We start from the raw sequence: 72,089 nt of genomic DNA, 5'->3' as shown, positions 1-72,089 counted from the left end.
AGAGTGTTTGTTCTAGCACTGTGAAGAATGTTGGTGTAATTTTGATAGGGATTGCATTGAATATTTAGATTGCTTTGGCTAGTATCAGCACTTTATTTATTTATTTATTTATTTATTTATTTATTCTTCCAATCCATAAGCACGGAATGTTTTTCCATTTCTTTGTGTCTTCAATTTCTTTCATAAGCTTTCTATGGTTTTCAACATATAGAACTTGTTAGTTCTTTGGTTACGTTTATCTCTAGGTATTTTATGGTTTTCAGTGTGATTGAAATGGGATTGATTCCTTCACTTTCTGTTGCTTCATTATTTGTGTGTAGAAATGACACACTTTTCTGAATAGTGATTTTATATTCTGTGACTTTGCTGAATTCATGTACCAGTTACATGAATACAGTACAATAATGTACTAGCATTATTTTTTGGTGAAGTCTTTTGGGTTATCACATAGAGTATCATGTCATCTGCAAAGAGTGGAAGTTTGATTTCTTTGCCAGTTTGAAATTTTTTTTTAATTTATTTTTGAGAGAAAGAGCAGAGTATGAGGGATGGGGAGAGAGAGAGAGGGAGACACAGAATCAAAAGCAGGTTCCAGGTTCTGAGCTGTTAGCACAGAGCCCAATGCAGGGCTCAAACTCAAACCATGAGATCATGACCTGAGCCGAAGTCAGATGCTTAACCAACTGAGCCACCCAGGCGCCCCATCTTCCTTGCCACTTTGAATGCCTTTTATTTCTTTTTGTTGTCTGATTGCTGAGGCTTTTGCACTGCTGACAGGAATGCAAAATGGTGCAGCCATTCTGGAAAAGTGTATGGAAGTTTCTCAAAAGAATAAAAAATAGAACAACCCTTTGACCAAGCAATTGCACTGCTAGGTATTTATCCAAAGGATATAAACATGCTTATTCAAAGGGGCACCTGCACCCCAATGAGTAAGTGGTTATAGCAGCAATAGCCAAATTATGGAAGGATCCAAAATAGATGAAGATTATATATAAATACATATAATATATATAGTATGTATATATTAAAGTTTTACTCAATGATCAAAAAGAATGAAATCTTGTCATTTGCAACAACATGGATGGAATGAGAGTGTATTACACTAAGCAAAATAAGTCAGAGAAAGATAAATATCATATGATTTCACTCATGTGAAATTTAAGAAACAAAACAGATATGGGAAGGGAAGGAAAAGTAAGGTAATAGGAGAGAGGGAGGCAAACCATAAGAGATTCTTAAATACAGAGAAAATATTGAGGATTTTTAGAGGGGAGGTGAGTGAGGGAATGGGCTAAATGGGTGATGGGCATTAAGGTGGACATTGTTGAAATGAGCACTGGGTGTTAATGTAAATGATGAATCACTAAATTATACTCCTGAAATCATTATTGCACTATATGTTAACTAACATGGGTTTAAATGAAATTTAAAATTTTTTAAAATTAAAAACAAACAGAATGGTACTATATTTCTTTGTAGAGAGACATACCCATGTAAGAAATGTTTAGGGAAATGTATGTTATAATCAAATTCTGGAAAGACATAAAAATAAAATGGTGTTCCTTGAGAGGGAAATAAGAAAATAGAAGGAGAGATGAAAAATGGAGGCCAGGATAGGAATGCATTTTAACTGTATACTACTTATACACTTAATTTTGAACTCTGTGATTATATTACTAAGCAGAAAATTCATGAAAATAAGTGTTGACTGAATTCAGATACAGGAGATGAAAGAGAATGTGATTGGTTGGAGAGAGATAGAAAGGGAGCCACAATTACATTCATAACATTTTACTTATTATGCTGAGTGCTGACTACATATTGTTTTATTATTCCTTATGTGTTTTGCATGTCTGAAATATGATATTTTAAAATGAAGCTTTAAAATTTAAAATTTTAGCTTTCAAAACCACCATTTCCCTAAGGCTTTGAGAGTCTTATTTTGGAGGTCAAAAACTAAATATTGACTTTTTATTCTTCCTGGTAATTTTACCATAATAATCTCAGCTCATATCAGAAATGGGATGACTGTGACTAACCATGCGAAATGAAAATTATCAGACAGTATGGAAGTGTGGAAAGGAAAAATAAATGATCATTTCAAGATAATTTTACCTAGTTTACACATCCCTCACTCTCCTGGACCCTCTTGACTTTGATGTATTTCAGATATTACCTCCCAATGAAAGTATTTGTAATCTCTGGGTTAATCTATCACAAAGATGATTTAATATTCTATTTATATAAATACAGCCTTGATTTTATAATACTTCTGAGCAACACTAATATATTTTACCCTAAAAAATAAACCCAAATTCACAAAGGTAAGCTTTAGCTTTGAGTCTCTTTTATAAGGTGTGCTGTGGGCATGCTAATTGTCCTCTTCAATGGTAGGTTTCCTTATTTTTAAAATGGATAGAGGTCTGTGTAAAAAGAATGTTGTGAGAGGTGTACCAAATTAAAATACTTACATTAAATTAAAGGAGACAATGTACATAAAGCAACTCAGTGTCTGAAACAAATTGCTCAAAAAGTAATCATTCTAACTTGTCAATAAAAATAAGTATGAATAAGCGTACATTTTGGCCATTCTGGAGATTCTACAAGGTTTCAGATCATTATTATCACCCTCTAATACATGTATATAACTCCATGAATACACATGTGAGAAAAGATTTGGGTAACTATGTATAAATTACAAGCTTATATAGATGTTTGAGTAATAATACTTTGATGTAAGCTAATTTTTGAAAACTCTTGTCAATGTTTTCTAAAACTAGTTTAGAAAAAAAATGAAAAATTTGAAAACAAATTAAAAGCATGTTAACAGTTTCACAAAATTGTATTATAGTGCTTTCACTTAATATATACACACATATGCTTTTCATGACTCATATATGTTCACTCTATATAAATAAGTGTAAATATATGTATATATGAATTATGTAAAATAAACCCACATATACACATGTTTGTGTAGATGTATACACGCATGCACACATACAGTGAAAGTCTGACTCTATCAACAAAAATTTAAGTTAGGAAGATAGCCTTTGCCTTATAAGAGAAATGAAAATGTTATTTCTTTAAGCTATAATTTCCTTTACAAGTATCTTATATACAACTTCTTAGGACAAGTCTTACATAAAATGAGTTAAGTACCTAATAATGTTTCTCAAGTGCCAAAATTAATGAGATGATTTTTGTTGATGGTAAAAAGAGTAGGAAGAAACAAACTCTGACTTATCCATTAAGCTTTTATTTAGAAAACTTTTGACAGAAACTCCATAAGAAATTTAAAATGTCAAAATTATTTTTCTCTTGTATTTTTTTTCTTTTGGGGGGTAAATAATGCTGTATTATATTCAATGTGTACATACTGAAAGAATCCAAACTTCATATTGCAGGGTGAAGGACAGTCTTTCAGTGGTACTTCCACTATAACATACCATAGATTAAGGAAAAAACTACTTCACTTGGCATCTGCTGAGATTATGTTTTAACCCCAGAGCTCCTGATGCTTTCCCCTGTCCTGCCAAACAGGTGGTGGTGGTGCTATTTTTGTCCATAGCATACAGTCAGCTTGTTTTGAAATCCAGTCATTTATTGGATGTGCTGACCCCTGCCACAGCGAATTCCACAGGCAGGAGCTCCATGCTAGGAACTAGAGGGGTCCGTGAAGAAAGTGAAAGCCTCTCAAATTAATTTCTCAAAATGCCCTAAGTCCCAGGCATCTCCCTTCCGATTTCTCTGCAGCTGCTTCACACTTCTGGACTAGTTGAGCCTGGGTGAGTTGGCTGCCTCCCCCTATGGCAATATTTCCTTTTCAAAGGGCAGTTGCCATGGTTGTATAATTTTGTGCAGGGAGTGGGAGCCTTTGTGATTGACCAAGCTGTGCTGAAAGATAACAAGCACAAAAACGACAAGTTTAGGCTTAGGAAAACTTTATCAAATCCTCAGTTGAAGGTTGGAAGAAAGAGTGCTTTCCACGATGAAAATGTGTTGCATTTTTAAATCACCTAACTGCAAGGGGTTCACTACATTGAAAAGCTTTTATTAAATTTGGTTGGAAATTTCAGTCTCCTAGTGAGCATGTGGAGAATAGAAGAACTGTACATGGATAGAATTAGCACAAAGTAGAGAGAGGAAGGAACTAAAATTCTTGGTTCATTTACTTTCACATCTTAGATCATGTTAATGGTTGGGACTTTCCAGAGCCCCCTTTTGCTCTCAGTTGATGCCCTATCATTCACCCTGACATTTATTACTATCTGTTATCCTTCGTATCTGGCAATTAGCTCCTTCCACCAAGAATTTCTTCTCTTGAAAGATAGGTTTGAACAAAGTTTTGGATCCAAATCTCCTACAATATTCTTGCTAATAAAATCATAAAATACAGACGAGCTAAAGGCAACATTGGCATAAATTTAAAAATAGAAGACAAACTATATTCAAAGAATGTTTATCAGAAATAGGACCTGTATATACTGAGCTATGTACCATATATCAAGAATTGTGCTGGGTGCATTTGCTTACATTATCTCAATTAATCTTTTTGACAAGCATGCTAGTTGAAAACCAATTTCTTCTTTTTTCTTCTTTTTTTTTTTATTAATATAACTCCAATTTTGTTCAAGGCTCCACTGTTTCTTTCTAAAATTCCAGAATCAGGAGGCTTTGTTGTATCTAGTCATGGTCATGTTCAGAGTTCTTGTCAATGTAGAGATGAAAGATGCTTGGGAAAGTTTCCCTTTCAGAAATTTAACTTCAGAAACAACAAAGGCTAATCCCTGGGAAGATTAGATTTTACATTTTGTCCTTAGCTGCTCCCTTACTCATTCCTCACATCTAGACAACAGTGTGTAGTAGTACCAGCAGGAGGAGCAGCAGCCATCTTTGATGAAACCACAAAATATGGAGGCCAGGGTGGAAAGATAAATGAGGCCAGGTTTTAGATGATGTTTTGGGCAGTTCCACCAGCCTTGAACTCTATCTCCAGCATTTTTGTTCCATAAAATATATAACCCTATTTAAATCATTCTTTGTCAAGTTTTCTGCTACTCTTATTATAATGAAATCCACACATCAAAACAACACTCTGAGCTATGTAATAATATTCCATAGTTAGGAAGTAGGAGGGGGAGCTAGGATTTGAAGCATCTTTTATAGCTCTAAATACAATATTCACATTTTTTCACTCACTTATTATAGTCCTATATAGCTTAACATTTTTTTTGTTAGTGACTTAAATGCAGAGAGAGAAGACTCAGTCATCAGATTTGCAGTTTCTCAAATATTGAATGATAGCTAATATACTATCATATAATAGTCTGAGACTACAACTGTCTTGACATATTGGATTTCCTATGTCAAACTTTTTAACATTGATTGAATTTATATTCAAATAATTCATGGTTTGATAAGTCTATTAGACTCTAAGTTGAGATATTGAATAGGTAGTTGAATATAGTCATCTGAAATTCAGAAGAGAGATCTGTCTTGAAAATATAAATTTGTTCATCAATGACATGTAAATAGTATTTTAACCATGAGACTGGGTAAGATCACAAAGGAAAAGAAAAAAATAGAAAAGGAAATTGGATTAATGACTGAAGCAAGACTTTTATAATAATGTTGTTGATAAGAGCAAAGTATACAGAGAAGGAACAATCAGGAACAATCTAAACTATGATATCCAGAAAAATAACTGATGAAATAATACAATCTTTGGTTATCAAATACTGGTAATTTGTTAAGTAAGATCTTTTAAAAAATAGCCATTGGAATTAACCATATGAAGAATTTTGACAGGGTGACCATTCATCCTCATGTGTGTGTGGTGTTCCGAATTTCAATTTGTACCTATTATCTTGGTTTAATTTACAATAATGTTTCTTTTATTCTTAGGTGTCATCAATTCAAAAAAAATTATGTGATCATAATTATTGGTGATCTTAATAAGGGAAGGTTTAGGAGAATAATATGAACAAAAATTTGATATATAAGAACACAAGGAGAAAGTTTGAGGGGAAAAAGAGTTTGCTCTACAGGCACGTAAAGAAATGGGATGTGAAAAAGAAACACACAATTATGTGCCTAAAGGGTATAATATAGTCAAAAACTATTGATGTAGAAGTGAGAAGGAAAAAGTTCTCAAATAATTGAGAAGGAATTGAACTTGGGTTTAGTGGAAGGACTGATTTTGAATAGATAAGTATTGGAGATTATTCTCCAAAGGTCTTTTGCATTTTCACATGTTTTGTGGGTGAGACATTGATTGCCCTGTGTTCTGGACTACTATTTCAAGGACAATTGTTTGGTTAGCTGCCTTGGAAGAGAGAGAGGAACTTTCTTTATAGAGAAGCATAGGTTTTATCACAGTCCTAGGGGAAAAGGATAGTGTCTTCATTTGGAGCAAAGGACAAGTATATTTACTGCCCTTTATAACAGTCTGTGTTCACTAACCATAGAGTTCCTGTCCTATAATGTGTCCCGCTGTGTGTTCAAGTATCTATGGCCTTCTTCATGTTGTCTGTGCAACTTGGGACTTGAAGAACTGGAGTGAAGTTTCTGATAGTTTAGCTATTGCTATTGCTGTTAGCAATCAGCTGTATTACATATCTGATTTAAGAATCTTGTGTCTTCTACCACTACCACTTTCCATGAAACATGTAGACCCACTTATTTGCTTCAAAGTAGGTAAGACATCAGACTCTTCACAATTCTTGAAAATCAGATCTTCAATAACCTAGAATAATAAATACTGCAAATATAGTCTCACATTTTTATTATGTTTTTCACTATATAAAGGACTTAGGCTTTTATGTAAGTACATCACTCAATCTAATATTTCATAATTGTGGGTTTTATGGCTTGCTTAGAAAAATTTTATTTGTCCTCTTAAAGATGAATAAGAGACTTTTTAATTTGATTCTAGTTCATGTCTTTTAAAGTTAGTTTTTAAAGGCTAGACTTTGTACCTACACGAACTATGTTGTTGTTTTTGTATGAAATAATATTTTTCCCTGAAATGATAACTAGTTATCCCAATACGAGTAAGGAACATCTTAATGGGATTTATTTATTTAAATGTCTTTTTTATAATGTGTTAAACCTCTATTATGGAAAGGTTTGTGTTATGAACTCTTCATTTATATACATTCATGTTTATGTATGTATAATGTGAATATATTTATTTAATATTTTCTTTTGATGCATGTTTAGTTAGTACTTACTTACATGCTACACACAGTGGTATGCATTATCCTGTAGCAGTTAGCAAAATGGACATAGTTTCTGTTCCCATGGAAACTGGAGCTCAGTTGGAAAACATATACTAAAAAAGGCAATCATATAAATACATAATTTTAAAAGTATGGGAAGTATTATGAAGGACATAAAAAAGATACTTTGATAGAATATTGAGGTGGGATGGAGACCTAAACATGTAGATCTCCTGTGAGGAGGATATCATTTAAGCCTGTACCCAGACTCCAGAAATATTGATAATTACAAAGAATAGGTAGAAGAGTGTTTGTTCTAAAATTATGGAAGAGCATGCCATAGAGGAAACTTATTTCAGAAAAGGGTCACACAATGGTTTTTGCTCACCAATCAAGTCCACCATCTAGGACTTGATCTTTTGGTAAACTGAATCCAAGTCAAGGAGTTATATAGTACAGCTATGGTGCTATCTTCAAAACTAAATGTTCATTTTCTTATAGAATTAAGGTCCAATCATTGTATTTGTAATAGTGGTCATTGCAATTAACCCTCCAACATCTACCGTATTTGAAACAGTTAATCTAATCCACTCTTCTTGGTAGGAATTGGTTTTGAGAATGGGCTCAAATTTGGAAATTTGATGTGACAAGAAGTGTTCTGGTTGGCTTTTGTTAAAAAAACAAAAGCAAAAAACTCCCAACTTCCAAGAAACAGTCATAGAAACAGAAAAATGATCTATGCTTAGGAGTCTGAATGCAACTTTTGTCCTCACGCAGGTGTTTGCTATCAGCCTGAGGGAGAGCAGGACAATGAGAAGTAGAGAACAGCAGAACCAGAGCCCTGACATATTGTACCTGGAAACTGCCAAACTTCTGGGCTTATTTATTTATTTTTAAATATTTAATTATTTGTTCTGAGAGTGAAAGAGAGAGGATGGGGGATGGGTAGAGAGAGAGGAAGAGAAAGAAAATTCCAAACAAATTTCACACTGTCAACACAGAGCTAGACATGGGGCTCAGACTCATGAAGTTGAAAGATCATGACCTGACCCCAAACCAAGAGTCAGATACTTAAGTGAGGAGCCACCCAGACACCCCAGTTAACTCATTTTTAAGCTTATTTATTTTTGATTGAGTGAGAACAAGAGAGAGAACAAGTGGGGAAGGAGCAGAGAGAGAGAGGGAGACAGAGACTCCCATACAGGCCATGTCCTGAGGTTTGATCCCACAACCATGAGATCGTGACCTGAACTGAAATCAAGAGTTGGAAGCTTAATGGACTGAGCCACCCAAGTGCTCCTAATTCATTTTTAAATGAGGCTTTATGTTTGTGCAACTAAAAGCATTCTAATACTTGTAACATTTTAAACTCAAGCCTGAGGCCAAAAAAAGGGGCGAAGTTTCCCAGACACAAGTGGCTGATAGCTTCAAAATTCCTTAGCCCTCCTGGCCCAGATCAAACAAGTTTACATGACATTTCTTGAAATTATTCATTAACAGTGGTAGAGATGCAACGTTTTCTGTCTACCATGACTCATTTCCCTTATGACATAATGGAGTTTTATTACTTATTTCCACTTCTTCTTAAGTAAGCATGAGAAAGTGTGTTTGACATTATATTCTTTTTTTATAATGCTTATTTTTGAAGAGAGAGAAAGAGAGAGAGAGAGAGAGAGAGAGAGAGAGAGAGAGAGAGAGAGAGAGAGCTAGCAGGGGAGGGCTAGAGAGAGCAGGAGACACAATCTGAAACAAGCTCCAGGTTCTGAGTTGTCAGCACAGAGTGTGACGTGCGGCTTGAACTCACGAACCAGGAGATCATGACCTGAAGTTGGATGCTTATCCAACTGAACCACCCAGGAGCCATGGCATTGTACTCTTTTTTTTTCTGGTTTTTTTTTTTAATTTATTTTTGAGAGACAGAGAGAGACCGCACAAGCAGGGGAGGGTCAGAGAGAGGGGAGACACAGAATCTGAAGCAGGCTCCAGGCTCCAAGCTGTCAGCCCAGAGCCCAACTCGGGCCTCAAACCCGAACTGTGAGATCATGATCTGAGCCGAAGCCCGACTGAGCCACCCAGGTGCCCCATGCACTCTTAAAGTCACACTCCTTTTCTGTCCCATACTTGCAAGCCCTGGGAATAAACATGATTTTTATCCATAGAGCTGGGACTTGTAGAGAGAAGGATCAAACTATGCTACATGTATTGAGTCCTTTCTTTCAGGTACTCTTGCCCTATACATGTACATCCCAAGGTTCTTCATTGTCCTGGTGTTTGCTTCTGAGCTACACATATCATACAGATGTATTTTTTGGTAACCAGATCAGTGAGCATAGTTGTGTAGACCATCTTGAAATATGGAACTATATGTTGAATACTTATTCACAGTGATAACATCTTACTTCTCCTACAACCTAAGGGAAAGTAGCTGGGTTTAAAATAAAAAAGTGGGGTAGAAATGATGATATCTTTTATGTGGAATCCACTCACCCCTCAGGGTCCAAGCCTTATTAGTGCCTCTCTTTGAACTTTTCTTTCCCCATGCATACTGTGATTGCACTCCAAACCAGTATGTCTTTAAAGAAAATTCAGGCTCCTGATTCTATTTTTCATTTCTCACTGATGAACCCTTAAATTCTTAAATGTGAAGCTACAATAAAACCTTTTTAATAGCTATTCTGCATAGACTTTTGAAATATGAATTATCTTAAAAAAAAAAGGACATCCATGTTACTTTCATCAGTACTGTTACTTGCATGCCCACTCACGTATTCTAACACACTGCCTTTACATACCCTTGGATGTTGCTCCTAAGCTGTAATTTTTGCTCAACCTGATATTGAACCTTTTTTCTAGTGTTAGCGTTTGCCAGGAAAATAGATGTCTCCTTTTTCATAAGCACTCTGTTTAGGGTTGTTTTTTCTGTCCTGTATAGTGATAGGGGTGTAGCAAAAATATCTATTGTTAGAATGCATTCTATAAATTATTTTTATATTTTTTGTACTCAGAAGATGTGCTGCTATACAACAGTTCTTTGATGGAAACAATTGCTTGAGTGTTTATGACAACTTTTTGACTCGCACACTTACATTTTTCATGGACTTTAGTTTTAATTCAATTAGTTAAAACATAAGTTCACCATCAATAGAAATTCCTCTACACAGGAACAACAATAAAAATAATCCCACAATTCATCATGTTGCTTTCTAAGACATTTCCAGAAATTAAATATCACAGAGAACTGATTGGCCAAATCAACTTTTTGATATATCACTGGCTCTATATTATGGAATTTCAAGTTGAAGTTATAAAAGTGGTTAAATGAGTGTCCAAATTGTCACTGACATGATTCACTAGAGTATTTGTTACCCAAAGAATTTAATTAGTGTGTCTGAATGCAAAGAGAATAAAAATAATTGGTGGCTAGTAGAAGATACCTTATATGTGGTGATTATTAATAGCTGTTAAGAATACTTGGGATAGAAGGAATAAACAACTGAATATTAATTTTCATCATGCCATTATATTTTGGTGGCTTTCAATATTAAATTTAAAAATTTTGGAGATCTAGAGGAAATTCTCTATTTTGCAAATGGAGAAAGACCCAGAGAGCAAAATATTTATGTTGGTAATTAGAATAAAGAGTAATATTGATTTCCTCTTAGTTGCAAATGTGCTAATGGACAAACAGGGTAAAAGTCAGTCTTTTTAAAACATGAAGTAAAAGAATTTAAAAGTTTAAAAAGTCACAAGTCCTTTACTGGAATTTTTCTCCATCCTCCTTGAAATGGAATTAACAATTATGATTTATGAATAATGAGACTCATTGCAGACCCTTAAAGTGTGGCAGCCCCAGGTAACGAAATTTGGGTAGGCTTTTGTTTAAATTATGTGATATTTGAATTGTGTATCTCCCTTTTGAAGTTGGTTCTGTTTTGAAAAAGACATTGAGAAAAGCCTTAAAAATAATTTGCTAGCATATCAAATTGTTATATGAAAGTCAACTGGCCTTGAACTGCACCCAAATATATTAAATTAGTTCATAAATCAGTTTAATCCATGTCTATATTTACAGAAAGAGACATTAAAATCTTTCCATAATTTTTCCATTACTAGATAAAAAAGCTGTTAGGTCAAATAGATTATTTTTTAGAAATAAGTTATTGATGATCATTTAAAAATACTAGTGTATAGGGATTGTGCTTTAATATCTTACTTCTGGAAATACAGATGCAAAACGAGGTGGTTGTGAAATGGCCTGAAGGACAAAGTTTTGTGTGCTGTGTGAGCAAGATTCTCAGAGAAAAAGAGGCATGGAAGAACAGAAACATAAGAATGCAATGTTTTAAACATGTGGCACTTAAATCATTAATTTGTGAGTTGAATATGGTGTACTTAGGATAAAAATGCTAAAAGCAGCTTAAATATCCTCTCAGGAAGAAATCACCGAACACAAGGTCTGGCTCTGTGTTTCTCTTATGTGTCCTACTTCAAGTAGAGACGAGGCTCACTAGGCTTGCTCATTGTCTATGCTCTTCCTTTCATATGTTTATTAGCCTTTGGTGATTTCTTAACTGTGAATTTCCCACTCATATTCTTCACTCATTTTAACCGGTTGTTGGTCTGATCCTTTTCTTCTTTATTGAAACATCGCTAGATTTAAAACAATTTTTTAAATGTTTTATTTATTTTTTTTAGACAGAGAGCGCATGAGCGGGGAGGGGCACAGAGAGGGAGACACAGAATCAGAAGCAGGCTCCAGGCTCTGAGCTGTCAGCACAGAGCCTGACACCAGGCTCGAACCCACGAATGTGAGAGCATGACCTGAGACCAAGTCGGAAGCTTAATCGACTGAGCCATCCAGGCACCCCTAGAATTTCTAAATGTGTATATTCATATAGACATTAAAATCATGCTGTCTATCATTAAAAAAAGAGTGACCTGTATTTCTAGGACAATGCTGGACTCTATTATTTGGAGAAATCATTCTGCTGAAAATATCAAAATAGTTAGTTATAAGTATTTTAAAATAATATTAACTATATTTACCATTAAAGATCCAGCAAGACAGTAAATCCATTTAATGGAATTAGACACCAAGAGAGGTAACTAGAATTGTAAAGGCACTTTTGCCCTAAAGCATTTACCAATTGATGAATAGGCAAAAATTCTGTTTTAATGACCTTGAGTGTCAGAGAGAACAGAACAGAACAGAAGTCAAAGTCTGGGGTCTTGCAAAGTGAAGATACCAAAAGGACACACTCCCTGTTAAGCTGGGATTCCTAAATCTTCAGAGTAAAGAATCTAAAACTACTACCCCCAGGAATATCAAGGAGTTTTTCAGAGCTTGACAGAGTAAAAGAAAATAGCTTCTAAGCAATTAAAATGAAAAGCTGCTCTGTCTATGTACCGTCATCAATAGACGACAGAGGTATGACTGCAGGTCAGTGGAGAAAGTGTATATACGACTCTGAATTGGAATCGGGCCATTCCAGCTTTTACATTTTATGTAAGATTGGGATTGAAAAAATGGAGAATCAGTCCTACCCCTTTATACTCGAGGTTAGAGACACTGTTGTAACTAACACATTGTTGGTTTATTTGCTCTCTTAGCTTCTCTGTGTCAGGAAGAAGCCCGGTATGCAGGTAGAATTCTGACTTCCAGACAGATATCTATGAGAATGACCTATTTGGAAATAGGGTCTTTGTAGATGAAATCAAATTCAGATGAGGACATACTGGATTAGATGGGTTTATTCAATAATACTGATGTCCTCAAAAGGCATGAGGGCAGAAAGATGTGAAAATGATGGCAAAGACTGGAGTGATACAGCCACAAGCCAAGGAACACCAAGGAAGGGAGAAGAAGCAAGAAGAGATTCCACTTCTAGAGAATCCAGAACAAGTATGTCCCTGCTGACACTTTGATTTTGAACTCATAGCCTCCAGATCTGTGAGATAACAAATTTCTGTTGTGTTAAACCACTGAGTTTGTGGTACTTCTAGAGTAGCAGCTTTAGGAAATGAAAACACCAAGCCATCCTAATCTGGCCAGATTTTCTCTTTCAACTTCTCCCATTCCCAGCCAGGGGTCTGTTTATCTGAGATCAGGGTGCTTGTTACCTTCTCCTGCAGACCACCCCATTGTCAGCTTCTTCAAAGCTGTAGGCTTCAGAATGGTCAGAGACAGAAGAGATTTTGGGTCTCACTTGGGTATTCCAGTTCAGTCTCACAGCCTCCAGCTTGTACCTACTTTCCTTACTTGATACTCATTTTCTTTTCCTAGCTGCCTACCTTGCAGACTTCGATCCTGATCACCAGACATAGAAAGAAGAGCTGTCTATTATCTCCTAGTGGTTCTGCTACTCTGATTGAACCCTGACTGATAATACTCAAATCAAATGTTTCCATAAACTTATTTTGGTTAACGATGCACAAAATTGTCCCATATTATTTCCCAAGAATGTTTCAGTATTTTTGTCTTTTCCATTGTTACCTTTTAATCTTACATTTTAAAAGTATTTAGTGAAACAGATTATAATGTCATTTTTATTTTTAGTTAAATATATGCCTCGAGAACCCAACAGGGGGCTGCATCCGTGGAAAAACAATGGATGAAAATTTCTTACCAATGTAACAATTAGAGCATTAGCAAATGAAATGGATATGAATCACAACTGATTCCACTACTGAAAAAAAAGAGATATTGCTTATTTTTAGGGAAAGCATTAACCATTTGCAGTCAGCTTCAGCTTTTATGTGATACCAAAGTATCCACTAAATCATTCAATTTTTTTCATGAATGGATTATTCCTATAAGACAAATCAATAAACACTGTTACTTGTATGAACAGATGATTTAGTTGTTAAAAATAAAATGCCAAGTCAGGTTTTAAATACTGGTTTAGTATGGAAAGGTCCTATTAACATTTCCAGATATTTTAATACACAGAGCACTCCTCACACCTCATAAATCTAAAGTATTTTTATATCTATAACCATTTTTAAGTTTATTTATTTTTGAGATAGAGAGCATACAGAAGCAAGCAGGGGAGGGGCAGAGAGAGAGAGAGACAGACAGACAGAGAGAGGGAGTTTGAGCAGGCTCCACACTGTGAGCATAGAGCCAGATGAGGGGCTCAAATCCACCAACTGTGAGTTCATGATCCCAGCCAAAATCATGAGTTGGACACCTAACCAACTGAGCCACCCAGGCACCCCCTAATCTGGTCTTGTTACCACATGCATGTAAACACACACCTCCATACACCAACACACTCATGGAAGTCTGTCATATCAATACATATTTGAAAAGGGAATTAGTATTATGAAAACTTTCTTTTGTTTCTTCTTTTTCAGAAATGGAGCCTGAACTCAGAAAAGGAGATAGGAAATCGTGTAATTAGAAATACTCAAAAAATAAAGAAGCTATATGCCGGCCATGAGGATCCAACTATAAGTAGCAACTTCTGGCTTAAGAACCACAGCTCTAGGGTTGCCTCGGTGTCTCAGTAAGTTAAGTGTCCGACTTCAGCTCAGGTCACGATCTTGTGGTCTGTGAGATAGAGCCATCGGGCTCTGTGATGACAGCTCAGTCTGGAGGCTGCGTCTCTCTCTGTCTGTCCCTCCCCCCTCATGCTCTCTCTCTCTCAAAAAATAAATAAACATTAAAAAATTAAAAAAAAACACAGTTGTATATTTCACTCCTCATAGTAAAAGATAAAATGTAAATTGCGGTAAAAGGCAAGCTGATTTTTATGCATTCCATATATATATGTGTGTGTGTGTATATATATATATATATAATGTGTGTATATATATATATATATATGTTTCTATGAGTATATTATTTAGAAAATATTTGAATCTGACTGCTGAGTGCTAATAGCTAATTTTTTATTGAATTTTATTATATGCTAGTCACTTATTAAGAATTTTATGCATATTAACTTGTATAATCTATGCGCTGTATTACCAAGAAGATACGGGTGTTCTTTGCAGTCTGTACTTGGATTCTGGATCTTCATAAGTTCAATAACTTTCCCAAGTACTAACAGGGAACTGGCATTCACACTCAGTTACTCATTCTTACCACGAAGTCTATGTTTAATTGCTGTCATGCTGGGCTGCTTCCTTGCTGGTCAAATAATAGATTGGTCACTCTGGATTATGACAGAGTGAAGGGAAATATCAGAGACTCCTCAATTATCTGTAAAAATGTCTACAAATGCATATGTAAGGGAGCTCTTTAAAATAGTATGTGTAACTGCTAACAAGTAATAGTAATGAGTCAAGCATGCACTAAAGAGGAGGTGGTAAATAGAATTTAAAACACACTAATAATTCTGATTTCTGGTATTCAGAACAGGAAGACGGAGTGAGCAAACTCGACAACCCTACAGGGTGCTGAACTACAGGTAAAACAAAAATATAAATATAAAATCCTACACTAAGTCAGGTTTCTGCATTCGATTCCTGAGGTAACAAGTAAAATGATCACTGATCACATTGGGCAAATTTGACACTACTTACTTAATCATAAATAAACAGATAAACAAATAATACAGGATTAAAAATTTGTCAGATTGATTTTAAAAATTACATACAGGTCAAGTAAAAATAAGGAAATAATAATATAGTAAATCACTTATTTCACACTTCAAAAAGTGATATTTGAGGAGGCAAGTAGGAAAATTTGTCATCAATAGCTGCTACTAAATAATTCTTATTAATATTCTTTATTTCTTAGTGTTGTCCAATATTGTTGGCTGTGCAAGTTTTGCTTTTACAAATGCATTAACTTTGTGTGGCACTATATATGATCAACTTTTATAATTATGCAGTGGAGGCTTACAAAGATGTCATCAATTTTGTAAAAATCAGAGATTAATAAATATACATGAAAGCTCTTTTATAAGTCATTATCTTAAATGCTTTATATTCTATTTTTTAACCAACTTGATCTCTTAGTCCCTGCAAAGTCTGTCAATACAAACATTTCTGTCACCATCTCTTTATATTTTGAATGTTTTTCTCTTATGTGTTTGGTTCTTTTAAATTTGGAGAATATATTTTACACCAGTTAAAATGCATATAATCACACCATGAAAATAAAAATTTACCCATAGTATTTTGTTTGTTTCTAACTCAAATTCTTTTTTTTAAATTTTCTTTTAATGTATTTTTATTTATTTTTGAGGCAGAGAGAGAGACAGCGTGAGCAGGGAAGGGAAGGAGAGAGAGGGAGACACAGAATCTGAAGACAGACTCCAGGGTCTGAGCTAGCTGTCAGCATAGAGCCTGATGCGGGGCTCGAACCCATGAACTGTGAGATCATGACCTGAGCCGAAGCCCGACGGTCAACCAACTGAGCCACCCAGGCGCCCCCATCAATTTTTTTCTGAGGTTAGTATTATACACATTTATGGTATGTTAAGAAAACCTTTGATCTTTCCACTTTTTAATTTCTATTTAAATGTTTTGCATTTAACTAATACTTATTATAACTTCTGTCTCAAGATAGTGAGCTGAACACATACTTCATTCTTACTCTCCTGTATTAAATCTCTAGAAACAATATAACACTTAAATAACAAGAAAATAAACTTACCCAACAAACATAGGCTCTGTCACTGGACCAGAAGTTATGACTAGGTCCTGACAGTTAGACAACAAATAAAATTGAAGAGGTTAACCTTATCCAGGACCCAAACAGGAAACTACTACCATGAATGATACGTGAGCTAGTTGAAGCCAAAATAGAGGAGACCCTGAAGTGATTAGGGCACCCACTTTTTAAAACGTTCTACCTTCTACCTTTCACGATGTGTGCTAGGTATTAAGCAGCGGGTTGTTTGCCTCAGCAAAGCCTCAAAACAACATAAACAAACGCAAATTCTTTTTAAACAGGTCCGATATAGGATTCACAAAAAGTGGCCATGTCTAAGAGGAAACTCAAAAACATGATCAAGAAGTTGAGAATATACAAGTCAAATTCAGTGATCATAAAGCAATTAATTTTAAAAATAGACAAAATATTGCCCAATCATAAAAAATAAACTTTTAAAATCTGTTTTATACTTCTAAATAACTGGGTTTATAGACAAAACACAAGTCATTAACTATTTAGATCTCTATGGCCATGTCAACATCAGAAACAATACCTATTTATTGTATGCTTATAGTGTATAGATGCTATTCTAAATGTGTCAGTTACATTCAAATATTTAGCTCTCCCTCCAAACCCTCTGAGATTAGTATATTTATTAATCCCACTTAAAGACACAGGAAGTTTAAATAATGGACCAAATTTCACCGAGGTAATGGGTAACAGAGCTAGGATGTGAAATCAAGCAGTTTATTTCCAAAGTTCAATCATGGAATCACTATGCTTCCCTTTCTCCATATTTCATGGGAGAGACTTTATATAAAACTAAAGAATCAAAGTGTCAGAGGAAAACATAGCTTTAAATATAATTATTAGAACATAAGAAGAGTAGAAAGAAATAAACTAAACCCCTAATTTAAAAAGATAGTGAAAGAACAATGAAATAAATTTCTAAACAGTGGAAGAGAAGGAATTAATTCTAAAACTAAAAATTACTGAAATAGCAAACAAGCAAATAAAAACAACAGAACTAACCAATAAAGAGAAAAGCTGGTTCTTTGAAAAGATCAATAAAGATAGACAATCCTTTGGCAAATATGACCAAGAACTAACTCAAGAGCGGCAGCACAATGGGAAAACATATGTGGAATGAGAAAAAGAGGTCATGGCTGCAGGTCTAGAGGAGATTAAAATAGCATTTCCAGACAACCCTGTATACAACTTTATATCAAAACATTTTTTAAACTCAAACGATTTTGAAGGAAACTAGATTGCCAAAATTGATCCTGGAAAAAGTAAGATATCTGACTAGCACGATAATCTCAAAAAATAAAAATGGTTGTTGAAGATTTACCCTCAGGAAAGATATAAGTCCCGTGTTATTTTACTGGAAATTTCTAACAATATTCCTAGTGATGGATAATTCCAATCTCAGAGAAAGTATTTGAGAACTTGGAAAATGATGGGAATTTACACTCTTTTATAATGATCATGTATATCTAATGACAAACTGGATCAAAACAGAATAAAGGAGAAAACCATTGTTGCATTGTTGCAAAACCTTAAATTACTAGCAAATCAAAATATTCCTGTTTGGCTGTGTGTGTGTGTGTGTGTGTGTGTGTGTGTGTGTAATGTCACAGAAAGATATGGGTCCCCTAACCTTTGTCTGAGTGTTCATTCCCTGTGATAATATAACCAAACAGTCAGACTCTCAAAGACCTATAGATCTGAAATCATGGGTCATACAAAGTCAGCAAAGTATTTCTCCACCACAGATTTGATTATTGGTTTCGATCTTTAAAAACACCAATTATCCTCTATTCAAATTGCCATTTTCTGTCTTTATTACTGATATGATTTTCATGTCTGTTTTCTTTAAGCACTTCAGGAAATTATCTCTATTTTTTCCCTTCACATTCCTGATTCCATTTTCTACAGCATCAATTATTATATACTGCTTCTACTGCACACACCTCTTTGCTAAGTTTTGCATTTTCCCATTTTCCTTGTTTTATGTAGCTTTTAAATTAATTGTAAATTAGCTACATAGCTTTTTATTTTAGTTGATTGCCTTATCATGTCAGCTTTCATATACTTACTCATTATGGTACTTTAAAATTTTTAAGTCTATAGAGGATACAACTAAATCCTTTCTAAAATTTGTAACTTTTTAATTTAATGTAGATATATATTATTTTTAATAAAAAATAGAAGAACTATTTTTTTCTTAAATCTTGCATATAACAACACAAATATAACTACTGAGCTCAAAATTTCCAAGTTCATAAGACATATATTGACCCATAAGGGGCTACAGGATAGCCAATACAATATGTAAGGGGTGCAGTTTATTATGGTTATTGTTATAAAACTCCCTCCCAAACCAAAAGGAAACAAAAAATAAGATATATTTTTGTAGTGATGAAATAATATACTGGTTAACAGAAAAAATTATTTCTTATAGCTTATGATTGAATACAAATATAGCTCTTTTGGCCTAAATGTCCATCAAGTAATGAATGGATAGAGAAGATGTGGTTTATATATACAATGGAATACTACTTGGCAATGAGAAAGAATGAAATCATGTCATTTGCAGCAAGGTGGATGGACCTGGAAGGTATTATGCCGAGTGAAATAAGTCAGTCGGAGAACAGATATCATATGTTTTCACTCATGTGATTCCTGAGAAACTGAACAGAAGACCATAAGGAAGGGAAGGGAAAAAATAATTATAAACAGAGAGGGAGAGAGGCAAACCACAATAGACTCTTAAATACAGAGAACAAAGGGAAGGTGGATGGGGGCTGGGTGAGAGGGGAAAATGGGCGATGGGCATTGAGGAGGGCACTTGTTGGGATGAGCACTGGGTATTGTATGCAAGCCAATTTTACAATAAATTATATTCATAAGAGAAACAAATAGAGCTCTTTTGTAGAGCTAAACTGAAACAAACCAACCAACAAAACATATTCCAGCTCAACATGCACTTCTGGGTCATACAAGGTCTAAATGAATCTGCAGCAAGTATGTAAAACTGTCAAGTACACAGTACACTGTCTTCATTCATGTCCAAAAACTATGGCACAAGCCACATTTGATTTTGACCACTAAATATTCTAATATTAAATTGTAATTCATGAGCAAGCAGACAAATACATTTTATTAACATTTAAGCCATGCCTTCCACACGTACATGCATATCGCCACATTAATTAAGTTGGGGAAATTAAAAACAGAAGTGCCTTAAGGTTAACATGAACTTTAGAATGGAATCACATTTGTAAAATTGAAAGGCAAACAGAAAAGCAACTTTAAAATAAATAATGCATCCAAGTGTCAAGTAAATAAACGTTTAGGAAAAATGCATGAAATCGTGATTAGTATAGCCATAGAATGGTTTATGCAACAGAGCATTCCCCAGCAAGCCAGAATCTCTTTTGCAGACTTGGTATGTGGAAGATTTCTAGATTTATACAATGAATGTATGCTCCTGTACCACAGGCTTTGTACTAATATGCATTATGTTTAGGATTTACTTTCTATATTATAATCTATAGAAGGTGTTCTGAAATGTTAATATTTTAATCAGGGATTTTCTATATCAACTCTCGCATATTCTGTCAAAATAATATCCTCATCTTTCCTCTCTTCCTCCTTCCCTCCCGTCCATTTGTTTTGGGTATATGTGTAAACACATGTCAAGTATGCTTTCGCTTAATTGGTTCTTACATAATGCATTTCAGATCAATTATGTAATACACATTTTCACATTATTTCTCTTGTTTGCTTTCCTTAAGCACTTGATAAAGACGTAAATAAATATTTTTTAAATCTGTATAAGTGACTTTACATATGTCCCCTGTCAAAAAAAAGTTCAACTAGGGCACCTGGGTGGCTCAGTTGGGGAAGTGTCAGACTCTTGGTTTCTGCTCAGGTCATGATCTCATGGTTCATGAGTTTGAGCCCCTCCTGTGGCTCTGTGCTGACAGTGCAAAGTCTACTCAGGATTCTCTCTCACTCCTTCACTTTCTGCCCCTCCCCACCTCTCTCCTCTCTCTCTCTCTCTCTCTCAAAATAAATATTTTTTAAATGTTCAACTTTATCATCATATGTAATATCCATACAATCTTCCTTTGTCAAAAGAGTAGGCAATAATTTCTAATTTCTTCTTTTTAAGTTTATTTTGAGAGAGAAAAAGCATGAGTGGGAGAGGAGCAGAGAGAGAGGGAGAGAGAGAATCCTATGCAGGTTCCCCACTATCAGTGTGGAGCCTGACATGGGGCTCAACATGGGGCTCAAACTCATGAACCATGAGAATATGACCTGAGCCAAAGTCTGATGATTAATTGACTAAGCCACCCGGCACCCCATAGTTTCTGTTTTCTTAAAGTCATTGCACAAAAACGAACAAGTAAGTTCTTTCCTATGATTCCAAATATTGTAAACCCTGACATATAAAAACATATTTATACATGCATTTAAAATAGATAGTAAAATTTTTACATAAATAGATTCTATTCCATATATTCTGGACTAAATGTAACCTAGTTATTTAGATTTTATAAGTAATATAGCTACATTATAAATTTTAAACAATTAAGAATTAATGTTTAATGTTTATTCCATGAATTTTAAACCTTCTTATCTGAATTAATGTACTCCAGTGTATGAATGTATCAGTGCTACTGTTCTAGATTGTAAAACTCTTTCTATTGCCTTTTTATTTATTGCAATTTCCAGGTCCCCACAGACTGGCTTCGCCAGTTTATAATATTTTCCTGTGAAATCTGTTTGAAGCTGGAGAAAATAGTATCTGTTATTAAAGCTTGTTTCTGTTTTGAAACATCATCTGAGATCTGATATCTTTTTCTAGAGGAAATTGAGAGGATCAATGTTATCTTGAACAATGTCATCTTGTAACATTAAGTTTTGTTTTTATGATTTTTGTTCTCATTTAAGAACCAAGTGAAGACTTTTTTAAATCTCCAGGCTCTCTGATGAATGGGATGTTTCCTCATTTTCTGGAGACCTTTTTTTTCTTTACAGCAATCCATTATCACTAAATTTGTAAATTAGAAATATAGGTGTCTAAGGTATTTTCTTCTCCTAAACAATCATTATAATCAGATTTCGGGCTCTTAGGTCCGATTTTTTTATGAATTTTGAATGCTAAGTCCTGCTGACAGTCATTTGCTCTAATTTCTGGATGAAATCACTCTCTTCATTTGCTTTACCATTATCTACTGTTTCTGAAAAAGCAAATGCAAATGCTTCATCTTTAAGTTTGCAAGTTGGATGTTTATATCATTGTGTTGGAAGCCCTGGGAATCTAGAAAGTCATCTTCTATTTTAATTCTCTCAGCCATAACTCCCTTTTTTTCTCTACATGGAGACCTTAAGATTCTTTAAGTATATTTCTCACAGGTGTTATCTGGAGAAATATTTCTATCCAAGTGAGTTCATGTCTAATCAGGGCATGCCTGTTTATACAAAATTTAATACTGGGGTCTTGATGAAGATGTTTGAATCCTTTTTTAAAAAATCCCTTCCTTTGGATTCAAATCTATGACATATCAGAGGATATTTTCAAAGTCTTCCTCTACCCACCCATGATTTTTCACTTGTCTCAAGGGTATGACTGATCCTGTTGGCCAACTTCTTTTTGGTTTGGAGCAGTTCCTTCACTTTCTTCAAGTCAATATCATGACAATTGCTTATTTCTACACTGAGATACCAGATATTAACAACATACAGGAACTTTTCTCTATGCTTTAGTGAAGCCAGGGGAGCTGGTGAGGTGTCTAAGATAAGTAGCCCAAGATTGCTCACCCGTTTTGACACCCTGTGGTATTAAAATGAGGTTTATGTAGCAATGTTTAATTTAACAATATTTAATTGAAGTTCCTAGGTCCTTCCATTTCATTTGTACCAAAAGATATTTCATATATGTAGGTAAGTGGAAAGTATACTGTTGTTGAGTTAGATAAAACATTGATTTAAAATTCCAGACCTTGGACACCTGGCTGGCTCAGTCAGTTTAGCGTCCGACTCCTGCTTAGGTCATAATCTCGGGGTTTGTGGGCCCAAGTCCCACATCTGGCTCTGTGATGACAGCTCGAAGCCTGCTTTGGATCCTTGGTCTTCCTCTCTCTCTTCCCCTCCCCAGCTTGTACTCTCTCTCCCTCTCTCTCAAAAATAAATAAACGTTAAAAACTAAATTAAAAAATATAAAACTCCAGAATTTACAACCCAAGCCCCAAAGCCTTTCATAACCTTCCAATCTGAATGGGCTTGTTGGCCATGGCCACCTATCCCATGATTTTCTAACATTTCTTCTGTCTCCCTTTACAGAGCCACTGGACATTATCACCACATTGTTTAAGGAGGGCATTTAAAAATAAAGTATATAATCCCAGATAATCCTGATAACATTTCTGTAACAGATATGAGAATTTAAGAGAATGCAGGCTTTTCCTCTCTTTCCCTAAGATGGCCTCAACTTTCTCACAGAGCTTTGTTTCCAACTTACCATCTGGAAGGGTTGGCTCCAGCCTGTTATCCAGTTATTGCCAAAAGATGTTCCCTCTGCTTTCCTCAGATAGCATGATGGATAACTTCTTGATCATGTGCAAGACACAGGAAAAGGCATGGGCCTCTGTGCCCATCTCTTGCCGGAGTAATATCTCTTCGGTTTTTTTTGTCATGCTCTGGAGTATAGCCTCAAACTCAACCCATCCAATACAAGACACTGCCTGCGAAACTTTGAGGCACAGTGAAGTACTGGCAGTGACAAAGGCATAAATAATGGCCCACTCCATTCCTCATTACCATCCCTTCGTTCCCTTCCCTGTACCCAGGTGCGAACATCATCCTCCTTTCTCTGCTTCTGTCTCCTTAACTTGCCCTATCTAGAGCCCACACCACGGATATTCTGCTCAGACTACATTTTGCCATTTTTTCTAATATTTTGAGGGCAATTTTTTATCATAGAATTCAAGTTCTTTTATTCCCCTTATTTTTCTTTTTCTCCCTCACCCCCATTGTTATTCTTTATTCTTCTCCACACAAGAGATATTCTCTTGGTCTATTAGTATCCAGTAAACAAGATTAGTGTATTCTCATTAACCACCTGCCCATCCCAACCCTGCTCACCTCCATCACCATCATCTGTCTGGATGCTGTTGAAATCCTTTAAGATTTTAATCAGGAAAGAATGGTTGATGTGCACAGGCCTTAAGCATATTTCTCATGTCTAGGTCATTTATGATTTTTCTCTCCTTGGCAAAGAGGAAAACTTTTGTTCTCAGAAACTATTTGTGCAGCAGTGTGACAGAAAGTTACCCTTATGCAGTTTTGAGTAATTTGAAGTGCTCACGACATCAGGAAGAGCATAGATAACCATAGCTCCCATTGCTCCCTTGGCTTTTGTATTTCCAGCCTTCCAACTGCTGAGATCACAGCTCAGGTTATAATGTACCATCATTTGGTAATTTGTGCCTTTGGTCATGTTGCTCTATTAGGAAGCGTAACCCAAGGAATGTAGAGGGTAAGTTAGTAATAAGCTACTGGCCCTATGTAGCTACTTCTGAACAGAGCAACATAGACACCATGATACAGAGTTAGAAGGACCTTCTAAGTGAAGTACTTGAGATTTTAAAACAGCAGAATTCGGTGGGGGTTAGCACAATAACTTCTCAAATCCAATGCCCTGCTGTTTTATGTAAGTCCATAACATGCTTTTGCTATTGGAAATTCCTCTTGGGTTTTGGTGGATTTGACAAATATTGCTAGTTTCAAATTCTGTCACCACTTTACATGTTTTCTGAAATTCTTCTCTGTTCAACACCTGCAGAATTTATTTCCCTCTGTGCTTTTATAACAGTTATGGAAGCACTTGTATAGCACTTATCAGATATCATTATGTCTTTTCTTAAAGACTGTAAAGAGAAAAAAATGCTTGTGTGACAATAGTTGTTTGATTCAGAAGCATATGGATTTACTGAATCTAATTATGCATCCAGAAAAGCTAGGGGTTTTCCACCTTGTGACCAGCCCATCATGTTTTCTTAACACTATTGATTGCTTTGACTTGGCACCAATTGACCTAGCATGTCATCGTGGTCAACATCAGCATCTTACACATTCATTACACAATTGTAAATAGAAGGATTAGTCATTACTGTGGAGCATCTTAATTACAATAAAAAGATCATAAAGCAGAAGATTATAAGTAGTAATGTGAGGTGTAACTTTCGTTAATAACAGTCTGGGGAATCCTTGTTGTCCTAAATCTTGTATTGGTTAACTTCTTAATAGCCAACTACACTATAGATTGCAGCCCAAGGAAACTAATTTTTAACAATTAGTACATGAAATTGAAATATTAAATATAACTATTTTTTCAAGAAATAGAGTTTACCACAGAGAAGTGTGCCTGAATAATTTTAGAATCTTCTTTAATTTATAAATGTATTTATTCAGTTAAAATTTTATGTCTGCTATATACCACACAAGGATTTTTTTTCAAAGAGTCTATTTCACATTTCAGAGACTAAAAAATTACTGGATAGAATTGTTTGAATGCTGCTAAGCATAATGGTTTAAAAATATGGAGGTCATCAAAGGATTTGAAAACTAAAATAACTCATTTGTCTGGGCATCAATAGAATTTTGTATTTTCTCTTGCCAGGGAGTATGCACAGGATAGACCTCAACTAGTCCTGATATTTGGTGAAGTAATTATTTATCTTGAAATCCATTATGACCCAGATGTATTGAAAATAATGATGAACATTATGAAAGTCAGGGTCCTTCTTCTGAACTCTACCTGAGATGTCTCCTTACTTAGGCAGTATTTTTTACTGTTATCTTTTTTGTCATTCTTTCTGATCTCAGAGTCATGTTGACCAGGCACCACACCATCTGGCCATGGGGCATTTAAGATCAGTTTTAGCCTGCCTGCACTGTTCTGGCATGCCCTTGAGGGGAAATCTTCCATCGTAGTGGGAGGGAGGTCTATACCTTCCTTCTGTAAATCATGAGAGTTTAACTGTGGATTGAGAGAGATTCTAACCAGTCTTCTAATATTTATAATCTCAGTAAACTCAGAACGAAAGATGTTGAGGTGCAGAGTGAATTTTATTTGGAAACACAGCTTTTCCAACTAGTTTAAAATATCTATCTTAATGATAGAAACAAACAATAAAAGCATAGTTATCATTTTGTCAATAACATTGGCCACAGACCAAAAAAAAAAAAATTGTAATTCGTGCTAAATCCATTTTATGGGTCGCTATTTACAATCAAGATAATGTGATGATAAATTCATTAAAATGATGTTTTCTCTTTGATATAAGTAGATTTCCACAGGAAAATGACTCAAATAGAAAATATATATTGACAGATTACTTCCAATCCTAGTATTCAGGCTCCTAATGCTATTATGTCAAATAGGAGGAGGTATTTTAGTAGATATAAAGTTCATAAGGCTGTCAAATTGGTTCCCTACATCTGAGAAATCTGTATGCATTTTAATAGAAAGTTAATATATTAAGACATTCCAATTTGTTCTTTCCAGAAAGTTGGATTAAAAGAAGGAAGAAATACATTATTTTTAATATATCAAGTAGCTCAGAAATTAAACCTTTGATGTTACAGAAAAATGTTATAAAGTTTTATACCAAGAAGAGTATCTGAATATGAGAGTATATAATAATTCAGAATTTATTTCACCAATGGAATCATTGTGCAGCATATCTCTGTATTGGTTTATGCATAAGGTATAAAGCAAGCTTTGATTCTTTTTTTAAGGCAGTGAATACTGAAAGAGAAATTCTAAAATTTTGTCTGCAATTCTATTGGACACATAGATAGTAGATATGTGGTCATGAAACTCTAAACCCTGTTTTTTCTTTTTTGTTGTTGTTGTGTTTTGATATATATTGAAAAATACATTTAAAGGTGTGCCTGTTGGTCTATCGACCATGATAATTAATACATGATTTCAGGGGCGCCTGGGAGGCTCAGTCAGTTAAGTGTCCGACTGCAGCTCAGGTCATGATCTCACGGTTCGTGAGTTCAAGCCCTGCATCAGGCTCTGTGCTGACAGCTAGCTCAGAGCCTGGAGCCTGCTTTGGATTCTGTATCTCCCCTTCTCTCTGACCCTCCCTGCTCACTCTGTCTCTCTCTGTCTCTCAAAAATAAATAAAAAACATAAAAAATTTGTTAAAAAAAATACATGATTTCAGAACTGTTTCTATTTATCTAAACTTTTGTGAACCCTTTTGAAACTGCTATCTGAGATTTTGAGTAACATAAGATTGTCAATGTCTTGTTTTATTTACTAAGCTGGTGCTAAATAATATTTGGCTGTTTTAAAAAAAATCTTTGTTAAAAAAGTAGATTTTAGATGTTCTCACCACACGAATGCATGCACACACACACACACACACACACACACACACATATAAAAAACGATCACAATGAAAAAGGTGTCTATGGGAATCGAAATGCTCAAATCAGGATTCTGATGACATCTGGTAGAGTTTGGGAATTAGAGGAGTCTCTGGTCTGTAATAAGAATATAGATGTGTCTTATCTTATTCTCCATGCTTTCTAGTATGCCTAAAATATGCCAAAAATGTTTCATAATTAAAAACTAATAAAGATAAAAACAAAAGAGAGTAGTCTGAGGATATACAAAATAATACATTTTATTCTGAAAGAGTTTCAAAGGTGTTTTGAGCAAAAACATTATTGTTGTAAGAATTTTACTTCTGACAACAATTTCTAACATTAAATTGTATAGATTTTCAGGTTTATATGCTAAAACGCCATTGATATTTCTTTTCAGCCAAGTCATGTGGATTTGTTGTTTGTTGTTGTGGGAGGAATTCTTGGATTAATGTCAATATTGAATTATTTTTTTTCAGTATTTCAGACATACTCATGGTAGACACAACGTGATACACTGAAGGCACATAGAGCTCAGCTGCTCTACATGCACGCCTGTGGTTCTGCCTACTGTCATTTCTCCCATGGCCAGGCATCAGGTCTCCTCTCTTCTTCCTGTATCACATACGATGGATGATATATCCCCACAACATCTAACTGTAACCTCACTTTCCCTTCCACTCGAGAAAGGAAACTTCTAATACTTTATTCATAGAAGTAAATCACATACCTCACACACCCTTGACCCATGTGGGTTCATTGTTGTTAACAGCTGAGTTAGGGACTGACAGTCCAGGAGGTCTAACATGTTTTGGGAAGATTAGTGGCATCTATTCTAAGCCAAAACCCAGAGATGGACAATCTATTTAAAGCCTTAACCCATTAATAGCCCCATCTGTATATTCCTGCAGTGTTGCAGATCTGCAGCTTAGCTCTCTTTCATCTGTGTCCCACTGGTACATATTTAAAACTCTTTTCTATGTAATTTTGTGGGCTTGTAACTGAGAGAGTTGCCCATTTGGTAGCAGTCTATAGAGCCCTTCAAATTTGCCATTCCTCCAGCATGTCTTAATTTGCTTTTCCATATATTAGAGTGAGGAGTGGTTCTTGATCCCTTCTCATACCTCTGGCTCTTACCAAGTCCTCTGGTATATTTAGCCTCACCTGGAAATATACTTCAGTCCCATGTATGCTACATCTGCTGCTAGCTAATTTTTATATCCAGGGTTCCAGTAAATGACATTTATTCTGAAGAAAAAGGAGGAGGTGGAGGGGGAAGATGAAAAAGGGGAGGAGAAGAAAGAAGGAGAAAAAGGAGAAAAAAGGAGGAGGAAGAGAAAAAGAAGAGGAAGAGGAAGAGAAGAAGTGGAAGTGGAGGAGGAGGAGAAAGGAAAAGGAAGAAGAAAAGAAAATATGTTAAAATTCGTGAAATGTTTAGAAATTCTAAAAATAGAAAATGGATAACTATAAACATATATTTGCCAGACTTATTTTTAAGGTTTATATTTATTTTTCAGGAATAAAGTGTTATGCCTATCTCTAAAGCTCTACTCCTGCATCCATTTGCCTTCCTTTCCAGGGGAAACAGCTATCAAAGTTAGTGTGTATCCTTTCTCTGACATTGAAAAATAGTTTTATTTCATATGTTTGCATCCATAAATAAAATATAATATTGTTTCCTAAAACTCTATCATATTTTACTACTTTAAACACATTTCTTACTTTTTAACTAATATTATATTATGAGAAATCATTGTTTTGATGCTTAATTACTTAGATTACTTATTTTCATGATCATGTAGCTGATATCATCTTCCCTATAAAAGCCCAGGACAAAACCATTTTGCAGGAAACCTTAATTTTTGGATCTGATGTATGCTCCCTATTGCAGTAGCATGAGTAACATTAATCTCTTTGTTAGTTTTCTGTCTTTGACAATTGTTTCAAGACCTCATGACACCACAGACATCCTTAGCAAATGGAAAATCTGTTTTAATGAATATAATATTGTTTAAGAAGGTATACAAGTTATAAGTAATAAAATTTTAGAAATGGGGCACCTGGGTGGCTCAGTTGGTTAGGCATCCGACCAGCTCTTGGTTTCAGCTCAGGTCATGATCTCATGGTTTGTGAATTTGAGTTCCACATTGGGCTCTATGCTGGCAGAGCAGAGCCTGCTTAGGATTCTCTCTCTGCCCCCACCCCCTCAAAATAAATAAATCAACTTAAAAATTAGAAATATCTATCTGTGTATTTTAACACTTTAAAGAGTAAGTATTGGGATTTCTGACTTCAATTTGGAATTAAGAACGCTTCCACCCTTAAAACAACAATGAAAAGTTGGTCAAACTACAAATTCACAACTTTCTTTAAGCCATCAGAAAGTTGAAATTGCAGAGAAACCAACTTACCTGAAATCTAAGGAAAAACAGTCCTTCCTTCCTTCCTTCCTTCCTTCTCTCCTTCCTTCCTTCTCTCCTTCCTTCCTTCCTTCCTTCTCTCCTTCCTTCCTTCCTTCCTTCTCTCCTTCCTTCCTTCCTTCCTTCTTTCCTTCCATCCTTGCTTTCTTCCCCTCTCTCCTCTCTCTCTGTCTGTCTCTTTCCCTCTCTCTTTCTAGAGAGTGTGTGTGAGCAGGGGCAGGGCAGAGAGAGAAGGGGAGTGAAAGAATCATAAGCAAGCTCCACAGTCAGTGCAGAGCCAGACACAGGGCTTGATCCCACAACCCTGATCATCATTACGTGAGCCAAAATCAAGAGTTAGACCCTGAACCGACTGAGTCACCCAGGTGCCCCATCAAGGACAGTTCTCTCTTCCTTAAAATGAGGCAGCTGGGCAGCAGCAAGAATAACATTGTTAACAAATTTGAAAAGACCAAATATGGAAGAGGAAAACAATATAAAGTTCCTAGGGGATGCAGATAAAAGGGACATTTATTCACTTGCAAGTTCTTCTCCACAAATGTCACAGGCACACACACACACACACACACACACACACACACACAATTTATCAAGACACTTAACAAAGTGTCTTTTATGATACAGGACTGAGGTAGGAGAAGAGGCAGTGTGGGGAAAGGCACAAAACCCCACCTTCTCTGCAGAACAGTCTTAAGTTAAGGAGAGAAGAGTCAATAAATACTTCCCCTGAGCATTGCTGAAAAGCCTGTGTGGCTAGGAAAAAGCAACAGAAATAAAAACATCTCCTTTTGAGGAGGGACAGGAATACTTGCTGGTCTCAGAACTACGCCTGGGAGGGAGATAGGAGCTCTAAAAAGGCCACACCACCCAAATGCAGAGATGCAGCAGTGGCCTAAAATTTAGGTTTAATTAGTAAAACAGAGAACCATCCCATGCCCTCAAACACTTGTGCCACACTCAACATCAGTGTTGTGTAAGAAGTTGTCATGTAATACGGCTAAGAGAATTATAAGAACATAGAGAGATCTTCTCTAAAGTACAGCACAAAAGGATAATTTCGATTGAGAACAGAATAAGTACTAGAAAAGCCTCTCTGTGAACCAGTTCCCACCTTAAACAGATGAGGTCACTAGAAGCATTTGAAGCCTGTGATGCACCGAGGGTAAAAATGGCAATGACAGACCCCAACTCTGCCCAATTATTAGTTGAATTGGTTCAACCTCACTAAGAGACAAAATAAGAAAAGGTATATCTATTTTCAACCATAAAAACTTCACCTCAGTATTAATTGTCATGTACAGATTATATGGATTTGCATAAAAAATTATGAGCCACACAGAAAAGCAAGCACCAACAATACACCGACAGGAAATCAAACACGATGACATGGATGTTCAAATGATTAGAGAAGGGATTTAAAATAATTATTATTAATATATAAAAGGCTTTTTGGAGTATAACAACAACATGCTAAATCAATTAACTTCAGCAGGGAGATGGAAACTATAGAAATAGAATCAAAGGTATATATTAGAAATGAAAAACAGTAATAGAGGTGAAGAATGCCATCAACAGGTTCATTGCTACACTTGACATAGTCAAGGAATGAATCTGTGAACTTGAGTATAGGACAGCAGAACTAATTCAGGTTAGAAAGGAAGAAATAAAGCCATCTGTATTCATAGATAACATGTTTTTCTTATATAAAACTTCTCCTCAAAGAAATCTATAAAAAGCTACTAGAACTAATAAGTCATTTTTGTAATATATTATACAAGGTCAGTATATAATAGTTTTATTTCTATATACAACCAAACCTTTGGAATTAAAAAAAGTACCATTTACAATACCACCAGTAGTGAACAAATATTTAGAGACAAGTTTAGCAAAATGTGTGCAGGATCCCCATGCTAAAAACTACAAAACACTGATGAAAGGAGATGAAAAAAATACTTAAATAGATGTGATATGTTCAAGGATTGGAAATTCAATATTATTATGATGTCAATGAACTTCCAATCAAAATCTCAGCATGATTTGGTTTCAGTCGTTGACAGACTGACTCTAAAATTTAAATAGAAAGGCAAATGAAACAGAATAGCCAAAATAATTTGATAAAGAACATAGATGAATGACATAACTGCCTACCTTAAAGACTTAAAATGTTACAGTGGTCACTACTCTTAGTGAAATGATAGACTTATAGACTAGCGAAGCAGAATAGAGCTTTCAGAAATAGATTCAAACATGGGATGCCTGGGTGGCTCACTCAATTAAATATCTGGCAACTCTTGATTTCAGCTCAGGTCATGATCTCATGGCTGTGAGTTCGAGCTCCACACTGGGTTCCCTGTTGACAGTGTGAGCCTGCTTGGGATTATCTCTCTCCCCTTCTCTCTCTCTCTGCCCCTTCTCTGCTTGCTCTTTTTCTCAAAATAAATTAACAACAGCAAAAGAAATAGATTCAAACAAATATAGTCACCTTAATTTTTTTACAGAAATGAAAAGACAAATTAACATAGAGAAAATAGGGTCCTTCCTTCCTTCCTTCCTTCTTTCCTTCCTTCCTTCCTTCCTTCCTTCCTTCCTTCCTTCCTTCCTTCCTTCCTTCCTTCCTTCCTCTCTTTCTTTCTCTTTTACTTTTTCTTTAAAAAATTGTTAAGGTTTATTTTTTGAGAGAGAGAGAGAGAGAGAGAGAGAGAGAGAGAACTAAAGCATGAGCAGGGGAAGGGCAGAGAGAGAGGGAGACACAGAATCTGACACAGGCTCCAGGCTGTAGGCTGTTGCAGAGGTCTAACTTTTGAGTCATGAGATTCTGACCTGAGCAGAAGACGGACACCTAACTGACTGAGGGTCCCTCTTTCTTTTTATTTGGTCCTAATGGCATGAAATGGAACATAACCCATACTTGGCACTTTATACAAGAGTTAACAGAGACCTAGATGTTACAAGAAAAGTAATAAACTTTTAGAAGAAAAACAGGATATTATTTTGGTTACCCATGTTAGGGAAAAGAAGTTATTGGGTATGATACCAGAACCACAATCTATAAAGGAAAAAATTATAAATTAACCTCATGATAATTTAAAAATTTGCTCTATAACATACATTGTGAAGAAAAAAAAGGACAAGCTACAGACTATAAGAAAATTTTGAAAAATCAAATATCTGCAAAAGGACATGTATCAGAATAAGTAGGAGTTTCAGAAGTCAGCAATTAGAAATCAAACAACCTCCATTAACCCCAAATGGGCCAAAAATTGAAGTATACCTCTAGAAAGTATATGGATTGCAAGAAAGTATATGAAAAGATGCACAACATCTATTATTAGGTAAATGCAAATTAAATCTAAACTGACATACTACTACACAAATATTAGACCATCAAAAACAAAAACAAAAAAATTGATTTAGACGATGAAGTGCTGGTAAGGATGTACAGCATTGAAACTCTCATACTTTGCTGGTAGGAATGAACATGGAATAGCCATTTTGGAAAACAGTTTGGAAATTTCTTATAAAGTCAAATTTATTACAACCCAGCAGTCCTACTCCTAGGTATTTGTTCAGGAGAATAAAAACTATTTTTACACTAAAATTGAGATATAAATGCTTACAGTATATTTATTAATAGTCACTGAAAACCAAAAATATTCTTTAGTTGGTGAACAGAGAGACAAACAATGGAATAATACTTGGCAATGTAAAATAACAAATTATATATGTAACAACATGGGTGCGTTTCAAATTTTTTAGTAAAAGAAACCAGACCCAAAAGGCTAGATACTGTATAGTTCCATTTGGCAAAAATCTAGGTCTACAGAACAGACCAGATCAACAAAGAACACAGGTAATGAGAGGGGTACAAAATATGAAGGACTATCTGGTAACTCAATGACTCTGCATTTGTCAAAACTCACAGAGTGACTTTTACTGAATGTAAATTAAAAACAAAGCTTTTAGAAGTATCTATACTTCAGTCTGGGTGGTTCAGTCGGTTGGGCATCAGACATTGGCTTAGGTCATGATTTGTGAGTTTGAGCCCTGCATTGGGCTTGCTGTTAATCACATGTAGCCTGCTTCAGGTTCTTTCCGTCCCTCTCTTTTTGCCCCTCTCCTGCTTATGCTTGCGTCTCTCTCTCTCTCTCTCTCTTTCTCTCTCTCTCTTCCTCTCTCTCTCTCAAAAATAAACAACAGCAAAAATTTTAACGAAGTATCTATTAGGAGTAATTTGTTATATTATTTTATAATAAATATATAGAAATGATTCATCTCTAGTTAGTATAATACACCAAAAAACATTTAATATTATCATTCAATGTGGCCAATAAAATGTTGTAATATGATCCTTATATTTCTTTTATGCCTCAAAGATTTCTAGAGACTTATTTTTACACTATTAGCCTTTTGGTATTTCTATCAACTGCATACATAATATGGTAGGTTTTATAATTGGTTCTTAAAGGCACAATTTGTCAGCAATATACCTTAATATAATTTAAAACAGTGCTTTTATCTTAGTGGTAATTGCAGAGGTATATTTATTAAACTATCTGATTTTATTTCATAGCTTTTATGAATTAGAATCCTGAATTTTTTTTAATTGGTATTCCTTTAGAAAGTCAGTATGTTTTCTCTGACTACACTTAATTATAATGTTGAGAATAGTTTTTGAATTTAATGTTAATAATCTATTGTCCTTAGATTCTAAAATACATTTATATTTCCTAGTATTTTGTTAATCTGATTATAAGCATGGCTTGAGCATGTAGACTGTGAACTCACCATAATTCTATCTAACTGTGGGGAAGATCTGTGGGAATTCAAAATATCCTTAGAAGAGAATGAATAGATGAGATTCTGTCATTTGTAACTTGATCACTTTTATTTAAAGTCACAGCAGCAACACATGCTTGAAAATAGGCATGGGCTTAAGTTCGATTTTGTTGGCTGCCTGCAGGGTTGAAATTCCCAAACCAAGAAATGAAAGTGTAGTGTAGAGAAGACCGCCAGGGGAAGCTGGGACTAGGAAATCAAAAACGTTAAATTCAAGCAGTGAAAAGTGAAAGACTCAAAGGCTAGTCCAGATCAAAACTGGTGGATAATATAATAGCAGAACATAGGACTTTGGAGAAGCATTTGGGCAGTGAACATGAATGAATTCATGTCGAGAAAATGTGGTCCTACTGGCACCTCTTCTACAGGTGTCATATTCTGTCCCTGTGAGCAGACTACACGGACCTTAAAAAGATCTCATTCTGACCATACTCCTCATACCCTCTCCTTATGCCACCAATTAGCAGATTATGTGACAGTACTGATGTGGCGTGACCCTTCTATAAGAAACTACAGTGAAGGCATCCATGTTCCTGAAAACCAGAACTGTGGTGAAAATGTTCTCACAAAATAGCTTAGATGCCTCCTCGGTTATGAGGGTTTTACCCTGCTTACAGGTGAAAAGTAGCTCATCACAGTTTCACGGTTTCTAGCAGAAGATAGGAGACTCCTGAGTCAAATACCAAGTGCTTTGTTACTCAGCAGGTGGTGTGAACTGTGTGTTTGTGTCATTTCCCCAGCTCATCTGAGTCCCACAGACCAATGTGAAGTGGCCAGGTGGAAGGGTGCAGGGGGTACATTAGTACATTTGCATCTTAGCTGGGGAGCTCTGAGCTGAAGGAACTCCAGTCCACGCAAAGGACTGCAAGCAAAGCTTCTCAATCTTTTCTCTGTAGGGAGACATTTTCTTTACTACACTGGACAACAAGCAAATCTGCCCTCTGAACCAGGAGACACTATTTTTATCTTCCCAAGCTATTTGCTACAGAAACATCCTTATAGCAGGAAACCTAAAAAAAGTTGTCATTGCCTCTGCTGACGAGTTGTGCAGAAACATAAGAGTCCTATGAAAAATATATCCATGGCAAGGATAATATTCTATTGTTTATCAATAACCAGCACATTTCAGTCTTCGCGATGTTTCCACACTGTTTTATCCTCTGCTTTGTTGGTCACTCATGAATTATTCTGCCTCCTTAGATTCCCTATGCATCCTGCCACATTTTCTGGGCCTCGGCTAGTGTAACAATTTAGGAAGTTACTCTTCTAACCCTCCTACTGTTAATCTACCAGTGTACTACCTACTCTAAGGGCATCTCAACTAGGTTTTGAGTGATCCTACTATAGCTAATGTGCTACAGATAACATGGCCTCTACGCACCAAATTTCTATGGGATTTTCATATCATGTCATCATATCCCAGTGCACCTGTTTTCACAGCAAATTTCTGTAAAGTCCGCTTCTAGGCTTGAAGAAAGGAATGTAGAACAGGCCCAAGGCAAGCCCTCTGCTGCAATACAGATAGGCCCATCAGGATGCCCACCTCAAAATATCCATAGCCCTAACTAACCAATGAGCAACTGAAAACCGGGCACAAGAGCCAAAAAAAGAAAAATTTCATATCCCCTCAGACCTCCTCACCTTCCTGCTTTAAGTAGGACCCCCCCCACCCCACTGCCCCCTGGCAACAGTCTCTGCTGTATTGTCCTGCCTTCCACTCACTTGCAGTATAGTCAATAAACTTCTATTGCCTTTGTTTCGACTTCGATGAATCCTTGCACTGCCCCTGCCATTGGCTTCCACCCGATCATCGCGCCATATTTGCCACCCCCCCAATCAGAAGTGATGCCCCAACTTCCATCCTTGGTATTATTCATAGGTCTGAAACACCCAGGACTGCTGTATCCCAGCTAGTAACCAAAACATGTGAAGTTGAGAGAGAGAATGTCTCGCTATCCAAGGAATGACATAAAGATATATTAACCAGTATTTGGAAGTATATCCACACAGGAGCTATTATTATTCATTGTTATTATTATTATTATTATTATTATTATTTCTCCTCTTGATGAATAAGTGTCAAAAACAGGAATTGGAGAATAGCAACCCTGCCCAAACTCCCTCTACTCCTATCCTATCCCCTTCCAACGAGTTCAGTTTACTGACATTGGCAGTAGTAATTGGGAAAAGTTCAAACTTTTCATCACTTCTACTTTGAAACAGTATAATATTCCCAAATATGATTCTTTTATCTGTTCTTGTCACTGGATCCAAAGAACTATTTCTATTTTGCAACTTGTAAATTCAAATCGTGTCACTCTCCGGCCTAAAATATTTTGACCTCCAGACTCATATACGACCACTTTCCTACATGCCTTCTTTTCCCCTAAACTACTTGCAGACCTAAAGAATAAGATATTACAGGCACCTATGTGTGAGTCTTTGTCTAGCCCAACCTGTGTATATGCCCCACACCCTTTCCTCTCTTTTCACTAACTCATTCTTCAAGTTTACTTTAGAATGGAACATCATACAAATGCAAGCCCCAACACAGTGATGAGTATGTCTTACTTAGTGTTAATCCCCACTGTCTAGCAAGTTATAGGTGATTGGTATATCGTGTTAAATGAATTGCAAACATGTGTCTATCAGTTTTCAGAGGTTCAAAGGAAGAGCTGTCATCTTTCCGAAATATATTTCAAACCACTTTTTAAAATCAATATAGATGCCTCTTTGTAAACCACAATGTGAAATTTCAATCGGAATTTGGTTGTTAGGTTACACGTAATACTCCAGCGTATATAACTTGAGGCCTATAATTCTTTACTTTTGTATAACCTGAAGAGTTAATTTAAATTCAAGGCTACAGATCCTTCTACTGATAGATGCCATGAGAGTGTCAGAATACTTCATGTGAACTTTATCAAACTGAGTGGCAGATTGGTTTATCTAAATTTAAGGGTTTTTTTTTTTTTCCCTCTACCTTTTAATTGTGGATCATTCTTAAGGTGTTTTATTATAATTGTTCACAGCTTGTGCTGCTTTATTGATTAAACTGCTGTGAAGCTCCGGGTGAAAGTACAGCATAAACCATGTGATATAAGCCTTTTAAGGTTATTGTTATGCTCCTAGTCAGATGGCTGCAGTGTGATGGCTGTGATTGAAAAACAAATGAAATGTTTTTAGAAAACTGTAATCACATTAGTCTTGACATTTCACTACTTCCCCCTGGGTAACTAATAGATTCTTTCCGTTTCTGAAAGGAAACTTCTAATTAAATATTATTTTTCTTCCTTTTTTTAAGGAAATAATTGTGATTCTATAAAGACCTAAGAGCTTATATGAAGTTTCATCTCTTCATATTTGAGTTCCTACTACGTTTGACACAACACACACACACACACACACACACACACACACATCCATATATTCTTTGTGTCTCATCATGTAATACATATATTTAAGAGGCTTAGGTATACTTAGAGGCTTTCATTACTATAAGACACAAAGAATATGTGCTTATGAGTAATTAGATTCTCTTAGAAAACACATAGAGCACTAAAATATGTGACACAGAGTAGGTTTCTCATTGATGATTTAAAATTACAACTTTCACTGTGAATGAGAAGCCAACAAGATATGGACTGTGAGTTCCTTATGCCATAATACAGTAAGATATTCTACACTTACTAAACCAGAACAGCAAAACCGTAAACTGATTTGAGAGTCAGATTGCTGGGATCTGAATCTAAGCTTTATCACTTACCAATTCTGTGATCTGGGGCAAATTATTTAACCTTTTATGTCTCTATATCCTCACCTATGAAAGGAGGATAATAATAGTGCCAGGAGTACCTGGATGGCTCAGTCAGTTGAGCGTCCAACTTCAGCTCAGGTTATGATCTCACAGTTTGTGTGTTCAAGCCTGGCATTGGCCTCTGTACTGGCAGCTCAGGGCCTGGAGCCTGCTTTGGATTCTTGTCTCCCTCTCTCTGCCCCTCCCCCACTCGTGCAGGCTCACTATCTCTCTCTCTCTCTCTCAAAAATAAATAAATGTAAAAACTGTTTAAAAATAAAATATAAATAAAAACATAATAGTACCTGGCCAATATGATTGTTGTGAGGATGTAATAAACTATTCCAAGTATTTAGAACAATTTAATCACTAATTATTTTATTATCCATATTTCCTCTTTGTTCAACCAAAGTCATCATGAATAGATAGAATACCTACCTGTAAGAGGCACTATGAGACACAAGAAGAAAAGAGAATTTCCATCCATTAGCGTTTTCAGGTACCCTTTGGATATATAACACTGTCTTGAATACAAACTTGGTAGAATTAAAATATTAGCATCATTTCTTTTGAGGGGGTAAAAATGCAACCGGAAACATTACTAAGTCAATAGATGGTAACTGGGTTGCATGTGAATAATGTTCATGTTTAAAGGAAACATTCATAGTGAGTCACTAATGCTGATAAATAAGTTAAGGCTGTGGCTGGTCAGTATTTTCTTCAGAATTGATGCCACTATTTGCTTTGTGTCCAGAGATTATGTGTAATTACCACGGAACTACTCTTTGCAGCTCATTACATGTGCAAGTACACACACATAGTCAACTAAAAAAGAAATATTTAATATTCTCTCCTAGCAAAGTCTCAGGATATACCCATTATAGATGAATCTGACCAGCATTAATTATTTGGGCATTGTAACATCAATATTCAATTTGCCAATGTTAGGACCCTTCTCAGAAGTAAAGTGGCCATGATTTATCTCTCTAAATTAAAAAGGTTGAATGGTATTAACTCATATACATAATTCATTTTAATTAAATGCATATTCTTGAATAGCTTCTTAATGGCTATCCAATGCCTCATTAATCTTAAATGTAACAACCTGAGATCTGTTGGGAGGTCATGTGATAACTCAAAATTCACAAACATAATGTGTAAGGCCCAAGTAGAAAGTCTGTTAGGAAATCTTTGCAGGTTGAGTATATAACAGCCCTGAAATCCACTTCTGAACAGTCAGCCCAGACAAATACAGAAGAGACAAAAGACATGGATTCAAAAGAGCTGGGTTTTCTATCATTACCCCTTTTGAAATTCTGTTTCAAATAACACTGGGATACTCTTGATATTTAAATTTATTCTCATTGACGAGACTTTATGTAGGAATTTAGGATATGCTGGGCTAACCCAAATCAAATCAGGTTACTTTTGTGAAACAGGGGTTCCCTGTACATGTTCGATTACAAGTTTCCAAAAATTTCAGTCTGTTTTGTTTATTTCTGTGCCTTCAGAATCTAAAAAATCCCCTGACAGATAGGGATACAGTAAAAGTTTCAGAGTGATGAATGATCTTCGAATACTTTAGCGTGCATTATGACTGCCTGAGAATTGGATGTGTCAGCATTGACCTACTTGAAATTGGCATACTTTTTTTTTTTTTACATCTTTTGATACAGCAGTGTTCCAATGGAAGTAATTTAAGCAACATTCCTCCAGTCCATAGTTGTGTCTTCCATCACAGTCTCTGGTAGAATACATGCCAACTGTGGGATATCAAATGAAAGAATGGATGGAGAACTGTAGAAACCCACCACCACTACTAAGAAAAAATAGCTGTGATCTGCCAATATAAAACAAAATAGAATTCTTATTCTATGAACTCTCAAATATAAATGAATTAATCATTGAACATCTGAGAAATATACCTTACATATTCCTTTAATTTTTTACAGTATCTATAAGATATGAAAAGACAATCTACTATCTCTTATTATTATGGCAGAGTTTCTTTTTATATTCTAGCTCCTTTAAAAGAAGATACTTCTGAAAGAAGCAAAATAAGTCTCTGAAGTTTTTCTGGTCCATCAGTTAATATGAGGGAAAGAAGAAAGGTGAAATAGGGTATACCAACACATATATTTCCAGAAGGCTGTGGAGGATCTGAACACAGCCACACACAGACACATTGCATTTTACTGACTATAAAACTGCATTCTTATAAAATTTGAGAAGTGCATGAGGCACTCTGCTTTTTGAAGCACTGTTACTTCATTAATTAGGTAATGCTCACAGCAACTTAGTGAGCAGAATCAAAAGCATGATCCCCAGTTTATAGATAATGAAATTGTGACACCATGAAGTAGTAGCAATTTGTCCAAGGTCATGTGAATAGTAAATTGTGATGACAGGATAAAAAATTGTAGTGTCCATGTACACTGGTAATGCTGTGAATAAGAGAAGAGGGTTGTGGCAGAGAAGGGATAGAATTGAACAGGGAAGTAGAAATTGATAATGGAAAACTCATGATAGGTCACTGATCTTTGTAAGTCCTGAAAGAGACGAAGTCCACAGGGGAACTTCTGCTGAATATAGAATCTCATAGATAATCACACACAAAGAATACAATGAGACTCAAGAGAAGTGTTTTATAAAAGAAACTATTCAACTATTCCAAGGTATTCAAATGACCATTCTTTTTTGAAGTTTTATTTGGTGGGGGAGGGGCAAAGAGAAAGGGAGAGAGAGAATCCCAAGCAGGCTCCATGCTGTCAGCACAGAGCCTGATGTAGGACTCAGACCCATGAACCATGAGATCATGACCTGAGCCAAAAATCAAGAGTTGGATGCTTAACTGAATGAGCCATGCAGGCACCCCTCAAATGACCATCCTTTTAAGCAAATTGTCCTTCAGTTTATTTAAATAATACAAATAGCTAATACTTATATAGTCTTTTGTGTGCCAGGCACAGTCCATATTGCGTTGCATGTATGTGACTCATTTAATCCTCAACAATTCTGACATTACTCTCTCCTTTGTACACCAGAAGATTGAGGCAGAAGAAGATCAGGTATCTTGTTTAAGGCCATGTAGCTGAAACTGGAATCCAGGCAGTCTGTTTCCAGACACTGAACTTTCAAAATTATACTCCTGTGTCTCTAAATGACTGAGCTACCCTCTCTTCTTGTCATCTTGGATTAAGAATTTAATTTAGAGGCACCTGGGTGACTCAGTCTGTTAAGCGTCCAACTTCAACTCAGGTCATGATCTTGTGGTTTGTGGGTTCTAGCCCAGAGTCGGGTATTATGCTGACTGCTGACAGCTCAGAGCCTGGAGCCTGCTTTGGATACTGTGTCTCCCTCTCTCTCTCTCCCCTCCCCCAGTCACTCTCTGTCTCTCTCTCTCTCAAACATAAACCTTTAAAAAATTTAAAACAAGAATTTAATTTAATTGAGCAATTTTAGGTTGAATGCTAGGAGCTTGTGGTTGACCCTTCTGAGTTCCAGTGCTAGCACTGAAAGGTATTTTTGTGTGTCATTTTGACAGTTTTGTCTTTTGTTCCATTGGAGTAATAATAGTATATAAAAACTTGATAGAAGAATTGAATGAAAGAACAAATACAAAAAATATTCAGCAAAATGCCTGACATTAGTAAGGAATCATTTGATGTTAAAATATTATTTTGACTAAATTAACTAGTTGTTTTTAATATCACAAAGTTTCAACCATGTAGAGTCGAACAGGTACAATTGGCAGAATTCATCTAAGTAGTTTTGTTACATCTATAGCCACTTGGTTGGCTGTATTGAGCCAGCTTTGTATATTGCTTCAATTTTGAAATTATACTTTAAAGTGTTTGTATAGAAAATTGTTCATCTAAAAAGTGTCAGATCACTAAGATCCAAGGACAGAAAATATTTTGACATGGCCCTAAAATGCAATACAGGTATTTTCTTTTTTTTTTTTCATTTTTTTAATGTTTTATTTTTTTTATTTTTGAGAGAGAGAGAGAGAGAGAGAGAGAGAGACAGTGTGAGTAGCGAAAGATCAGAGAGAGAGGGAGACACAGAATCTGAAGACAGGCCCCAGGCTCTGAGCTAGCTGTCAGCACAGAGCCCGAGGCGGGGCTCAAACCCACCCACCTCAAGATCATGACTTGAGCCAAAGTTAGATGCTCGAACCCATGAACGGTGAGATCATGACCTGAGCTGAAGTCAGACGCTTAACTGATTGAGCCACCCAGCTGTCCCATCTCCTCGTGCACTTCTGATAAGAGTACGTCTCAAGATGTTTGTCCAACAAGCACTGGTGTATCCACCATAGCTACTCTGATGTCTATAGAATGTTTGGTAATATTATTTTTTAAGCCTGCTACTAGAAATTTGTGTTCCTCCATCTTTCATCTCCTTTTTTTCAAAACAAATATTGGTCAGTCCTCCTTCTTCTTGATCCAGTTTCTTAATTTTTTCAAGAAACCAATTTTTGACATTGTTTCTTTCCTATTGCTATTTTATTGATTTTTGCTGTTATTTAATTTAAATTAAATGAAATTTAAAAGTGTTTTTGTAATCAGTTTGGGATTCATTGCCATTTCTTTTAACTTCTTAATGTTGAAATTTTGAATGTTTAAACCTTTTTCCTTTTCAAATATAGCCATAAAGTTATATAATTCCAGCTGTATATTTTTTTCTATGCAGTAGTTTCATGGTTGTTAACAAAAATGAGATTAGCTCTCCATCCAAAATTGGTTCTCCTGTCGAAACTGATAACATCACAAACACCAACAGGTTATTAAGAGATTTATTATGCACACAGTGGTATTTCCAAGAGAAAGCAGGACTAGGTGACTTTAGTGCAACAGAGCGAATGGGTTTAGACTTTATTATGACTAAAAGGTAGGCCTTGGAAGACTTCATGCTTGTGCCGGTGGGTGTAAATTCAGACGGCTTGAACATCCTGGCAAGGGATGTGTGCCCAGGGTTGGAACAAAAGAGAAAGGGGAGTGTAGGGTTGTAAGCTGTCAGCAAACATCGAAAACTGTCTTTCTCTGTATTATGACAGTATCTTTCTTCATTCACTAACTTTATGTTTTATTACATTATCATCTTGTTGAAAGTATTTTCTAATGTATCACGTGATTTCTTCTTTGACCTCTGAGTTATTCAGATGAGTATCTTAATTTCAAAATATTTATTTACTTAATTTTATTTAGTTTTATTTAAGTTAAATTTCTAAATAATTTAAATTAGAAGTCAATAAGATATCAAGAAAATCCACATATATTTGGATATTATATATATATATATACATATATATATATATATATGGTATGATATGTGTGCACTTGAAAAGAATTTGTATTCTTATACTGATGAGTATGGTCTTCTGTAAATCTCAACTAGGTCCAGGATGTTGACATTGTTGCCTGAATGTTCTTTCTCTTTAACAACATTTGTGTCATTATTCTCTCAATTACTGAGGAGAGCTTTTTAAAATGTCCAATATGATTATGAATATGTCTGTTTCTTTCTTTTTACTTCATTAATTTGAATTTCTATTTTAGGTTTATATTCTTATAGCATTAATATGACTTTGTAATTAATTAACCTTTTCTGTCACTATGGACTTTAGCTGTGGTGATACTGTATTGTATCTGTTACATTGAATTTGTATCTCTGTATCTAAATTGGTCTTGTTTTCTGCAGTTTGAATATGATATGTTTGTATGTATGTACATGTTTGTTTTTTGAAGATTTGCTGGGGTAGTGGGGAAAGTGGGAAGATACTTATTTTGCTCTCAGTTTACTGAATCTATGTTTTGGTGTCTATTGCTTTTTTAGAAAATATCTTTGCCATTGTTACTCCATATATATTTTTTCTGTTAATTATTTTTCTTTTTTCTCTTCATGGTGTTAAAATTTTGTATGTGTTACACCTTTTGATATTGTTCAGCGTTCTTAGATATTTATTTATTTGTTTGTTTGTTTGTTTATTCTCTTTGCCTTTCAGTTTGGCATGTTTCTCTTATCTTTTCTTCAAATGTATGGAGTTTTTTCCTTGGCCATGTCCAGTTTTCTAATGAGTCCACCAATGTGTACTTTATTTCTGTTACTAAGCTTTTTTTATTTCGAAATGCTTTGTCTTGGTTCTTTCTTAGAGTGTCCATCTCTCTGCTTACATTGCTCATCCGATCTTGGCTATTACATATTTGAGCCAAGAGGCCATAGCATATTAATAAGAGTTATTTTAAATTCCCTGCCTGATAATTCCCACATCTGTTTCTTATCTGAGTGTGGTTTTCATGCTTTTTCTTTCATCAGAGTGTATTTTTACTTGTCTTTCAACATGATTTTAATTTTTTGTTAAAAGCCAGATGGGTTTCATTAGGTAATAGGAACTGAGGTAAATAGACCATTAGCATGAGGATTTATGTTAGTCTGCTGGGAGTTAAGCAGATCATACTATTTGGCATAGCTATTGGTACAAGGGACTTGAATTTATTATATTCTGTTATGTAATCTATATAACTTTTATCTTTAGCATTCCCCATGTATTTCTGCTCAGAGAAAGTCTGTCTTGTAGCTCTTCAGTGGTGATAAACTCTTATTATACTGGAGCCTGCTAATATGGTTATAAGTGAGAGAGCAGGAACATTTTATAATCTTCTGAAATCTAGTCTTTTAGTAGGCCTGAGAGGGGCAAGACCTTCACAAGCATTCCTCAAGTGACATAGCTTTGTGTTCTCTTCACCTTCTCCTTGGGCTATAGGGTTTCCAGTCCATTTCCTGAAAGCCTTTTATAGGGAGGAATCCTCCTCTAGGGTTTCAGACATGTGCTCTGGACAAGTCCGTACCCTGGGAGATCAGGTCTTTGTCAAGGAGAAGACTCTTTTTTTTTTTATGTTTTTTTTATTTATTTGAGAGACAGAGAGAGACAGCACAAGCAGGGAGGGTCAGAGAGAGAGGGAGACACAGAATCCGAAGCAGACTCCAGGTTCTGAGCTAGCTGTCAGCACAGAGCCTGACGCGGGGCTCGAACCCAGGAACAGTGAGATCGTGACCCTAGCCGAAGCTGGAGGCTTAACCGACTGAGCCCCCCAGGCGCCCCTGTCATAGAGAAGACTCTTAAGTGTATTTCAAAATGGCTCCTCTTGCCCTTCTTTGCCAGAGCCACCAGGAGATATCGCTTGGATCCCACTGTGAGAAACTGGCGAGGTTGCTGGAGGGAAAGTTCAAGAAAGTATATCTCCTCCCCTCCAGGACTGTAGCTGCCAGGAGCTTCTCACTCTCCAGCTAGTCCTAATCAGTCTCTGGAAATTAGTCAAGGTGCCCATTAACTATTCCTACTGGTTTATGGCTCTAGTGACTTCTGCTCAGGTAAGTAAATTTCAGTTCGAGCTCTCTAATATATACGTGTCTCTCCAGATTGGAGGGTGGTAGTTTACTCTGCAATCTCAGATCTCTTCTGGGACCAAGAAAACTGACTGATTTGGGGGATTTTTTTTCCTGGTTGTCTGGATGGCAGTAGTTTTTTGCATGTCAGAAAGTCTATAGCATTTCTTATATGCAGTGTATGGTTGTCTTTCTTCTCACTGGTCTGACAGTCTCTGCCTTTAGTTGGAGTGTTTAGTCTATTTATACTCAATATCACTGTTAATACACATTTATTTAAGTCTACTATCTTAGTATTTGTTTTATATTTGATTCATCTCTTCTCTGCGTCTCTCTTTCCCCTTTCTTGACTTCTTGTCACTGAGCTGAGGACTTTTTAAATATTTTATCTCCTGTGTTAGAGGAGCTATGTTATTAGCTATCCTCTATTGTTTTACATTTTAGTGGTTATTATAAAGCTTACAATATTTGTCTATAGCATCAAAATCTAGCTTTAAATAAATTATGTGACCTTGTGGCAAATGTATAAACCTTACAATGGTATCATTCCATTTACCCTTTTCTCCTATTTGTCCCTGTTGTATTTTACACGTCTTCGAATGCTAAATAGTTTATAATGCATTGTCATTATTTTGTTCTTAATGGCCAGTCATCTTTTAAAGGGTATATGCTTGTCTAAATGTGCTTTCAGAATTCTGTACCAGTTGCGTCAAACTTAGTGAAGGCACAGGGTGTCTCCTAGGATTTCTTTTCAATTTTCTTGTCCCTACTTCATTATTCAGTCTGGCGTTGCTTTGTCTTAGCATAAGGCCTCTGGGAGGGTCTCCCAGTTATTTTACCTTGAACTCAGGCTTTGATCTACTCTTTCTGATCTGTGAAGAGAGTTGCCAGTTGCATACAACTTTCTGTGTGATTGGGGCTCTTTGGGATTCTAACTTATCCTGTCAGCCCACATGTGGCCATAAAAAGCTTGATATGACTTCATCTGGTATCGTCTTTCCTCAATCTTTTTCCTCTTTCCTTCTGCTTCAGTAGGTATGAAAATAGGGATGATATTGTCTCTTACACTAGAACTTATTTTGGTTTCTCTTCATTCTTCACTCTCTGAATTTATTTTAAAATATCGTTTGGTAACTTGTTCAGCTTATTTTCATTTTTATGGTTGGACCAACACCATTACTTTTTAAACCCTAACCAGAAGTTTAGGTCTTCTTATTGTTTAAAACATCTTGGTCCTCTTTGGCCAGTATCATCAGATTTGTAAATAACCCATTTTGTATGCCAATAACACATTTCTATATGTATTCTTTTCTTTATGGACATCTATGCAGAACAACTCTGTTTAGGGCATGGAAAAGAATCCAGGGCTATAGAAAGTTCTTACCAATATAACTTAGAACTCCTGTTGGGGTACCTGCAGAGTTCATAACAGGTCGTGCAAGCTGTTCAGCTTGACTAGTCAAGCATACCACTTTTTTTTTTCACTGTGTCAGGCATAGGCCCTAAGGCTTCTAATGTCATCAGCCTCAAGGAGAATTCCATGAACACTGGACTGTGAGAAGCAAGAAAAAAGTGAAAAGTATGACTTTCTTCAGAGATGCGAACAGGAATAAAGGTCAGAACAATATCTATTTAGCAATCTGTTTGGAATTTCTAAATGTCTGGCTCCTTATGAGGTGTCCACCATCCAGGAAGAGGTGGTAGAAAATGACAGCCTCTAATAATGAATGGTTCTAGTCTTTTTTTTTTTAAATTTTTTTAATGTTTATTTGATTTTGAGAGCGACAGAGTATGAGGGGGGGAGAGGGAGACACAGAATCTGAAGACAGGCTCCAGGCTCTGAGCTGTCAGCACAGAGTCTGAAGCAGGGCTCAAACCCACCCACTGCCAGATCATGACCTGAGCCAAAGTCAGATGCTCAAAAGACTGAGCCACCCAGACACCCTGAATGTTTCTAGTCTTAAAAGCACACAGCATGACTAAGGCCACTCAACCAAGTTATGAAAGTACTCATTGGATAATTACTTTTCATATGGATGCTCCTTTCATATCGTTTCCCCTAAAATGCCTCTCTTTTCCTAGTGCATAGGAGCACTCTCCAGCCCCCAAACCACAGAAAATAAAGTGTGCGAGTGCATATTGTTATGAAGAATATTCTTATGTATAAAATGAACTTTAGTTTTAGAAATTGTATATTTACATAAAATTATAAATGAGCATAGTGTTTACATATACCCTATACCCTACTATTAACATCTTACACTATTGTAATATTTATTAGAATGAGAAGCATATAATTAAATCCACACTATATTCAGATCTTAGTTTTTACCTCATGTAAATATCCTGTTCCATTATCTCTGTCTGGGATGGCATATTCCATTTATCTTGTCTCCTTAAGGCTCCTCTTAGCTATAATAGTTTCTCAGGCTTTTTTTTAAACCTTGTCAGTTTAAAAAAATTTTTTAATGCTTATTTATTTTTGAGAGAAACAGAGCATGAGTAGGGTAAAGGCAGAGAGAGAGGGAGACACAAAATCTAAAGCAGCCTCCAAGTTCTGAGCTGTGAGCACAGAGCCCAATGTGGGGCTCAAATTCACAAACTGTGAGATCATGTCCTGAACTGAAGTCGGATGCTAGCCGACTGAACCACACAGGTGCCCTAACCTTGTCAGTTTTGAGGAGTATTGGTCAGGGATATTTTAAAATATGTCTCTATTGGAATATTTCTAATTTTAGCACATGATTCCAGATTATAAGTTTGGAAGAGGAAGATCACAGTGTTGCAGGGACCTTATTATTTCATCATACAAAGGACACATACTATCAACCTGACTTATCATGATTGATGTTGACTTGGATCACCTGGATGAGGTAGTGTTTGTCAAGTTCCTCTGCTATCAAATTACTCTTCTGTTTTTCCCCTTTATATGCTGTCCTTTTTTGAGGGAAGTCACTATGTGTAACCCCCATTTAAGGTGTCAAGAGTATGCTTCTCCTCTTGAGGTTTGTCCCTTATTGCCTATTTGTTTATTTAATTCATTAATTTATATCAGTATGAACTCATGAGCTATTCATTGAAACTTTAGATTATAATCCAATTCTATTTTATATATTTTGTTGCTCAAATTGTTCCAACTTTGGTTATTTGAAGTTTTCATTTGGTTTCTGTGTTCCTTTGACTTACCTCCATAATTATGGGTTTTTAAATTGTGCATATTTTTTGTATTTCCTTAATTTCTGGCACTGGAAGATGCTCAAGCCTCATCTTGTTTATTTCCTGTTTCATTCTGAGCAGTGATTTTTGCCAAGTATCCTTGATTCCTTTTACTGAGGAATGGTATTAAAAACCCAGAAACAAAGATCTAGGTGCATTGTTCATTGCTATTTTTGTGCGATTTCTAGTAGGTCCTCTCAGCTGACAGAGCAAGGAATATGAATGTACCTACTATACATATTTTTAATATTTTTATATTAAATATGGTGTCTTTATTAAGCTAAATGAAACTTCATATTGCTATCTCCAACTCTAATCCATTAACACATAGACCATTCTTGCTTCATGCTATTGCTTATCTATAAAGTTTCATTCCAACAGTGATTAAAACTGGGTTCCACCATCTACCACCCTTTAATGTAACTACTCAACTCCAGTACACACATATAACAGTATTTGAATTGTTAACTCATACCTGCACACATATACTATATGGTGATCCATAAAAAAATCTCAATACATTTTAAAATATTGAAAAATACAAAATTTTGTTTTCTGACTACGAGATTAAAAAGCAGGAAAATCTCAAAATATTTGGAAATTAAGCAATTCTGAATTATTCATGGGTCAAAGAAGAAATCTCACAGGAAGTCAGAGAATATTTTTAACTGAATCATAATGAAAACAACATTTTAAGAAAGAAAGCAAAAAAGAGAGAAAGAAATAAAGAAAAAGAGAGGGAGGAAGGGGAAAGAAAGAAAAAGACAGAAAAAGAGAAAAGAAGGAAGGAAAGATAGTAGGAAGGAAGGATGAAAGAAAGAAAGAAAGAAAGAAAGAAAGAAAGAAAGAAAGAAAGAAAGAAAGAAAGAAAGAAAGAAAAGAAAGGAAGAAAGAAAGAAAGAAGAAAGGAAGGAAGAAAGAAAGAAAGAGAAAGAGAGATAGGAAGAAAGACAAAAAATTTATCCTATGCTTTCAGAGTTGAAAGTACTCTTTCAGCACTTACTCAGGCACGTTTTATAACTCTGCCTTAGCCTTCCTTCATTTGCTCTTGCACCAAGACTATAGATTAGCCAGAGGTGAAAATGTAGGGTCTTGTCAGGTCTTTTCTAAGCATGCATCTTGCCCTGGACTTGCATAAGTACATGGCTTTCCAAGTACCCCAGCCCTTTTGAATGCCCTAATTCCCCAAAGAAATTTTCTCCCCAGATTTTTCTGCCAGGCCACATGGCAGCAAGTTGTTTATTTGTTCTAGAATATTTTTGAGGAATAATGAGTGAGTCTTTTTTGTAAATTCTGAGTTAAAAGTGATAAAAAACAGGTGTGGCGGGGGGACCTGGGTGGCTCAGTCAGTGAGGCAGGGCACCAACCATCTCACAACTCATGAGACTGAGCCTCGAGTTGGGCTCCCTGTTAAAACTAGGAGCCTGTTTGGGATTCTTTCTCTCCCTGTCTCTCTGCCCTTCCACTCTCAAAATAAATAAGTAAAATTTAAAAAAAGGTTTAATAAAAACATGTATTTTGTGTACTTCAGGAAGTTTCCAGGCAAGTCAAAGCAAAGAAATGCAGTTATTTCAAAACAGGTTCTGTTCTGTCCCTCCAGAACCAGAGCACAGGTGGCAATGTGGGCTGCCATGTCCAAGACTGTCACGGAGCTGGAAAGGAAAGTGTGGCAAGGGCACAACTAAAAATGTTGCACAATTTTCTTATCATTTTAAAGTTTCTTTGCTCCAGTTTTAGCATTTGTTTGGTTGCTATGAACTTTTAACAATTTTCTAGAAGCTGACGATGTTGATTCTGACAGTTTTTGCTTGATTTTCCCTGTTTCTTGGGGGGGTGGGGTGATGCAGTCACCTACTCCACCATTTTTATTGCCACTACTCTTGGGTATCTTTTTGTAGTAAGATGTGCTGTTCAAATCTTTTGCCCATTTTTTAAATTGGATTCTTTGGTTTTTTACTCTAAAAGATTTTTTTTTGTTTTTTAGACACAAGTCCTTTATCAGATATGCATTTTGCAATGATTTTCTTCTAGTTTTGGTCTTACCCTTTGATTCCCTTAACGATGTATTTCACAGAAACAAAACTTCTAATTTTAATGAAGTGGAACTTATCAATTTTTCTTTAATGGATCATGTTTTTCCGTCTTTACATAAACATTCATCACCAAACCAAGATTGGTGATTTTGGTTTTTATGTTATTTTCTAGAAGTTTTATAGCTTTAGTTTTACATGGTACATTTTGGGCTAATTTTTTGAAAAGTGTGAGGTCTTTCTTCAGGTCTACTTTTTTGCATGATACCCAGTAGTTCCAGTATCGTTTATTGAAAACAATATCCCTTCTTCATTTTACAGCTTTCGTTTATTTGTCTAAGGTCAGTTGGTTTATTTGTATGGGTATTACTTATATGAGAATTTCTCTTTCTTCTTTTTCTTTCTTTCTTTCTTTCATTTTTTCTTTCTTTCTCATTTCTGTTTTTTGGGGTCTCTATTTGACTCCATTGATGTGTGTGTCTATTCTTTCATCAATATCACACTCTTGCTTATTGTAACTTTACAGAAAGTCACAAAATTAGGTAATGTGAGTTCTCCAATTTTGACCTTATTATTATGGTGGATCTTCTAGATCTTTTGCCTCTCCATATCAGCATTACAACTAGTTTATTTTTATCTTTTAATCTACAAAAAAACTTTTCTGGATTTTTATTGGGATTATTGTTAATCCATATAAAGCTCAAGATACAGAGATTTGATATCTTAACAATATTGAGTCTTCAAATCCATAAATATGAAATATCTCTATATTTTAAATTTTATTTCTTTCATCAGGATTTTGTAGTTTTCCACATATAGATTCTATACATATTTTATTAGATTTCATTTTGGTGTGTGATATTGTAAGTAAAGTTTTTTTAATTCTCAAATTCCTAATGTTTATTGCTAATATATAGGAAAGCAATGGATGTGTATACTAACATTGTATTCTGTAACCATGCCACATTCACTTCTTATTTCTAGAAGTCTTCTGTTGATTTTTAAAATTTTCTTCATGGACAATCAGATTTTCTGCTAACAAGAACATTTTTTTCCTTCCTCTCTATACATGTTATTTCTTTTTGTTATCTTATTGCACTAGCTCCCAGTATTAAATTGGATAGGAGTGGTGAGAAAGAATATATTTACATTTTCCATGATCTAAGGGGGAAAAATCCATATTCTCACATGCGTGACAAATGTGACTTTAGTTGTAGGGTTTTTATGGATGTCCTTTATAAAGTTGAGAAAGTTCCCTTTTAATCCTATTAGCTGCGAATTTTTATGATGTAATCTACATCAACTGATATAATCATATGATTTTTCTTTAGTTTGTGATGATTTTCTAATTTGAAACATATATACCCACAATATATTCAACATGATTATGATGTATAATTCTTTTTATAGATTGTTGGATAATATTTAGTGATATTTTATTGAGGATTTTTGCATTTATATTCATAAGATATATTGGTTTGTAATTTTCTTTTCTTGTTAAACTGGAAGTTAGTGTATGTTTTTTTGAGGGATAAGAATAGTGCCTGCTTTTTGTAATTTCTTTTGCTGTGGAGTGAGGTTTTAAATATTAGGGAAAGGTTAAGAGGATTAGAAAGAGCGGTTTACATGGCAAGGAATTTATGGGGTCTGGTGAACAAGGCTTTTTGTATTATTTCAATAGAGATTCATAGCTACTAGCTTTCTTTCAATAGTTCAGCATCTACATTGAATTTAAATGTCTTCTAACTGCCTTACTGAAAAAAATCTCAGTAAATATCATAAACCCAGAATTAAGTAAAAAATAATCAGGAAGTGTACAGTTTTTGTTAATTTTCTTTGTTTAAACACATAACTTACATTTCTAAATCATCTACTGCGTAAAGATAAACAGCCTACCAATATGTTTTCCTTATAGTCATTTTAATTTTATGACTTCGACTGCCAAAACATAGAATAAAGATTTTATTACTGAAAGTGGTATATCAGCGAACATAAAGGGAAATGAGTAAACGGGCTCATTCTAAATTTGGCCTAGTTCTCCCTTGCCCTAAGCAGTCCCTGCTCCAATAACATCACACACTATAAAGAGATACATAAGAATAAAAGGCTTGCACTTTCTTCATAGCCCATTTTGTAACGTTGGGACCCTTCATTTTCACAGATGTGAAAGCTGTTTGGGGATTTCCATGGCAATGCTATAACGATATTCAAACTCTGAACATGCAGTTAAATGCTATGTGGGTGTTCTCCTGGAGCACAGTAGAGTAATGCTGTGCCTTAATTCCAATCTTCTCTAGCAATGGCAATGTGTAGAGAGGGTAGAGATGTGTGTGTGCGCGCGCGTGTGTGTGCGTGCATACGTAGGGTCAAGCTCCTAAAGAAAGACGTTTGTATATTAGAAACGAAGTAAGACCAGACATAAACAGGTAAACAAGGAGATACTTAAAAAATTTACACTTAATTTAAGGATCTATGTTGGAAATACAAATTTATTTGTTTGTTGAACATGAAGCCTGGTGTGGATCAAACTTGAAAATGTGTTCACATTGATTTACAGTTTAGTTTTTGGGAAACCAAACTGTAAGCTTTCTTTAAAGGCATATCCTAAAAAGAAATTAAAATATATGAAAACGTTCGATACACAGCACATGCACACATTAATTATATATATACATTTGTGCATATGAATTTAACAACTGGATAACTGAAATTTCCATTCTCATCCTGCTGCCTCTTAATACACAGGTGAGCCTAAGTATGCCCAAGGTAAAGCATTCCTGATAGTTAGAGAGTGGGAGGAAATATCAAGTATAAATAGGTGAGTTTTACTAGCATAGACAGGCCACATTTGAGCCACAGTGAAAAAGCCTGTAACATAGGAGAGACTTATCAAATTATCTCTAGTATTCATTTGATCTAGGAGTTTCAGTCGAAATCAAAAGAAAAATTATTTTAAATGGTAAAATGAGAAGAAATGGATAAAGATATCAAAGAATACATAATTAAAAGATTAGAGGTTTCTAAAAAATCAAATTATGCAAATTATATAATCCAATAAGGGATTAATATCCAATATATATAAAACACTTATACCATGTAATACCAAAAAAATAAGACAATCCAATTAAAAAATGGGCAGAGGAGGGACACCTGGGTGGCTCTGTCGGTTAAGCATCCAGCTGTTAATCTCAGCTCGGGTCCTGATCTCAGAGTCTTAAGTTCAAGCCCTGAGCTGGGCTCCATGCTAGGTGTGGAGACTACTTTAAAAAAAAGAATGGAGGACTTGAACATTTTTCCAAAGAAGACATACAAATGGCCAACAGAGGTATGAAAGGATGCTCAATATCACTTATCATCAAGGAAATGTAAATCAAAGCCACAATGGAATATCACTTCACACCAGTCAGAATAGCTAGTATCAAAAAGATAGTCAGTGTTGGAGAGGATATAAAGAAAAGGGAAACCTTGGGCACTTGTGGTGGAAATGTAAATTGGTGCAGCCACTATGGAAAGCAGTATGAAGATTCCTCAAGAAATTAAAATCAGAACTACCAGAAGATTCAGTAGTTCTGTTGTTGGGTATTTACCCAAAGAAAATGAAAACAACAAATTTAAAATGATATACGCACCCATATGTTTTTTGAAGGATTATTCACAATAGCCAAGATATGGAAGATACGTAAGTGTCCATGGAGAGATGAATGGATAAGGAAGATGGGATATAACATGGGATATAACTCAGCCATAAAAAAGAATGAGATCTGGCCATTTGCAACAAGACGGATGGACCTAAAGGGTATTATGCTATGTGAAATAAATCAGTCACAGACAAATACTACATGATTTCACTTATATGTAGAATCTAAAATACAAAACAAATGAGCAGTCTCTTAAATACAGAGAACTGGCCATTCCTAGAGGAGAGATGAGTGGAGTACGGTGTAAAGAGATAAAGGGAATCAAGAAGTACAAACTTCCAGTTATAGAATAATTAAGTCATAGAGATAAAAATTACAATATAGGAAATACAGCAAATAATATTGCAATAATTGGCTGATGGTGATTACACTAACAGCAGTGAGCCTTGAGAAATGTATAGACTTGTTGAATCAGTATGACGTACACCTGAAACTAGTATACATTGTATTTCAATTATGTTTCAAGCATATAAAAAATAAATAAATATTAAAAGTCAGATTAATTTCAATGTGGTCTAAGGTGGAAGTTTTTTTTAAAAAGTACTGAGAGTTAAGGAGTACATGAAATAAAAATAGGAAATAAAGATAACTTCAAAAATATTTTTAACATTCTAAATATGTGAAAGGATTCTAAAATGTAGGAGAGAATTCTGATAATTCAATATATGTTCTTGAGAATTTTAAATATGATATAAGTTGCAGAAGAGTCTTCCTTTCCTGTCTTGAGTTTTTAACCCTGTATCACCTTAACATATTTCTGTTGGAGAAATATATTTAAACAAAGTTTCGCCTACATGCCATATGTTTTAGTCTGGTGTTTTTTTTTTTTTTTGATAGCTTATTAAGCATAGCCTCAATTGTTAAGTCTCCCCACCTCCCTTTTTGTTCCTTTAAGCCTGATCTTAGTAGGACGGTAGAATACAGTGTGCTTTAAGGCAGCGTAATAACACAGAGTTGCTCAGTAAAACTAAGAGTAGCTTGTTCAAATCAAAACGAAAGGCCACAATAGCCTATTTTGTAAGGTTCAAAGCTATTTCTCCATTTCAGACAAGTGCATATTTTCTAATTTTCTTTTGGTTATGGAAGATCATGACTTCCTTTTTATTTAATAATGATTTACTGGTTGAAAGGATAAATGGAGGTGATATTGGAAAGTGTGATATTGAGGGTAAATGGGATACTCTAAAGAAAATAATGAAGAGCTCTATGAAATTTGGCTAAATAAAACTTTGTGATTCCACACAGATGGTGGTCACTAGATATCTTATACCTTCATTTTTCTACCATGCGTGAAAGGAACACTCTGATTCCACATTACTTTACATATCATCACATCAAAGGGGTAATCACAGGAAAACAAAATGCCTATTCAAAGCACAAGAATACCTTTTTTTTAATCTTGATTTTAAAAACATTTATGTTTTTATTTATTATTGAGACAGAGAGAAACAGAGCGTGAGTGAAGGAGGGGCAGAGAGAGAGGGAGACACAGAATCTGAAGCAGGCTCCAGGCTCTGAGTTATCCGCACACAGAGCCTGATGCGGGGCTCTTACCCATGAACCCTGAGATCATGTCCTGAGGTGACGTCGGCCGCTTAACCGACTGAACCATCCAGGCGCCCCTTTTCTTGATTATTTTTTAGGTGAAGTAGATGACGACGGGGATGGGAAATATTGAAACCAATGTTGGGGTGCCTGGGTGGCTCAGTCAGTTAAGCGCCTGACCTCGGCTCAGGTCATGATCTCACAGTTTGTGGGTTCGAGCCCTGCATCGAGCTCTGTGCTGACAGCTCAGAGCCTGGAGCCTATTTCAAATTCTGTGTCTCCCTCTCTCTCTGCCCCTTCCTCACTCATGCTCTGTTTCTCTCTGTCTCAATAATAAACTTAAAAAAATTAAAAAAAAAAAAGAAACCAATGTTACTGATTGGTTCCAAACTTCTCCAACCTTTCTACACAATCCAAGATTCTTTGAGAGAGAAATGAGAGAGGATTCTTTTTGAAGTCTAGAAAATGGACTTACATAAATAGTTCTTTTAATGTGACAAAAGGGGCAAATTACAAACAGAGGATACTTAATCTTTTAAATTATTTAAAACCCCATGAAGTTAGTTTATTGACAAGAGAAAGGTTTGGCCTTACTGTTTTTGTAAATTCTCATTTTTTTCTCTAAAATAAAGCAGTTCATCTTTCTGGGGCTAAAATGATGATTTTTGATTTAAGAAAGTTTTATTTGAATTTTGATGATTTATATTGATATATTTCCTATGATATTAATATCTAAGTCTAGGATTTGTTTATACTTAATTTTTGAACAATGATTTCAGTAGCAGCCTTTAATAATTTGTATAATCACTCATCAATAGTTTTACTTCTAAGCTATGATGATGATTTTTCTCTCCAAGCTAGGTTCTTTAGTGATCATTTGATTTAAAATATAGTTACTGGAACTTGAGAAAAACTGTATCAGAGGACATACTTTTTCGACGTTAGTGCCTAAATATTTTTCTTTAGCTGCTTCAATACTTTTAGCATTTTTATAGTTTTTATGTTAGCAAATATTTATTGAGTCAGTTTTATGCAATCATTTTTTTTTCATAGAGCTTAGTGTTTTGATAAAGATGAATATATCTTGTTTCCTGCCTAGAATAGTTTTGGAGTTCTGTAGGCAAAACTGAACTATAATATTATTAGACAGTGAATGTTATCAGCATTTATGTGCATATTAAATTTCTAAATATGGAAAGTAGCATACGAGTGGTTTATTTATGTATTTATTATTCATATTTTATTTTGAGTCATTATTTAGAAATTTTCAAATCCTTGTAAAAGTTGCAAAAATTATATTGTGAACATCTGTATATCTTACCTAGATGCACCAAATGTAAAATTTTGCCCATTTTGTTTGTTTTATTTTTTCTCTCTTTCTCTGCCCATCTGTCTCTTCTGAAGCATTTTAGAATATATTGGAGAAAGACAAAATAATTCACATAAATAATTCAGCATTTATCTCCTAAAAACATGATCATTCTCCTCATAACCACAGCACAATTATCATGCTCAGGGAATTTAACATTGATATAAAAGTGTTATCTCTATACAGTCATATTCAAATATCCTTAATTATCGGAATGTTCTCTTTTTTAGCTACTTTTTAATCCAGGATCTAATCAGCAATCACATGTTGCATCTCATTTTCACCTCTCCTTAATCTCTTCCAGTCCAGAATAGTGTATCAATCTTTTATTTGTTTGTATGGCACTGGCATTTTTGTAGAGTTCAGGCTAATTGTTTCACTGAATGACTCTCATTTTGGATTTGTGTGATTGTCTCCTCATGTTTGGACTCAGTTTAAACATTTTGAAAGAAAATATTTCTTAGGTGATATTGTTGTCTTCTCAGTGTGTCGCATTAGGGGTATGAAGCACTACTGAAATACCATGCTGGGTGTGAAGCCCTCAGTGGAAAAAAAATATATGAACATCGGCAGGCTAGAGAGTAAGTAGACTGAAGGGTCGTATTTGATTCAAGAGACAGAATGATGCATATTGCTGAGTTCCTTGGACATATGAATACTTGAATATAAAGGGAAGAACAACATTTAAACCAACACTGAAATAGCTGACTGGCTGCAGTCCACAAAGCCAAAGTGAAAGGTGCATTGTAAACTTTATAATCTCTTGAGCTGGATTTTAATTTTTCTAACTAAACCCATTGAGATCGCCTGGCCCCTCCTCACTATTGACATCCTAATTCTGGTATTTTGGTAATTACAGAGACAAGAGTGAGTCAAGATATCGAACACATATATTTTCTTCTCCTCCCTGCCCCTAACTTTTGGAAATTATAGATAAAATTTACATATATAGTCATTCAAACTCAGAAAAAACTAGAAAAGAAAAAGCTACAGAGTGGGTGGGTGGGAGTGGTTTTAAAGATTTGCTATATTTGCTGACCAGAAATTACAAATAATTTTAGAAAATGAAATCCAATACTCTAGTATGTTCCCATATTAAAAGCAACAATAATATCAACAAAATAAAAAAATTTAAAAAAAATCTTTGAATTTACAACTCTCTCTACCTGGTCCCAATACCTTTTACAGAATAGTGGTCTAGAATTGCTGTCTTCACTTCCTTGCCTCTCATTCTCTCCTTGCTCTACTTGGTCCTTTACCTTTAGTAAGTAAAACTACTGTTTTAGAAAATCATTATCATCAAATAAGCACCATCATCAAGTGACCAATGATCATTTCTCTGTCTTCATTTTACTCAACTCTTCAACAACTTTTGATGGTTGAATACTCCTTCCTAATGTAAATACATACTTCTCTCGACTATGGTGACACAATGTTTTATAGTTTTCCTCTTTCTTCATTCACAATTTTTTCTATTCCTATTCTTCATTTTTGGCACCTTCCTTTCTGCAGTGGAGTCTGCTACTTCCTTCCACCACTATAGCTACTATTCTACTCCAAACCACCATCATCTCAGCATTGGCTTCTATGATGGTCTTGTGCCAAACTAAGCCTTTCACTCCCCTAACTAAATCTTTCAGAAGACAATCCATCAAACGTAGAATAAACCCAGCCTCCATTAAGAGCTTACAAGATCTAGCAACCTTCTACTACACCACTTTATTACCATGTGTATTAGTCAGGGTTCCCCAGAGAAATAGAACAAACAGGAGATAGATGATAGATAGGTAGATAGATGGATAGATAGATAGATAGATAGAAAGAAAGAAAGATAGATAGAAGGAGATTTATTGTAGGACTTGGCTACAGAGGCTGAGAAGTCACACAATCTACCATTTGCAAGCTGGAGAACCATGATGTCTTGGTGGTATAATTAAGTCCAAGGCCAAGGGTCTGAGAACCAAGGGAGCCAATGGTGTGAGTCCAGGAATCTGAAGTCCTGAGAATCAGGAGCTCTGATGTCTGAGAGCAAGAAAGGATGCACATTCCAGCTCAGGAAAAGAACAGAGTGAGTGAATCAGCTTTTTTGTTTTACAGGGCGGAGGTGGGGCTAGAGTTCTCAATAGATAGGATAATGCCTGCTTACATAAGTGAGGGCAGTCTTTACTATCTACTGAATCAAATGCTAATCTCTTCCAGAGACACCCTCACAGACACACCTGGGGGTAATGTTTTACCAGCTATGTGGGTATGCCTTAGCCCTGTCAAGCTGACGCATAAAATTAACCATCATGCTATGTTTATAGCACCAATGGCTTTTTTGTGCCCCTAAGACCTCAAACCTGATTTCTAGATTAGAGGCTTCATACAAGCTATTTTTCTGATTCAAGAGTTCTTCTCAAAGCTTTTCAAAGCCATGTCCTTATAATGCAAGTCTTACCTTAACTATTATTTTGTGAGAAAGGCCTGTTCTAACTACTTAATCTGAAGTATGTTCCAGGCCCTGTTCTCAATACTTTATATGTAACACTTAATTTAATCCTCCCAATTGCCCTTTGAAATAGTGATTAACAGGGGTACCTGGGTGGCTCAGTTGGTTGAACTTCCGACTTCGGCTCAGGTCATGTTCTCACAGTTTGTGAATTCAAGCCCTACATAGGGCTCTGTACTGACAGCTCAGAGCCTGGAACTGCTTTGGATTCTGTGTCTACCTTTCTCTCTGCTCCTCCCCTGCTCATGCTCTGTCTGTGTCTCTCCTTCAGAAATAAACATTCAAAAAATTTTGAAATAATTTTTAACATCCAACATCCCTGCCCCCATTTTATAGGTAGGAGAATGAATATTAGGGCAGGTAAAGAGGTTTTCCAAAGTGGTTAGACTGACCAGCAACTGAATTGAGATTCTCTATAAGACAGATTCATGAACTCTCAACTCCTAACCATTGTTAGCCTGTCGCCCATAATTGCTATCATCCTTTTCTTTTTCCATTGTGGCATTTAGACTACCTGATAAATCTGATATTTTGCTTGCTTATTTATTATTCACTGCTTATTATTTATTGGACAATCTTCCTGACAATTTTTTAGTCTTTTTCAATACCCTACCCTATCATCTAAAATACCCCTGGGACAAAGAAATTGCTATAAAGGTAACTGATGAATGAGTCAGCAAATCCATTATCAGGAAGAAACTCAATTCAAAGCATAAAGAAGAATGTCTACTGTGAAGTTTGAAAGATTAAGGTCTTTTGATTGGATGACAAGGAAAGGATCTGGGAAAAGCTCTGTGCCTTTGGTTAAAAAGTGTAAGTGGAATGTTCAGGTAGGCTGGTTCCACATGACTTCTCAGCTTTATTTTTGCCACAAGCACAGCCCAGCCTTACTCTCCCATTGCAGTGCCTTTGAGCACTTGAGGTGGTAATTGGTTTAAGTCAGTTTAATCTGAAATAGAAAAGTGACTTCTAATAATAACACCTTTTATCTGTATAGCATTCTATATCTCAACATGTTTTTTACATATAATTTTATGTACTCTTCATAATAACTATAGGAAATAGGCCTATTATTCTCATTTTGTACATATGAAATGGAGACTTATACAAATTAAATCACCTGTTAAACTTGTTGGTATGTGGCATACCTGGGACTTGAACTTAGATCACCTGTTGTCAAGTCCTGTGTTTTTTTTTTCTTTATAATTGTAACATCATTGCTCCTCTCATGATTAATTTCTTCTTTGTTTTTTTCACCTCGGATGTCTCTTCATAATATCATTAGTGAAAGTATATAGCCAGCTTTTAATTTGCTTTTCTATTTCATTAATTTTGCTTCTGTTCCTAATGAATTTTGGCTAACTTTGTGGTCACACATCTTGTTAAATGAAATTGATCATATAATGGAATAAATATAGTTAACTTACATTATTGAATCATTTTAGAGAATAAATTTAGAGGAGAAACCCATTTCTTGAATAATGTACTGAAGCATAAAGTGGGGTTATAAAAGTAGAAATCAAATCTTTGTTTAAAAAGATAATATGGGGGTGCCTGCGTGGCTCAGTTGGTTAAGTGTCCAACCTCAGCTCAGGTCATGATCTCACAGTTTGTGAGTTTGAGCCCTGCGTAGGTCTTGGGGCTGACAGCTTGGAGCCTGGGGGCTGCTTCAGATTCTGTGTCTTCCTCTTTCTTTGCCTTCCCCTGCTCACACTCTATCTGACTCTCAAAAATATATAAATGTTAAAAAATGAAAAAATGAGAAGATAACATGATGCAGTGGATTGGTTGGCAATAAATTTTTTCAAAATGTACATATTTGGGGAATAAAAAAGAAAATGTTGAAAGCAGAATACTTTGAAAAACAAGTATAAGATTATATCTTTTAATACAAAACTATGATTAACAGAATTCTGTTCAAAGCTAAGGAATTAGACAAAGACTTTTAAAGTAGAGCCACACATATTAAAATTTTATGATACAAAAGGTTGCTGATTTTCATTCCCCAGTTTAAATGAAAAATCTTCTGCTTGAACCATGGTGACTGCAGCAGCAAATGGAATCTGCACATCTTTCTGCATGTTATCCCCAAGGTGACTGTGTCTATACTATGCACCACTTAATTCCATGTTATAGGCATCATGATAATATAGGAGTAGGGGTAAGAGTAAAATATAGACTTTTAATTCAGGCAAACCTGAGTTAATTTGAAAACCACTTCTGTCTTTCAAGTTCACTGACTCTGAACTAGTTTCTTAACTTCACTGAGCCTGCTTCCATTCATAAAATGGAGATCATAATACCATTTCAAATGATTCCTATGAGAATGAATTAAATAATGAAAGTAGAATGCACTGTGCTTGGAATAGTAAGTGTTCTATCAAAGAAAACCAAGCCAGCTCTCCTTGCCCACCAACTGCAATGCATCACCATAAAGAAAGGTGGGCCTGCTGGGCAGGAAATCATTTAATTTAAAAGTTAAAATCTCTCTGGAGTTAAGTGAACCGACTCAGAAGAACCCTTAACCTGGTAGGGTGATCCAGATCCAGTCGATCAGCTTGAACTGATCCTCAAAAAGACTCTGACTCCAGGATCTCCAGCCCTGCTCCAGCCACACCCTGGAAGCTGGCTGGTCTAGCACGGCAGAAGCCTGAGGAATCATCGGTCCAGTAAAATAAACTGTCCTGCCTCTTTGCCATCTGACTGGCAAATGTGGCCCCAGAAAGCTGGGGAAACAGCAAAAGTTCCTGATAGGATGTTCTGTTGGTATTAATTGCCTCTAATCTGGGCATGGGATTTCAACACTGCAAAAGGTAAGGGGAGCCTATGCCTCTACCACCAGACTCTAATGGGAGGTCCTCAAGGGGCCGCTAGACGGCCCACCAATTTGGCTAAGGTTAGTAATGTAGAAGGAACCATGGAGGCGTATTGCACTTATACGCCCAAGGATCCTGAGAAATGAGGAAACAAATTGGCTGTCATCCTTACTTTTGTAAACCAGACAGTGCCAGATATTAGAAACCCTAAAAGAGACCCTTACCATATTAACCATGGAGACTGGCGGAAATTGGGTAAACTCTCCTTCCCTATGCCCTTTACAGGGTAAGAAATTCCCCTTACACCAAGGAGGGCTATACCAGGCTTTAGGGGTACAATGGTAACTCAGCTGACCCAGGATTGGGTCAGTTACAAGACAGAGGGGGGAATGTAAGAACACGAGTCTGAACCTAACAGATGCCATGACAGGCTTTAAGTTTCCCCTCTAAACTAGGTCTAAAGGTCAGTCTCTCCAGAACTATTAGGTGGCGGTTACACATTGCCCGAGGCAAGAGAGACCACCCTTGTAATACCCTTAACATTCCTAAGGGCAGGTCTGGAAATAGAAGCTATAGGTAATCAGTTATTGCTTAAGGCTAGTTACACCCTATGTGAGGGTCCTGGGTCCTGGGTCTACTCTGTGATTGTTTAACACTCTAAATATTGTAATTGGATAAACCTGCTGTCAAAAAAAAAAAAAAGATGAATTCCAAACTAATTTAAAAAAAAAGAAAGAAAATAATATGGTTTAGGGGTGCCTGGGTGGCTCAGTCAGTTAAATGTTAGATTTGATTTCAGTTCAGGTCAGTCTCACAGTTCTTGAGTTCAAGCCCCGCACTGGGCTCTGAGCTGACAGCATAGAGCCTGCTTGGGATTCTCTCTCCTCTCCTCTCTCTGGCCTTCCCCAGCTCACTCTCTCTCAAAATAAATAAAATAAACATTTTTTAAAAACCTTTAAAAAAAACCCAGAGGTTTCATCTGTCTATCTATTTATCTACCATCTATTGTTCTATATCTCTGGTACTGTATTTATCATGTCTATATTATTTCTTGTAATAATGGAAACTTCTTTCAAATGATATTTCAGTTAGAATGCTAGTATGTAGAACCGTGTAAACACTCTAATTGACAACTGGTTTCTCCAGAAACCACGCCACAGACCTGCATGGCATTGCGGGACACAGTGTGAAAGTCACTAGGCTAAATAAACTGTACAAGTCCGGCATCCAGTGCGCTACAGCAAAGTTTTGCGAGACTTCTGCTTGTAGACACAACATCACATTATTAACATATTAAGTGGTTCAAATTTTATTCGCCTAGTCATTCAACATTTTAATGAAGGACTTGGTACCCTATCCAAATGAATTTTTGTGGACATCCAGAAATAAATCACATTAAAAATTTTTTAATGTTTTTTATTTATTTTTGAGAGACAGCACAAGCAGGGGAGGGTCAGAGAGAGAGGGAGACACAGAATCTGAAGCAGGCTCCAGGCTCTGAGGTAGCAGTCAGCACAGAGCATGATGCGGGGCTCAAACCCACAAATCATGAGATTATGATCTGAGCCGAAGTCAGACACTCAACCGATTGAGCCACCCAGGCACCCCCAGAAATAAATCACATTTAATAATTGCATGAGTATTCCATTTTTTAACCACTTATTTAATTTTAGAGAAGAGAAAGAGAGAGAGAGAGCACAAGCAGGAGAGGGTCAGAGAGAGAAGGTGAGAGAATCCCAAATAGGCTCTGCACTATTGATGCAAAGCCTGACATGGGACTTGAACTCACAGTCCATGAGGACATGACCTGAGTTGAAATCAAGAGTCAGACGCTTAACTGACGGAGCCACCCAAATGCCCCTCATGGATATCCCATTTTTAAATAATAAATCATATTACTATATATAGTTGACAATACTGTATTATATATGTGAAAGTTGTTAAGAGTAGACATCTAAAGTTCTCATCACAAGAAAAAAACCCTGTAACTCTGTGGGGTGATTGTAACTCATTATACTAATTATTCTGCAATATATACATGTGTCAAATCATTATATTGTACACCATATGGTATATGTCAATTATATTTCAATAAAACTGGAAAAGATAATAAAATAATAAATCAATACAGTTTCATTTTAAATAACATCTTAATGTTTCCAACCTTCTTTAGACCACTCTGCCTCTATTTTGGAAGAGGCAGTTAATGGCTTCTGATAGGGAGGTGAAGAACATGCCGAGATTACCACTGGCTTGGTAAAACTCAACTTCTTAAGTCCAATGGAGGGACAGTTAGACTTTGTTGAGAGATAAAATATTTTTGTCAGAAACTTCAAAGTTAAGTTTTAGTGTTACTAGCCAGTTCTAAACACATGTATTATAGAGTTTTAATGGTCAGTGAGTAGGAAGAAAAGGCTTTAATCTAGAGGAAGTTCCTGGTAGAAAGGATGAGGAAGAGAGAAGAGAGACAGCAATCATAAAAATATAAGTGTATAAACATTCATAATTAAATCATTAGATCTAATGAAAATGTCCCATTTTCATGACTGTACCCTTGGGAGATTTTCTAAGAAAATCTGTATTCTTCCTGGTTTCATGGCCCCTATGGCCTGAAAAGAGTAGACCAATTTCTATGGGTGAGTCTAGAGTCTAGGTGGTGCTTCTGGGACAAGTCACAAAGGGTCCTGAACTCCTCAGAATGGTGTAGTCCAATCCAGAGTTCCTGTGCATTTTCTTTCTTTCTTTCTTTCTTTCTTTCTTTCTTTCTTTCTTTCTTTCTTTCTTTCTTTCTTTCTTTCTTTTTTTGTGTTTTTGAAATATTAAGAAAGTTAGTCAACAAGAAATTTGGGTTTGGGGACAGGAGACTATCAAGTCTGCACCTCCAATTGAAGAAAATGGCAAGGTCCATGATTATGAAAATAAGTTAGCACAAAGATGGAATATTAGGTGAGTCAAACTGTACACAAGAAAATGGAGCACAGATACTGGAGTTCATGGGCCAAGTGGAATAAAATATTTGACCTGGAGGCTATCATGGAATCCATGTTCCTTCCCTGATTTCATGCACAGAATCCTGAAGAAAAGGATAATAGCAAGGAATGTAAATAAATTGTTGAAAATTTTTCAAATGGACAGAGTGTTTTACTTTTAGTTCTTGAGCTGGGAGGTGGACAGTAACTTGAATATTTCTGATGAATCACTTGACCATATTGAGTATCTTGGAATAAGACAGGATAAATGGTTTGGTAAAGGCAGCTTAAAGCTAAGAATTTGTACTTCTTTTTAGGAAGTAGAGAAAGTTATATTTTTAAAAAATCTGAGTCAAAGTACACAAAATGCTGTTACACTGTACTCCTGAACTTGCCTTCTTATCCTATTCCTTTTCTAACACAAGGGTTTCCCACTGGGCATCACCATTGCCCAAGAAGAAATCAGTCTCCCACCGTCACCAGTGTGGAATCAATCAACACAGACACTCACTGAAAGAGTCAACCATAGCATAAAGCTGTTGGGGGCTCTTTGGCACTGTGGGGAGAGGAAAGATACCTTCCTTTTTTTAAGGTTACATTTGGGTGAAAGGGTCTTATGGCAAGGTTGATTGTGCCCAAAGTTTATAGAATGTATTAAAACACTGCCTTTAAATATTCTTAATCACAGCCCTATTGTTTTCTCACTTAGACCTGGGCATGAATCCATCAATCTATATGATGAAGTTAAGGGATTACCAACACATTAAGACTATTACTTCTCTCTAATAACCAAGCTTTCTTTCTGTTTTCTTTCTGGATAACATCAATCATGCCTGTCTTTTCTTTTCTGAATGTGAGTTTTCCTGGGAGTGTGCTTGTGTGGTGGGTCCTTCCTTTAGACTCAAAAACCACCTTGAAAATTAGTTAGACATGGAACTTAGACTTAAGTAATGACTCAAAGGGGGTTTCTATTTCTCTTTGGTATTCAGAGTTACAAACAGCATCATTATTCAATCTGTATATGACAGTGGTATCATAATATATGGAGAAGAGTCCTATATTTCTTCCATGTTCTACTATGTATGAGCAGCAGGACATATGACAAATGATCCATTTCCCTGAGACAGTGTTTTTACATAAACTGCATAATTATAATGTCCCGTATTCCTTATAGGTTTAATGAAATAGCATGATCATAAATTAGATGAATATGCTTTGCAAAATGATATACACAGTTTTTTTTAATAACTGATCTTAGCTCACAACATCCCACCCTCATATGTAGTCACAAGTCATGTGCCTAAGGACTTACAGAATTTACCATGTTTGATTAGGGCAAAACGTGTATGTAAACTTACATCTAATTCAATTTTCTAACAGGTGATGTTTTTCTTCTACTTTCTAAATTTTGGTTCTTCCACTTAAACCTCTGTACACATTCCACAGTAAGTAGGAACAAAAGAAAATATCTTTGTTGTAGCTTAAAACAGATAATTATTCTAAATATGTTTCCCCTGCAATTTGAACATTCATGAGCAACAAGACTACTGAAATCCAGCTAAGCATTATGAAAGCTTTTTAAAAGTAATATTACTAGGCAGTATTATAGTGAGTCTTAGTTCTGCTTGGAATACTATATTTGCATGGGGTTTTTCTATTGAAATGGAATGTGTGCACATTACAATTTTTTTCCACATTAAAGAACAGAACATTCTGCCTCATTTTCATCTGCTTCACATCCCATCTATGCACAGAGATCCTATTCACTTAAAAAAATAATAATCCATAGGGTGCTACATTAGATGAACTTTGCCAAGATAGGTCTAAACTTTAAAAGACACTACTCAAATTTTTTTCTGCTACTGTGTCTGTCCTGTAATGTTTATTAGTAAAGAAAGAGCTTTAGCATAAAATAATTTTCAACCCATTCCTAAGAAGAGATATTTACTATATTACATCTGTAAACTGGTCAGCTTAATCAACTTCACGGTGAGTTATAAAATTTCTAGACCGAATCATTCTATTCTGATTCTGTTTTGATATCATGGTTGTACATACAGAAGACTCATTTGCTTACATACAAGGTATCAAAATTACCATATTCATTCCTTTCTATGGACTTTGTAGTTCCTCTCATCAAGAGGTGGAATCTATTTTCCCTCCTCTTAAATCCGGACTGGCTTTGTGACTACTTTTGCCCAATAAAATGAAGCAGGAGTGATGTGCCATTTCCAAGCCTAGACCTCATTTCTGCTCACTATCTTTGAATACTACCCAACATGTGCATAAGATGTATTGACATACTGGAAAATGAGAGGCTATGTGGAGTACAGTTGAGGTGTCTTAGCTTAGACCATGTTGGACCAACCATTTCCCAGTTGACCCATAAGCTGACTACTGTTGCATGAATGAGCCTGGCAAAGACCAGTAAACCTGACAAGTCAATCCACAGACTCATGAGCCACATAAAATACTTGTTATAAGCCACTGAGTTTTGGGATATTTTATTATACAGCAATAGATAACTGATATAGAAGGACTAATCCTTTATGTAGGAAAGTTATTCCTCATGGTCCTGAGACCATGACTGAAATTTCATTTTCAATAATAAATGTATTAAAGTCAAGAAAAAATTTTGAAGACTTGACAAATTCAAGCATGAAAGAAATAACAATAAGAATGATGATTTATATATTAATCTTGAAACTAGTCAATATTAAATGTCAATTAAATTTAGTTTATGATTTCTTTTAGCTTATGAAATAATAATAAAAATATGACAGGAAAAGAGCACAGTGAAAAAGCTGGACCCGTTTTGCACAATATTGTCTTTGCACGGTAAATTATGAAGAGGTAAGGATACTCTTAAAAGGAACTTTTAACCTGTAATGTAACACGTCCACTTAGAACTTTGACCTGTTGGTTTGCATTAAAAGGCAAAATCCCATGTCTTATCTGTAGAGCAAATGGATCTGTTTTCATTTGTTTATTGCAATTAGGTAGGTAGCTCAGATGACCAATGGAAAATTACAAAAGTTCTATTCTGTGACTTTCCTCCAATAGTTTGCTGAATACAATGTCTCAGTGTACAAGGTGGGGAGTTTATAAAAGGGCCTGTGAATTAGAATAATTTTTAGAGAAAATTATCTAATTTTTTATAGAATCTGCACTATACATGTCACTCGTCCTCACATGACTATGTATGAACAGATAATAATGTGGTTGTTGATTATGATAATGTTAGTTGATTTTGATAATGATGTGATATATTCTTACACAAGAAGGAATGAAAATTTGGCTGTTAAATTTGACACTAATGAAACCATAGCAGTCATGGTTCACAAATCCTGGTGATTTGAAGGGGAAAAAAAGTTACTAACAATCTCTTCATTGCCTTGGAACTTTCTTAACATAATTGATCTTCTGTATAAAACTGGCTATTTGGAGAGCTGATGAAGAGCAATTGCATCTAGTTATATTCTCATGAGCTCGTATCAAGAATTCACTTTTTTAAAAGTCATTATTACCTGAAAGCTATTCCTTGAGAGCTTACACATAATGGCTCATTTGCAATAGCTTTGGGAGAAGGGGGGCTTTGTGAGACATCTTTTCTCATCAGATATTTTAGCCCGTTGTGATCCTTTTTTCTCAGTTGATGGATATTATAAAGGATTGAATGAAAGGACTAACAGGACAACCTCTAAAAATACCTTTTGTGTCGGAAAAGACATCCTGATGTGAAAACAAGATAGTGAGTGCCCAGAATAAAATGTGCTGAATTTAGGCTATATCCTGATGGAGCAAGACCATCTAACTACACAATGTTATGAAGATGCATCAATGGCTAATGATAATTTCAATATAGTTTCACTTTTCAAAAATGTACAGAGGTGGTTCTCAACAGGGGGTGATTTTTCCTTTGCAGGGCATGTCTGTAAATATCTGAAGAGTTTTGATTGTCATGGATTGTGGGTGCCACAGGAATCTAATGGGCAAAGGCGAGGGATGTTGTTTGACATGTAACCATGCACAGGATAGCCCCTACAACAAGAATTATGTCGTCCAAAATGTCAGTAGTACTACTGCTGAGAAATCCCACTTTAGAACATACATTCTTATTCAATGCAAAATCAACATCTTCTTTCTAGCATGAAAGACTTCCACATTCCAAAGAGAAAATATTATACAGTGTTTAAGAGTGGGTTCAAGAATCCAGTTTTCCATTTTCAAATCCTACTTCTACTGATCATAAAGTGTATGACCTTAGCTTTTAATCCTCTCTATCCATTAGTGTTCTAATCTGCAATATCTGAATAATAATAATGACTATTTCACAGAGGAATTGTGATAATAAAATAAATTTAAGTCAAATGCATAAAAGTACTCAGCACATAATAACTACTCAGAGAATACTCATTGTTATTATTATATTCAAATAATAAAAGTTGATAAAAGTAGAGATAACTCTGTAATATATATTTAGATCATGCTTGAACTTGTTTCTCTATGAGGGCTCCAGGAGAACCTCAGAAGTTGTAATGATGATGAAAAACTATCCATGTATTTCACATATGCAATGGTTAATGCTAGTTGAGTTTACTTTTTAAAGATAAGTTTTTACTGTTAAGCACAAATATAATCACATACACATTAAGATTATTAAAAATCTTTTTGAAGCTAAGAGTATAACAAAGAAATATGTAACAATAAGTATATGGGTTTGGTTCAATAAGAATTTATTGAGTAATGTCTACTTGTGAGCCTTGATGCTTTGCGGAAAGGATGGAAGATTGTTCAGTTACTGTCCTCTTTTCTTTGCTTGGCAGAATTCAATCAAATGCAGAGTTCTGCTAGGAGAGAACTCTGGGTACAAGCAGGCTTGGGACATTGATGAACTGTATGGCTGATATCTATGAAGAAATTTCTACCAGAATTGAATGTTGCTCTAACAAAGCATATACAACATGTGGCAATAGGTTTGGATCCTGCCAGTTTGTGGCAAGATAACTTACAGGAGTCTGAAAAAATGGTGACCCACGTATAGCAGAGCATTTGATAAAACTTTCCCCTGTGATAGCATTGAAAACAATCAAGATATTTAATAACTTGTGGCCGTAAGTTAAAAGGTTGAGGAATGAACAGTACTTGCTAGAGTTCCTTGGTTATAATTGATTGCATTTAAAAATATTCTCAATAAACACCTGTTGAATGAATGAATGAGTCTCCACTATTACTTTTTAGTTCAAATTCCCAATCTTTATTTGAATTACTGTCTGCTTACTAGCTAGCCTCTTTACTGTTAATCTTATTTCTATTAATAATATAATCTCCTTTTCACTCTCAGAGAAGATTATGTAACAAATATGCCAATTATAGCCTCACATCAAATGCTTCAGGATATATTATATATAGTACTCCTTACAAAGTCATACTCTAATTTAACCTCTGTTTACTTTTCCTATTTTCCACTTTTTTCCCGCATATGATCCACCCTTGAGACACATTAAACTGATTTTGTTTCCATGGCTACATGTCTTTAAATGAGAAATTTCCATGGTTTGAAATTGCCCTCTTCAGTTATGCCAAGAAGATAGTAGCCACTTAATAAATACTTGTAGACTGAAATGATGAATTACTATATGGATATCAAGCTCAAAAGAGGAAACTATGACTCATTAAAAATATCAGTCAGAGGCCATAGAAAAATTATCATTTGAAATAGCTCAAGTTTTAATGTGCATATATATATCTTGGACCTTGTTAAAATGCAGATTCTGATTCAGTAGATCTGAGGCAGGCATGAGATGAATTTCTAACTATAGCTCTCATGTGATAACTATAGCAGTTAGTCCACAGATCCCACTTGGATTAACAAAGCCTTAAGAGTAGAGCTTACAATAAAAGTGGGAAGGGAATATAGATAAAGGAACAGCATTAACAAAGTCACTGAGAAAATTATTCATTGCTTTCGCCACAATAAATTACTTTTATTTAATAGTCACTTAGGATTTGTAGAAGGGAAATTTAGACAATGATGCTGGAAAGATAAGGTCAGGCCATATTACAAAAGATCTTGAAATCCACACTGAGAAATATTTACCTAGTTAAGCTGACAGTGATAAATAATTAACTTTTTTTTGAGTAATGGAGCTGGTGCTGTAATGTGTATGTGTGTATGTGTGAGCTCATGAGCCTTACTCTGGTTATCTGGCTTGTGAGGAAGGAA

The sequence above is a fragment of the Suricata suricatta genome, chromosome 10 (assembly GCF_006229205.1).
Source record: "Suricata suricatta isolate VVHF042 chromosome 10, meerkat_22Aug2017_6uvM2_HiC, whole genome shotgun sequence".
NCBI lineage: Eukaryota > Metazoa > Chordata > Mammalia > Carnivora > Herpestidae > Suricata > Suricata suricatta.
This window is presented reverse-complemented; position numbering follows the sequence as displayed.